Source organism: Pongo abelii, chromosome X, assembly GCF_028885655.2.
Source record: "Pongo abelii isolate AG06213 chromosome X, NHGRI_mPonAbe1-v2.0_pri, whole genome shotgun sequence".
NCBI lineage: Eukaryota > Metazoa > Chordata > Mammalia > Primates > Hominidae > Pongo > Pongo abelii.
In genome coordinates this window covers 37,335,405-37,407,493 of record NC_072008.2, presented here as the reverse complement: position 1 = coordinate 37,407,493, position 72,089 = coordinate 37,335,405, and the positions used below count along the sequence as shown (strand labels likewise).

At 39.1% G+C, this 72,089-nt stretch overlaps 1 protein-coding gene across 1 annotated transcript; it reads left to right on the top strand.

Moving 5' to 3' along the window:
• Positions 1–40,626: 40,626 nt before the first annotated feature.
• On the top strand, positions 40,627–42,916 carry LOC100457325 (transcription factor Dp-1). The gene has a single exon (XM_024240768.3). It carries the CDS (start codon positions 40,875–40,877, stop codon positions 42,099–42,101), a length of 1,227 nt encoding a protein of 408 aa, XP_024096536.1. The 5' UTR covers positions 40,627–40,874; the 3' UTR covers positions 42,102–42,916.
• Positions 42,917–72,089: the final 29,173 nt, after the last annotated feature.

Sequence of the window (72,089 nt, the reverse complement as noted above, 5' to 3'; positions counted from 1 at the left end):
TGGCCTGTTCAATCAACAAGCAACAACTGCCTTAGTATGAAGTGTTACTCCAGAAATGAATAATGTATCTTACAAGCAAAACCAACACCAACAAGCTAATAAATAAATGTTCAAGGAAGTCAAAATGCTCTGAGCAGAGCAGCATGTAATGAATAAGTATACAAGAAAATTAAAATAAACAATGAAAATCAATGTGATGAAGTGCATTGGTTTAATGGAGCCTAAGTAGTCCCAGTTCTGACATCTTTGTGTGCCTCTGACTCCTCTTAGTTACCTACAACCTTTACTGCAGACTTAACTCAGGACACCATTTTTATGCTCCAGCAGACTCACATTATCTGCAAACTTGCAGCCTCTTCCACCCACATGCAGCACCTACCAGCCTTTTTCAGATACCCAATCATTTGCATTCTGATCCAACCCACTTTGGAATTATTTTGCTTTTATTAGCTCTTGGTAAGTTTACTTTCTGTGATGGTTAATTTTCTGTGTGAACTTGGCTAGGCTATGGTGCCCAATTATTTGGTCAAATAGTCTAGATGTTGCTGTGGAGGTATTTTTAAGTTGTCATTTAACATTTTATATCAGTAGACTTTGAGTAAATCAGATTTACCCTCCATAGGATGGGTGAGCATCATCCAGTCAGTTGAAGGCCTTCAGGAAAAAGACAAAAGTTCCCCCAAGAAGACGGATCTGTTTGAGTTTCCAGACTTTAGAATCAAGACTGCAACATCAACTTTTGCCTGAATTTCTGACCTGCAACCAGGTCTGCAGATTTTGGATTTGCCAACCCCCACAGTTGCATAAACCAATTCCTTAAAATTTCTCTCTCTCTCTCTCTCCATATATGCCCATATATATATATATATATATATATATATACCTCCATAGCAACATCTAGACTGCTGATAATTTATCATGATGCAATATATAGTTTAAATTGGAAACCTTTTGTTTTTGAATAAGTTTTGATTTATTAACCAGTTGCAAAGACTGTACAGAGCATTTTCATATATATATACACACACACACATACACACACACACACACACACACACATATATATATATATATATCCTAATATTTTTCTTATCTTTCTGGAGAACCTCGATTAATACACTATTCATTTTGATCATTTTTCTACCCGTAACAATGTTCATATCTTGTTTTGTAATGATACTCCCTGCAGCAATTTTACCACTGCTACACCCACTGACACTTTTTCTCAGCAAAGTATAAAATATAGTTAAGGCATAAGAAATACTATAGACTTAAAGATTTCCATTTTGTTCATTGAATCAAAAAACATAGAAGAATTATTCCATACCTTGGTTGAATATCAGAATTATTTGTGGCCCATCTTAAGAGTATATATGCCAAGGTTCTACCCCGAGCCTGCAGAATCAAAATTCCTCCCATTGATAATGATTCACAGCCAAGGGCTGAAATCCCTGGATACATAATAGTTTGATCACAGTATTTCATACAGGATATAGTCCAGCACTACTGTTATTAATAAAGGACTTGAGGCAAAATAGAACAAATGAATTACACTAGTTCTCAAAAAGTAAGAATAAACAGTGTCAGGCTAGTATTTTTCATATTTCTAGAAGATTCATTCTACTTTCTGGTATAGATAAATTCCAGAAAAAATGACAATATTCTTGTCTCCTTGTATGCATATTTATCATCTGGTCCATTGTTTCAATTCACAAATATAAATAGATTGCAATATTCAGAAAATAATCGAGCAGAGGCAGCTCTATTTTATAAGGTGGTTCAGGTGGTTCAATGACGCTCTCTAGTATATAGTTAGAGGACTTCACAAATGGCTAAAATTTTGGCAATTTTGTGTGTTGTTAAAGTAATAAAACTTTGAGGACAGGTAAATGTTACTGTGTCATATTCTCTGATTTAATTAAAAAAGACTGTTCTTGCTTTCCTATTGATGGAATTTTGCAGATGCATTCAACAAGCTGTCATTAATCTTAGCTTATTTTCTAGTAGCTGGCAAAATAATTCCAGAATCACTTCATATCATGGATATGAATAATGTAGAATAATCAATAATCTCAGTTGTCCACTAGTGCTGATTTAATCTTATTCCTTGGCTTCTAATGCAAAATTTGCATCTTTTATAGAGTTACCAATTCGCAGAGTACTGTACACATACACACATAACCAGCTCAAAGCTATGTTCTCAGTAGTGTCCACCTTACCTGGCTAATGTCCAACATTGGAAGAGCAGGCAAAAATATGCAATATTAGTATATTTACAGACAGATTGTTACCATTTTACCTCAATTTTGAAATACAGGTTGTTAATTCTATGTTAAAATCACAATTCACTAAGGTCCAAAGTTTAGCTGGTTTTAACATTAGTGATCAAAGCCTAATATGTATACGCAAATGCATGCATTCAATACACGTGTGAACACACCACAGTTTTCTAAGACATTATTGAACCTTTTACAAAATGTTAATTTAGTTGTGATTTTATAGAAATAGTTCTAATATAATATTACTACCTGTGTGTTCATTTGATCTAACGGTACTCCTTTACAAAGAGTCTGAAGGATATTCTACATCATCCAGCTGTGAAACAGCTTTATGATGCCAAGTGTCCCATACAGAGGTTTACTCCAATGAACTGGTTTAATTTAGAATGTAATCTAACCAATTATATTTAATAACATGGCTAGGAAAATCAGCCATCAGAGTCTCTGGGAAAAAATAAAGTAGACTTCTGGTTTTGCATAGAATATAGTGGTTCCTATTTCCATTGCTCTTTTTACATTTATAACAAATGAATAAGCTGAATGTGATTTTTCATTTTGTAGCCACAATCTCTGTAGACAAACTGATCAACTGAAATACTTACATTGATTTGGTCAATATATTTATCAATTAATAATGATTTAGGAAGTTATTTTCACGAGTTGGACAATTGTGCACCTGGATTCATTTACAAATTATTGTCTTTTTCTAAATGTTAGAGATGTTTGATGTGAGGAAGAAAAACTTAAGGAGGGAGACCCACATAATGGAAATTGCATTTTTCTCTACAGCATAATTCAGGAATACATTAGATTAGAGGCCAAAGTGATGATTTGGAAGGAACTAAAAACACTGATATTTGATAGAGACCAGGTGAACCAGGGAAGCAATTCTAAATAGATTATTTTGGATGTGAAACAGATATTTCCAGTCATCATTGGAGTTTTTAGTCTTTGACAGTGATTTAAGGTCTTAGGAATGCTAAGCAATGTTATAATACCTGCACATACAACACAGTCATATGCTCTGCCACCAGTAGCTGCTCTCAGTGTTGCAGGACTTGTCCTTAGTTCAGCTAAAGACTAGCTCCTTGTCTGTCCCATGGCCACGAAAATTTAGGCTCCCAGATAGTTTGAACGGTGAGCAAAGCAGGGTTTTATTGAGTGAAAAGGGAAAAAAGGAGCATGGGGACTCTCCACAAGGCCAGAGTTCCTGCCCATGCACTTCCCACCTCATGCTGTTTGAATCCCAGTTTCCACACAGGAAGAGGTGGGGCCAGGCTCCTCACTGCTGCAAAGGGCGCAAATTCCTATGTCTCCACCCCAGTATGCAGGCTGGTTGGTGTTTTCCGGGGGGGCCCCTTCCCACCTGGCTGTCTCATTCACTCCTCTAAAGAAGTACATCTAACTCCTGTTAGAATAAGGAAAAGGATAAGGATGAAGACCGACCTTAACTGCTTCCTGCTGACCAGGGCGTTGTTTTGGAGAAAAGGCAGTCAGATCTCCCTCAGAGGCCTAAGGCTTCCCAGCAGAAGGGGCCATCATCAGAGGCTCTGTTTGCATGAACCTGTGGAGTTTGATGGACAAGGCAAGACAGACAAACTGGGTTATTAGAAAACATGTATCAAAACGAAACAAGGGGAAGGGTAAGGATAGCTCAAAAATTCTAAGGCCTTTTACCAGTTTGCATGGGGACAGGGAGGCCAAAAGCCCGGCTGGTAAAAAACTTTACCCTTTTCTGGCATGTTGGGCTTCTGGGCTCCCTTCCCCTGAGCCCAACCCCAAGCCAACCAGTTTAAAGTTTGGGAAATTAACTCTTTCCAGTTTGGAGGATGCATCTGAGGGAAGTGTTCCGTAGTATGGGGACACAATTACCTATCAGTGAAGAGAGGACAGAGGAGGAGAGAAGAAAAAAGAAGGCTTTTATTTTTCAAAGGAGTCCCAGGGGTTCAGGATGCATTCGAAAGGGGTACAGACTGAAGAATGGCTACCCATCTAGAAAGAGGAGAACAGGCATCCCTGGTTCCCTTCTCTGCCTAACAGATACCCAGGGTACGTTAGTGAGAGAGGGAAGAGAGTCCTCTTTCCCTCTTCTGTCCTTGCCTCCCCAAGTCCCATCAACCTTGGCAGGTGTGGCTATGAGTGTAAAAGTGGCTTGCACCCATGAAGTAGGGGGTCGAACGGGTGGGAATCATCCGTTGCTTCCCACGTATGCCCTATCTTCCCTGCTGTCAGTAGCCTTGAATTCCCTAGACTTCATTTATGCCATGGATACTAATGTGGCCTTTATCCATGAAACAGGAAGCTTGGGCTTGGCTTAATCGGCAGGAATCAGTCACACTCACCTGCACTGTGCCTTTTAACCTCTGTTGTCGTCTGCCTCTAGATCCCTTAGATCCAGTTTTCTTTCCTAGGGCTTTGACTCAAAGCTTGGAATTCGTTTGGGACAAAAATGTATCTCATGGGGGTGTTGCATGGACTCCTTATCATAAGCTGAATGCTAAGGTGAAACTGTGGAACTGAGTCCTCCTCCAACAAGGGAGAGAGAAAAGGATGTCCTGTGACACACCCAAACACCTGGTGGCTATAGTTACGCTTGCTAGGATTTGGGTGCATGGTGTTTGTCTTTGGTTAGCTGGCTTGTTCTTACTTTCCCAAAAGGAAACCTCCGAGTAATGAGCATCCTATTGATTCCAATCCCCTGGCAGGATTTGCAGGATAATTGCTCGGAATTAGAATATTGATCCAGATTTTTACATTACCCATCCCTCTTGTTCTTTCTGAGCTGCAGCCAGAGATTGCTGGTTGGTTCACAGGAACAAGCAGGGTTAGTCTAAAAGGTAAGTGAAAACTTAAAAACAACTAGTGAGTTTAGAATTTAATGACAAATGTATGATAAGTTTTAGAACATAATTTCTCTCTCTCCAGTCCTCATGTTTGTTAAAAAACAAATCATTGTAGGTCGAGTGGTTTGCAAAATAGACCTTAGTCTTATACTTGGCCTGATTATTTGCATAAAGTGCAGCAAGGATAATTCTTTCTACATAGGCCTTTTGGATTGGCTTTGATGGAGCTCTATTCCCCAAGGGATCTCAGATAAGACCTTTTAAAGCTGCGCCCAGCCATGGGTTTATCCTCAAATACCTGTGAGTTGGGTGATCCTCGTCTCTTAAGGTTCCAAGATAAACTTAGAGCTCCTGGATCTGGTATATAATTGTTCACAGTAGTCTCTTGTAATCCTTTTATTTCCACGGCATCAGTTGTAACACCATTGCATCGTTTTCTGATTTTACTTATTTGAATCTTATGTCTTTTATTTCTTACTTAGTCTAGTTTAAGGTTTGCCAATTTTTTTGATCTTTTAAAAACACCAAATCTGTTTTCCTTTAATTTTTCTATTGTTTTTATTCTCTATTTTATGTATTCCTCGTCTAATCTTTGTTCTTTCCTTCTTTCTGTTAACTTTGGGCTTAGTTTGTCTTTCTTTTTCTAATCCCTTTAGGTATAGACTGAGATTGTTTATTTGAGATATTTCTTCAGTTCTAATGCAGGCATTTATTGTTATCAACTTATCTCTGTTAACTCAAGTTTATCCTAAAGCTGCCTCCTTATATATTTTAAGTTCAGCCTAAAGGTTTCTCTGTATATCATAAAGTATAACCAAAATAGAGCTGTATACAGACCATAGCCTACTTTGGTGCCGATCACCAAGTTTTAGCCAATCAAATGTGGCCAACTGTTCAAATCATGTTCAAACAAGGCAAACTATGAGCTGTAACCAATCTGACTGTTTCTGTACCTCACTTTGGTTTTCTGTACGTCACTTTCCTTTCTGTGTCCATAAATCTTCTTCTTCTACCTGACTGTGCTAGAGTCTCTGAGCCTACTCTGGCTCAGGAGACTGCTCAATTCGTGAATCGTTCTTTGCTCTGTTAAGCTCTTTTGAATTTAATTCAGCTATATTTTTTTTCTTTTAGCATCTTTTAGTATTACTTTAGCTGTACCCCATAAGTTTTGGTATGTTGTGTTTTCTTTTTTATAATCATTTGTATGAAATATCTTTTCTCCATCCTTTCACATTCATCCTGTGTGTGTCTTTAAATATAAAGTAGATCTCTTGTAGAAAGCATATAACTGAATCTCGTTTTGTTTAAATATTTTAAATTTATTAACGTATTTTATAGTTGTAGTTATTTTTATACTTCTGTCTTCTAACTTCCATACAAAAATTAAAAGTAATTTGTGCACCAGCAATACAGTATTACAGTATTCTGTATTTATCTATAGTCACCTGTACCAGACAGCTTTATACTTTTATATGCTTTCAGTTTGCTGCTTGGCATTTTTCATTTCAACTTTAATGACTCCATTTAGCATTTCTTGTAAGGCAGGTGTGGTGGGGATGAACTCTCTCCGCTTTTGTTTATTTTGGAATGTCTTTAGCTCTCCTTCATTTTTAAAGAAATGTTTTGCTAAGTATAGTATTTTGGTTGGCAAGTTTGGGTTTTTTTTTTTTTTTCCCCCATTCAGCACTTTGTACATATATCATCCCACTCCTGGTCAGCAAGGTTTCTACTGAGAAATCCTCTGAGTCTTACTGAGGTTCTCTTGTGTGGCACAAATTGCTTTTCTCTTGCTTTCAAAATTCTCTGTCTTTGACTTTGACAATTTAATTATAATGTATCTTATATAGATTTCTTTGGATTCATCTTTTTTGGGATCCATTGGCTTCTAGAATCTGGATGTCTTTTTTCTTCCCCAGATTTGGGAAGTTTGGGGCTATTAATTTTTAAAGAAACTGTTTTTCCTTTTCTTTTTCTCTTTTCCCTCTGCAACTTCCATAATGCATACTGTGGTCTGTTTGATAGTGTCCCATAAGACCCTTAGATTTTGTTCATTCTTTTTCATTCATTTTTCTTTTTGTGCCTTATTGCATAATTTCAGATTACACATTTTTGAGTGCACTGATTCTTTTTTCTCCCTGATCAAGTCAGCTGTTGAGCCCTTCTAGTGATTTCTTTTATCACTGTAGTTATTGCATTCTTTAAGCTTCAAAATTTCTTTGTTCTTTTTTTAAAAAAATTTATCTCTATTTTGAAATTGTCATTCTGTCCATGCATCATCTTTCTACACTCATTAAAAATCTTCATGACAGGTATTTTTAATTCATTTTTAGGTAATCCATATCTCTTTGTTTCTTTAAGTTCAATTTTTGGAGTTTTATTTTATTTTTCCCACTGGGTCATTTTCCCCTGTGTCTTGTAATTTTTGTGATTTTGTGTTGGTATCTGGGTATTTGAAAAATCAGCCACCTCTCCCAGTCTCTAAGGATTAGCTTTATACATGGAAAGATCTTAACCTATAAGCCTGGCTAGAGATTCTGGGGGCCTCTCAAGTCTTTTCTGTGAATGTGTCTTCTCTAGACATGTGTGCAGATTCCTAATTAGAGGGATTTGCCAGTTTCTTGTTTTAAGGAGCTTGTAATCTCTTGTTCCTTCTGTGTCTTTTTGTTTCACCATGGGTCATCTGAAGCAGAAACATGACCATACGGTCTAGCCCTTTTTTACTTGCAGTGGAACCCCAGGTATCTAAAGTATGCTGGGTTCTGTCAGCTCCCCACATCAAGATAGACAGAAACCAGTACCTCAGGCAGCTCCATGAAAAGCCAGATGTTGAACACATGCTCTACTCTTCTATTTCTCTCTGAATAAGAAACTGCCAACCTCTATTGACCTCTGTCTGCTGTACCATGATTCCTGGGTAGCAGCAGCATGATGCACAGCTCTCTTTTGTTGTCAGGGTCCCCCAGGTATCTAGAATGTACTTGCCTCTGTTAGTGTTCCCAGACAGGTGGGCAAAAGCCAGTCCCTCATCCAGCCCCCTGGAAAGTAAAAACATTGGAAGTACAGTCCAGTCTTTTATTTCCTTCCCCAGGGAGAAGCCAGAAACTAGAAGCTGGGAGTTTTCTCCTAAGCATATGGCACTCTATTGGGGGAGAGATTATAGCATGAGTGCCATGAATTTTCATATAGGCCTGGAGTGCCTTTGCACTTCTCTGAAGTGTAGGAGCCCCTTAACTGGTTTCTGGATTTCTCACAGAGGGAGTTGGTCCATGTTTTATTGCCAAATCTGTCTTCATGGGAGGAAGGAGGATCTAATGGTTCCCATTTTGCCATTTTATGATGTCACTCTCTGTATCTTGGGCTTTTTTAATAGGAGAGAGAAATAAACTTTTACTGTGCTTAGAATTTTTTTCTATTTTTATTTTTGAACTAAATCTAATCCTAATGGATACAAAGAGATCCCTGGTTTGAGTGGTAGATAATATTAGATGATACTTTAAAGCTTTACAAATCTAGGAGTACATAAATCTAAGGTTCGGTGCATTTTTCTTCTCCCAAATAGTTTATGAAAAAGAGGAACTTTAAAATAATAATGAGAATATATACAAATATAATTCCCAGGAAAGAAAATCCTCCTCTTTATTTTTGGTTTTATGGACGGGAAAATAATGGGCCTCATGCTCTTTTGGTTAATTGAGAAAAACAGAGGAGATGTCTGGATAGTAACCTGTTAGCTAGCCTCACACTCCACATCTCTCTTTTTTGGGTTGTATACTTAGCCTGCATCAGAAACCAGAGTCAGCTTGTATTAAATAAATGGTCTCATTTTATTTATATTTAATCATTTGGGAAATGAAATAAAACCATTAGAGGAAATAATAGACCTCAGTTTTAAAAATAAATATTGGTACAAAATAAATCTCTTTATTTTCCCTGACATTTTTCTGGAAGCAGGAGCCTATTACACTGTTATGATGTTCTATTTCATTGACTTATCTCCAGGTTCCCTTTTTTAAAAGACTAGATCTTTTGAATGCCTTTACAATCACCATTTATATGTACTTACCTACTTACCACTTCTGCATCACTGGTACTCTATGTCTGAATTCAAATTTTGTATGTCTCATGCAAAATTCAAAATCCAACTGTGCAGTTTCTTGGCCAAAAAAGGAGGGGGGGAGTGTTGAAAGTCACTAACTAAATAAAAACCAATTTTACTGAGTAGTGGTGGCCTGGGGATTGAGTTATGTGGAGGTTTTAATTGTGAATTTCTTTCTTTTTTTTTTTTTTTGCTAATGGAATTGGTACTTTATTTCTAGAAAGCAATTGGGTAAGAAACTTCAAAGCTATTAAAATTATTGTAGATTTTGACCCAGTAAGTCTCCCAATAGTAATCTACCCACTGGAGAGAAGGCAAATTAAAACAAAGATTTTTATACCATAAAAGTTTATCACAGTTTGTCACAAAATATTTAAAGCACCAAAATGTTCACTTTTAAGGAGTTAAGTAAAATCTGGCATAAGACTATCTTATAGATATTTTATGGGATCTTTACGTTTTTACATGGAATGGAGGAAGTGCTACCTATCATGTCATATAAGTCAGAAAAGCAGAATATAAAATTCTGTGTATACAATGTGATCATAACATGTCTTTTTCCAGTATGTTTTGTGCATTTAATTGTGAATTTCAAGTAAATATGAGTAAGCCACCCATTTAGATGACACACAGAAATATACTATTAATAATTTTCTGGAACATCTTAATTGAAAGAGAAAATAAAATTAGAAGCTGAAGACACTCATTTTATTTCTAAACTAAGCTTGGTTTGTATACCTTCTAGTCAAAAATAAAGCAAATTTCTTGTTCAGTCTTTCCAGAAGCAGCTCTAATAACTAAATATCCAAGGACATCTTGCAGAGGTTTTCTTCCCCAAAGTTGTGAGAGCTTGGTAAAGATAAACTGTGGGAAACTTCTATGGAACTTAAAAGATTGAAAACAACTAAGAGTCCCCTCTCAGATGTTGTCTGCTTATCCTCCCTTTGCAGATCTGCTCACCCACATAGCTTTCTGTCACATGTTTTTACTTTCCTGTTTACTCTTTCTGCTGCAGAACCAGATAGCCTTGAAAAGATTAACTTTATTCTGTCTCATGCATCAGCAACACAATTTGTCAACTTGAATCTTTATTACCGGTGATCACATAAAAGCTGAAAAACACAAGATGATTTCTTTTTTCACCATAGAAGTTGAATTTGTCACCCTAAAAAAAATCGCTAGGCTTGTAAACGGAACACATTTTATTTAGGAATCATTGAGAAAGAATAAGCAAAACAAACAAACGAACCAAAAACCTATGACTCTTTTCTAAGGAGAACCAACTTAGAAAAAGAGGAAGATGCAAGAGGTTAGGCGGTAAGCAGGCAGTGATAATCCACTTCTCAAAGCAATTACATACAGAATAATAATGATTTTGGACAAATGCTAACATTTATTCAGAGCTAGACATCAAGTTAATCCCTTTATAGGCATTATCCTAACCAAGCTTCGAGAAAGATTCCATTGTCTTTACCAATTTACAGATGAGAGAACCAAGGCTTAGGAAGGTTAAATAACTTTCCCAAGGTCACACAGTGAGGCATGGTGGAGCAGGAATTTGACATCAAGTCTCATTTCAATACATCCACTCGTTCATTGCTCAAAGGCTCATATAATTCTCTGTTGTCAATAATCCTCTCAAATGTGACTTCAGTAAATATTTTTCTTGCTCCTGTCCATACCTACCTAGCTGCTCTAATCGAATCACAGCAAACTACTTCAAATGGCCAAAAAACGCTGAATTATTCCAGGTCTCCTTCTTTTGCAAGTGACAGACCCCCATTTAAGTAAAAGAAGGAATGTACTGGGTTCCATAATTGAATAGTCTTTCAGGGAAGGCCAGATGCAGGCATTTTAATAATGTCATTGGTTCACACTTTTTGTCATACTTTTTTCTTTTTTTATTATAATTTTTGTTTTATTGGTTTATTATTTTAGTTTTCTTTTTTATTCTAAGACATCTCGTTACAGCATGTCATACTTTTTTTATTACTCAGTTCTGCTTTCCTCTGTGTGGTTTAATCCTCAGCATGCTTTCTCCTTGCAGTCATAAGAGGGCCAGCAGTAGCTATAGGTATAATCCTTCTACATTAGCAATCTTAGCTTTCCTAATGGTTTTAGCCAAGAAAGCTCAGGATTGCTTCTCCTTGGGCAGACCTGGGATATATGCTCCCCCTTGGGAACATGGAAATGGTATAGTTTCTTTTAAATCACATGTTCCAGAAACAGGGAATGGTAGTTTCTCAAAATAAACTCAAGATGTTGCTGATAGTAGAAGGCAATGAAAGCGGGGTGGTCAAGCTTCCTCATTCTGAAGTTCAGCTACATGCCTTTCTCTGTACTATCCCTATATTAACCAATTTCCAAAGCTCACCTCTATTGACCCTCTTTAATCAGTTGTACTGAATTTTTAATCTTCAGGACATATTGTTAACATTTTATTGCCTTATTGTTTTTCTTTTTACATCATGAGACTGTAAAGCCACACTCAGGTTTTAAAACTGAATTAGCTATTTTCCTTCGTCTTTATGCCCCATATCTATTCCACTGCATGTATTCTTTGACATAGTGGATAGTACCTTTGTTGGCCCAATTGTCCAGAGCAGAAACCAGCCATAATCTTTGACTTTTATCCTCCTTTACTCCCACATCCATTTGTTCATAAAACCCTGTAAACCTGCTCGCTTCAGATCTCTTGACTTCTTCCAAGTCTCGCCACCCTTCCTGTTATTGCCCTATTACAGATTTCCTCATTTCTTGATTATTCTACTTACCGCTCTGACATATCGTCCTCCTTTCAAATATGTTCTCTAATTTTCAAGAAGACTCATCATTCTAAAGCACAGATATGATCCCATGACTCTCCTTTTCAGAACCTTTCAGCGATTCCCTGTTGTATGATTTCCATGGACCTTGGTTTCCTTATTGTTAAAGGAAAAGCATAAAGAGATGATCTCTTGAAGATGACTTCCAGCTCCATGGTTCTGTTAATCCTTGCCAGCCCAAAGTAGTTAGCTCTGTTTAATCATTTGGTAATTGGTTTGTCTACCTTTTGGATTATGGACTGAGACCCTGTGTTTTTCTGGTTATCGCCCCTTACTGTATCTCATGAGAATGCTGGGTCAAGTCCTGTTGAGCAGTCATCTCATATTGAGAACAGCTGGCTAAGTGCGACTGTGACCATTCCAGAGTCAAAATCAATATGAATTATTTGGAAGATATCTGCTCTTTTAACTACCACCTCTTGCATTCATGCAGATGTCTAAAAATTGTATATGAGAATTACTTCTACCTTATGTTTTTGACATTGGAACTTCTTAGGATAAGGAGAACTGTGGATGTACAAGTGAAAAATATTAGTGTACCATAAGACAAAAAGCAGATGTGTTAATGCATTATCAACACTAAGCTATTATTAGGTTATTTAATAGCCATTGAACTATACCACCATAGGAATTTATAATCACTCTTTTCCTCCTACCCTTCTGACTGTTGGCAAAAACCTTAGAAATGACCACATGTAGGAAGCTGTTAAACATTTCCAGTTAAATAATTTACTCTACCTAAAGGAACACCTACATCCCCACTTGCCAATTTAATGTACCTTACACAGATGCATTAGTTTACAAGGGAGGAATACTTGTTTTAGCAGTGTCCCATACAGCAATGTTTTATTATAGTTCATTCAAATCACTCATCCATACACACACATTGTAATACCAAAAGGTATAATTGACCTATACTTTCTTAACATCCAATAAGCTGGGGTGTGCACCATTGCTTGTTCTTGGCTAATGTGACCCAATCAAACTCGGCTGCCCCTCCTTCAGGTGGAGTGGCAAGTACCACTTTGCTTGCTCGTTTCAGGTGGCTTTTAATTCTGGGATTACATGTGTACTGGCAATCATGATTAGCCTATAATGGCTAACAAAGTACTATAAATTAATAAAACTGGAAGTAGAAGGAAAAAAGACAATAAAGAGAATAAAATCCTATGTTAGAATGCACATTTTTGTGGCTGCTTGTGGCAGAGGTGTATAATCAAGCAACTGGTCAGGAAAGCAGACAGCAAAACTCAGCCATGGATTGATAGAAAATTTTGACATTATGAAGAGCATCACAGACATCAATACATATCTACTGAGTACATATCATGTGTCAGGCATCGATCTAGATGCTGAGGATACAAGAGGAAACAACACAGACAAAATTTCCTGTTCTTATGGGGATTAAATTTTAGTGGAGAGAGATAGATGGGAAACAAAATAAATAAGTAAAATATACAGTTGTTAGATACTAATGGTTGGCGGAAGGGTAGTAACTTTAAAATAATAAGTTGGAGAAAACCTCATTGAGAGAGAGGTGAAGAGGCAAGCCATGAGGTAATTTTTTGAAGAGTATTCCAAGGAGAGAAAACTGCAAAGGAAAGAGCAGAATTAGGGAAAAGTTTCCAATTATGTTGTTAATCTAATAAAATAGGGATGAGTCTCCACAGAGGATATGCTATAAGGAATGAACAAAGCACTATTCAGTTATCTCAAGCATTTCTAGGATGCACCCTTTGAGCAAAACTTTGGAAAACCTTTTGAAAGCATTTCTAAGACGCATTATCCCATAAAATGTATTAAACCTTAATTGGTAAGGTTTGACAGTCATACAATTACTGATTTTTTTCATATTCACCCATAGAGAGCAATAATTTCCATAAGAGAAACCCTGATTTTAATACTCTCTTTTCTGGATAGTTTTGCATAATTTTTATGCGATTTCCTTGATGAACCCACTAATACTCTCTTCCATCCATAGTTTTGCATAATCTGCATAATAAGGACATACTGAAGAAGAACTGGGAAGTGAGCAATTCAGCAAGATCACAGAAACATGTGTTGGGAGCTGCCTGTCAGCAAATGCTGCTAGAAATTCTGTGACTATCAGGACAAATCTTGCAGATAATGGTAAAATAAATGGCCTTGGCAAGATTTTGTATAGACTGCATATTTCTTGTGGGGTCATCACTACTTTTAAAGAATCCAACTGGAATTGTTATTTCAGAACACAACATTTTGGGTGCCTGCATACTTCTCTGTCTTCCAGATTTCTCTAAAATATTTATCTTCCTAACTGCTCATTGCCCTGTTGAGTGTAGACTATTGATTAGAGGGGACTTCCAGAGCATTGGATTATGGGAAGCTAGCAGGACATTCCAGTTACCTTGCTGCATAACACATCATCCTAAAACTTCGAGGCTTATGACAACTATATTTTTGTTTGTAATTTTTTGGGTCAGGAATTCTGGAAGGGTTTGGGATGGTGGTAATCTGAAGGCTTGACTGGGGTGGATATTTCCAAAGTGGTTCACTCACATAGCTGTCAGTTGATGCTGTCCTCGGGCTGTCAATCCAAGCACTTCCAAGTGACCTCTTCATGTTGTCTGGGCTTCCTCCCGATAAGGCAGCTTCAGGGCAGTCAGATTCTTACAAGGCAGCCCAAGGCTCCAAATGTGAGTGCTGCAACATTTAAAATGGAAGCTGCATTACTTTTTGTAATTTAGCCTTGGATGCCGTACAGTGTTATTTCCATCACATTCTATTTGTTACAAATGAGGTATCAGCCCATCCAGAATTCAGAAGAGGTTACATGTACCTCCCTCCTGATGAGAGGAATGTCAAGGTCACATTGATTGTAGAGGAACATGTGGCATAGGAGATATTGTTGTGGCCATATTTGAAAAATATAAGCTGCCACACAGGGTTAGTTAGCAAAAGTAGAATGTGTGAAGGCCCTGAATTCAAGGTAAAGTATAGAGGTCACCATATCCCGCAGAGAAACAGACAAGAGCAAAACTGCAGAATGTTTACATTCTTGTGCTCACAAGAGGAAAAGGGTACAAGAATATAGGAGGAGTTTAGACATGTCAGGTTAAGGTTTGAAAAAAGGCCTCACTCTGTATTCTGCACTTTAGGGTACCTTAAGTCCCTCATGGCACTCTCATGGTAATTCATTCATTATTTCATAAGCTTTCAGTAAATATCTACTACAAGGAGTAATGATAGCAGTAGTAGTAGTAGCAGTAGTAGTGGTAGAATAGAGACTATTCTAGGATCTTGCATATCAGTAAATAAATGCAAGAAAAAGCCCTACCCTCATGGAGAGTATATTCTAGTGGAGTAGTGATATTAAAATAAATAACACTGCATGCAAATTAAGTATAAGACAATTAGGGGTGGAGTTTCAAAGAACCCTAACACTTCACCCTACCCTGTATCCATACCCTTTGTCATGCAACTTTGAAGTTCAACAAAAACACTTTATATTTCCTCATGTGATTTGCCAATAGACTAAGGCAGAAAAGAGTGTGTGGTCCTGAGACTAGACCCTCAGAAGTCTTGCATGTCTCTGCTTTTGCTTTAGCCCCTCTGCCATTGCCGTGCAAGCATGCTGGGGTTGGCCAGCTAAAAGACAAGAGACACATGGCCAGTCACCTCAGTCTCCCCAAGCAAGACCCAACCCACCTCCAAACACCTGAATGAGCCCAGCCAAGATCCCAGATGCATAAACATTAAATTTACTGCCATATGCTACAAGATTTTGTGATTGCTTTTTATACAGCATTTTGGGGCAATAGACAGATGACACAACTGGGAAAAAGTGGAAGAGCTTGTTTTCTTGGAGACGTGTTTACACACAGTTCTATTTTGAAGCCAGTTAACAGATCCCTGTTGTTGTTGCTGGCACTACCTCTAGGCTGGAGTGTTTGGAAGAATAATCAGAGTCAGAATTAATAGAGTTGCCTCTAGATTCATGACAAGGGTGAATGAGGTGTGGAGGAATGAAGTGGAATAAGGCTTCATTTTTGCTGGTAAAGGCTTTATTTTATGTTTCCTCGTCTGAGGGGACAAAAATCACCACTAATGTCTGTTATGGTTGAAGGATGAGGAAGGAAATCTCAAGGAGAAACTCAACATTCCTGTTGCTTCTTTGATGCCTTTCCTTCCTTTAACATATCAAGCTCCCTGCCTAAAAGTGGACATTTATTATTATTATTAAAAATAAAACTGTTTCAGCAGCATCAAAGGGGGACGATGGCCATACTGTCCTTGAACTATGTGGATGTGTCAGTCCTGGCAATCATGTTGGCAAACTAAGGTTCTTTCCTAGACTACATTAAGTAAGGGTGGAGGGGCAAGGTATTTAATTTCTGCTTCCCAATCATAGTGACATTTAACACTTCTGAGGAAAAAAAAATGCCTCCAAACTGGCCTTCAAGTAAGTGGAGTAGTTACTTTCCCCACAAAGTATCAGAAACTGTTCTATGAGCCACTTACTCCTTTATGTCTTGCACAGTCCCTATCAAAAGTCAAATACTCCTGGGAGACGTAACCTCTTTAGTCTTCACGAGTCAACACTTTGGGAAAGGCAGAATTATTTCAAACAGCTGAGCACAAGAAAGGCCACTAGCTTGTGTAATTGTTCATTTTCTGTTTTTCCCACTGAATTGTTAGTTGCAAGAGGTATAGGACCATGTCAAATTTTATTCATCCATCTATTTCCAGGTTTCAGGACACATAGGAAAACCTCCATAACGCCCTTGGGAAAAAAGCAGAAGAGGACAAACATGGGAAAGAAGGGAGGGAAGGGGGAGATAAAAAGCCTAATTAAATTCCCACAGAGCGTTTATCCTAATATTAACTAGTTAATGACCTCAAGATACGTATTGAGCTTTTACTATGCACGCATGGCAGGAGGGGAGTGCCCCTTCCTTGCCTTAACCTGGTGTGGTTCTTTGACTTTTTACTCCTGTATACTCGAAGAAAACAATACAAAAATCAAAGCTGGGAAAAAAAGTTCCTGGATGGGGTATTTCACCGTTTTAATGCATTAAACATGATGTGCTCAAATGCCCCAGCCTTTGGGATTGAAACATTCATAATGAGAACTCCGAAGGGACCAAGATGAAATACAAACTTCAAAGAAGGCGCCCAGTTTTGTCTTGCTACTCTAGCCTAGTTCAGTGGCTCCTCAAACTTTAATGTGCATGCGAATCACCTGGGAATCTTACTGAATATTCAGATTTGGATTCAATAGGTCTGGAGCGAAGCCTGAGATGCTGCGTTTTTAACACGCCCCCGGGTGATGCTGATGCTTCTAACTCAAGGACCACACTTTGAGTACACAAGGGACCGGAGACCATCACCTCTACCGCCAGGTGTGTGTATGCTGAGTCCCAGCGTCCCAGATCAGTGTCCCGCAGGTCCCCGGCCTTCCGTCAGGAGGGGAGGAGCCGGGGGCGGAGCGGGAGGCGTGACGCGGGCCCCCCGTGGGTCCTGCCAGAGATCACCTCGGCCCCTTGGAGAGGCAGCCAAGCTGCGGCGGCGCAGGACGGGGCGGGTTCGGCGAGGGCACGGCCTCAGAGGGGGGGGCGCACGACACGCATCCCCCGCGATCGCCCGGGCCACTCGGGAGCCTCGCAGCAACCCGGCGCCCCACTTGGCCATCCCCTCCTTACCCGCCTCCTCCTGTCACCTCCCGTCTCATCCTTCTCGCTCCTTCCCCGCCGCATACACCGCCATCCGAGTGCCTCAGAGAGCCGGAGGTGGTGTGCGGGGCTGCAGGGCACGACTTCAAGCGGTCCTCAGCTCCGCACTAGGGGTCACGGGCAACAGCATGGACACCAAGCGCTGCTTCGCCAATCGCTTCGATGACTACCAGGGCAGCGTGCTGGCGGGCCAGTGCGAGGAGGCGGTGGCGTCCTTGGTCACCGCCACCATCCAGCGCATCCTCCAGGAGCTTCCCCCATTCGGGGCGGCGCCGAGGCCTGAGGGGCGACGGCCGGGGCTAGCGGCTGCCAGTGGGGGTTTATGGCGGCATGGCCGGAGTGGCCTACATGCTCTACTACGTCTCGCAAAGCCCGCTTTTCGCCACGGCCCGGGAACGCTACCTGCGCTCAGCTATGCGCCTCATGGACGCGTGCGCCCGCGCTGAGGAGTGGGGCCAACCGGACGCCGACACCCGCGCTGCCTTCCTGCTCGGGGGCGCGGGCGTGTACGCCGTGGCCACGCTCGTATACCACGCCCTGGGCCGGTCCGACTACGTGCAGCCGCTGGGCAAGTTCCGGGCTCTGTGTGCCGTCTGCGCGCCGGTCTCCTTCCTGGAGTGCGGCTCCGACGAGCTGTCCGTGGGCCGCGCGGGCTACCTGTGTGCCGCGCTAGTGCTCAAGCAGAAACTCGCCCAGGAGGTAAGAGGTAGCCCCGGCCGCGGGAGGGCGCTCGCCGCCTGCCTGGCTTCCCTTCCGGACTCTGTGGCTCGGGCAGCACTGTCCCGGGTTGCTCTCCATGTCTTTGTTGCTCTTCGTGTGGTGCTAGCACTTCTTCAGTCTCTGGAGGTCTATCTCCTGCTTTCGTCCGTCTTCTTTCCTTTTTCAGTCTCTCCTTAGTTGAGATTCGGCGTCTCTGCGCTTCGTTCCTGTTTTTACTCTGAACGTGGCATCACCCCGGATGCCTGTTAGCTTTCTGGGGGATGACAGTGTGGCCCTTTCAAGTAAGATGAAAACCTCAGAAATGGAAGGGATTTCCTTTCCTTTGACTCTGTTGTCAAAAGCTGAGGCACCCTCGAATGTTAGAGTGCTAGAAAGTAATGGAACTTTTCGGGGCCGATGTGGAGGTAAGTTGCTTCTGGAGTCCTGGGTCTGTAACCAAGAATAACTGCTCAGCTGTGGGTCTGATGTGTTTACTGTCTTGCTTACTATTCAGTTCAACCCATGGCTCTTATTAAATGCATATCTTATAAGAGTGTCCCCTTTAAAAATACATAAATATAGACGGAAATGTACCCGGAAATGTACCCCATTGTGGTTGAATGTGCATTATTTCACTTAAAAATATTTGCTTAGGATGGGCAAGACCACAGCTTTCTTGACAGGGCAGCTTTTCTTGATGAATAACTTTACAGTGGCTCTTAAAAGTGAATTGGTTTTCACATACATATTTTTTCCTGGACTCACTTTGAAATCAGCATGTGGTTATTAGAAGAGAATATGCCAGTTCCTGTGGAGTAGGAAAAAGAACAAAACTCTGAAGGATCACAGTGACTAGAACTGAGAGAGAGGCACTTTCATTCATAATCCACTGGAGCCAAGTATTGTTCTAGGGAGGAAGTGACACATTTAACTTGGCTTTATTTAGGTGAGAAAGGCGTTTGAAGAAAAATTAAAGGTATGTAGAGTGTTTTAAAAGAATAATTAACTTAGATAACCTCTGCAGAGGCAAGTGACCAAGGACACCATTGCCTCCTCACACTGGCCCGCCAGCAGGCTGCCTTGGTAGTCATCGAAGCAATTGGCGAAGCAGCGCTTGGTGTCCATGCTGTTACCCGTGCCCCCTAGTGTGGAGCTGAGGACCGATTTTTTTTTTTTATTTTTTTTTTTTAATAGCAGGTGAGGTTGATTCAAGTGAGAAAAAAGATTACTAAAGAATGTGCACTGTGTTAGCTGGGCAGCAAAGGTCCATGTCACAAAGTTGTCTTGAAATAGTTTGCTCTGCTTCTGAGTCACTGTTACTGCCAGCAGTTTTTCAAATGCCCTTCCAGTTGTAGAAAACCTTTTAGAAGGCCACCGAGATATTTACATGTCATTTGCATTACATTTGCATCTGCTCCCCTCACCTTGTAGTCTGGCAGCAGGCGATTTTCAAAAATTTTTTTCCAATTGTTTTCCTTAATCTTGCCTCTTCCCTTTTCTATGCCTTGGGGCCTTTTCTCCAGAATGGAATGGGAAGAGTGTGTGACCACGAGGTCACATAGGTGGAAGCAGACCAGAAGGACTCTGCCCAAAAACTGGTGGTTCGGGCCAATCTGCAACATTGATCCACAAAAGACATCTATTAAGACCTCTCTTCTGCCCTCCTGCCAAACCAGATCTATATTTTTTGTACTAATCGAGTTGAGGTGTTTTGGCCCCTGCTCCCAGGAGATGGAACAAGCTTCAAGAATAACAACAACAACAACAAAAACAACAGCCATCTCTTAACCTGAGCAAACCAGTTAGTTCCAGTGCCAGCTGCAGCTGTGGGAATTCAAGACTTTCTGGCTTGAAAGGTGTAGGGCAGGGGCTAAGCACGCCAGGCTGGAAGCCCTTTGAGGGGAAAGTACAAGTTTTATACACCATCCCCACCCCGCAAATCCTAGCCAGCACATGGCTTTGCCCTCAGTAGGTGATCCATCAACCTTGATTAGATTGAATTGCGAATTTGTGTCATTTCTCTATAAATAATCTGTCAGTATGTCCTGGGTTTCTTTCCCTCCGATGTCATTTATATTCACATTCCTCTGGCAGTTCCCTCAGTTATCACTCTAATTTAGATCCTCCCCACATTACTGGGCACATCTTTGCCACCTGATAAATAGTTGAATGAATGAATCACCATATATTGGGATTGGTGCAATATACTTTGAGCTAGAATCTCCCACTCAAGCCGTTCCATCTACCTCTAAGAAACGAATATTTCAAAAGACACTTTTCATCATGTTATTTCCCTGCTCAACATACTGCAGTGGCTCCCTGTTACTTTTTCTCCAGTGGCTTGTCATCTCACAGTTAAAGTTATGATTCTTAAAAATAGCTGAGAAGGCCCCACATGATCTAGCCTCCTACACACCTACTCTACTCTTTGCTCATTCTTCTTCAACCACACTGGCCATCTTCCTGTTTTAGTTACTTTTCTGCCTCAGTGTGTTTGTTCTTATAGTTATTTCTACTTGGAACACTCCCCCTAGATATTTATAGCTAGATCTCTGACCTTGTATAGGTCTATATATATATATATATATATATATTTTTTTTTTTTTTTTTTTTTTTTTTTTTGAGACGGAGTTTCGCTCTTGTTGCCCAACCTGGAGTGCAATGGCGTGATCTTGGCTCACTGCAACCTCCGCCTCCCAGGTTTAAGCTATATTCTCCTGCCTCAGCCTCCCAAGTAGCTGGGATCACAGGCGTGTGCCACCACGCCCAGCTAATCTTTTTTATTTTCAGTAGAGATGGGGTTTCACCATGTTGGCCAGGCTGCTCACGAACTCCTGACCTCAGGTGATCCATCCGCCTCGGCCTCCCAAAGTGCTGGGATTACAGGCATGAGCCACTGCACCTGATCTATATATATATATTTTTTGAGACAGGGTCTCACTCTGTCACCCAGGCTGGAGTGCAGTGGTGCAACCATGGCTTACTGTAGCCTCGACCTCCTGGGCTCAGGTGATTCTCCTACCTCAGCCTCCCAAGTAGGAGACACCACAGGCATGTGCCACCACACCCGGCTAATTTTTTGTATTTTTTGTAGAGACAGAGTTTCACCATGTTGCCTAGGCTGTTCTGGAACTCCTGGGCTCAAGTGATCTGCCCACCTCAGTCTCCTAAAGTGCTGGGATGACAGTCATGAGCCACTGTGCCTGGCCTTGTATAGGTCTTTACTTCCTCAATGAGGCCTTTCCCGACTACCCTATTTAAAATTGCAACCCCACCCTCAACTTATCCCCCTTTCGTGATTTGTTTTACTTAAATTGTTTATTTATGTCTTCGCCGATTAGAATGTAAGCTCCATAAGGATAGACATTTTTGGTTTCATTGATGTTCATTGCCAAGAATGCCTGACACATTTTTAGATGCCCAGCTTTGTGTTTGCAAATATCACTTAATTTTAGTGGTGTCCCATTTATCAATATTTTCCTTTATGGTGGTAGTTTTGGTGTCACGTTTAAAGAAATCCTTTCCTACTGCCAAAGTTTCAGTAAATATTTGTTAAATGAATGAATGAATGAATTATAGTTTCTTCCAATTATTTTTCATGGCTTAAGCTCAACCAATAAAGCAGTGCTTCTTAAACTTTATTGTGCTTAGGAATCACCCGCAGATCTTGTAGAGCTGCAAGTTCCTGGGTGATACTGATGTTGCGGGTCCATAGAGCATGCTTTGAATAGCAAGGCAATACTGTGCTGCATAGGTTTTGGCATTATACCTGCCACCTCTATTAAGGCATACTATAAGACACCATTCTATGAAGCTTGATATGTTTATTTAAAAGGTCTGTAGTTTAGCATGCTGATTGCCATATCCTACGTTTCACTCTAAAGACTCACAAGAGGAATTGCTCTTAGATTGTAGAGACAGTAATAGTTGTATGACTCCTGGCAATTGAATTTTAAAAATCTTCAAAATATGTCATGTAACTGATTCTGTTTCTCACTTTGTGTTGGCTACTAGGGAGTGTATGGCTAGAATTGTGGTCCATATAAGCTAGCATACAGTACCTTAGCAGATCTATATTTATGTGTAGACGTTTCCCCTGGGTTTATCTAATTTGTTTCTTCCTTAGTTTACCCTTTTCTAGGTTCTTTTCTTTTTATTTGATTTTGTTGTGTGTATTCATGTTTATAAGGTTCAGATATAAGAAAAAGATGTATGTGTATGTGGCAAGAGACAGAGAATCCCTCTCTCCAGGCATGTATTTTCACTTAACTTGGCTTTCCTGGAGTAGCTCCAAGGATTTCTTAGGCAGATATCCTTGAGCAATGGGGCATTGAAGTCTCAAGAAATCATGCCATAAAAACTTATATTGGGCCCATTCGGCTTTCCACTGATTGGTGGAAATGTAGCGGACAATGGCAGAGGGATTCGGGGGAGACCTAGGATCTCAGTTAAAATAATAATTCTGCCACTGAGTGATCTTGGACAGAGTCTCGCTCTTTCACCCAGAATGGAGTGCGGTGCGGGCGATCTGGGCTCACTGCAAGCTCCGCCTCCCGGGTTCACGCCATTCTCCTGCCTCAGCCTCCCAAGTAGCTGGGACTACAGGCGCCCGCCACCGCGCCCGGCCAATTTTTTGTATTTTTAGTAGAGACGGGGTTTCACGGTGTTAGCCAGGATGGTCTCGATCTCCTGACCTCGTGATCCACCCGCTGTGGCCTCCCAAAGTCGGAAAAATATTTTAACATCGTTAAGCCTCAATTTCCTCACCTGTAAATTGATTAATAAGAGCTTCTTTGTTGACTTGTTCCGGTTTTCATTCATTCATTCATTCAGTAAATGTCAGGTTTCTACATGGTGTGAGGCAACTTACTAGATGCTTGGGTTCAGTAGTGAACAAAAAATATAACTCTGTTGGTGAAGAAAAAAAATAACATCAGTCGTTTTAGATAAGGGCTCTTAAGGATGTAATCAGGAACTAACTGAGGACAGGTGGGAAAGGGGAGGGCTGCTGTTGGTAGGAAAGCTCTGTGGAGGCAGCATCCTGGCTTATCTCTAGAGCATGGGAACCAAGTGGCTGCTCTAAGAACAGGCATTCCAGGCAGAGGGCAAGAGCCCCTAAGGTAGGAAATGACTTGGACATTTCAAAGAAATAGAAGGAGGCTAGCATGGCTGGAGCAGAGAGAGAGCAGGGGATAGAGGAGTTTGAAACCATGTAAGGAGACATGAGCAGGGTGAAATCAGATCCTGGAGGCCCAAGTTAGTCAAAGTTAGGGGTCTGCATTTGTTTTGTGTTTAAAGGAGGAAAAATCTTGATCTGACTTACCTTTTAGAAAGATCGCCCTGGTTTTCTGTATTAAGAGTGGATTGAAAATATTAAGAATGATAACAAGGGGGACTGGTTATGGGGGGTTTAAACCCCTTTTGCGCCAAGGCCTCTTCTTAGAATAATATTTTTAAATGCATAAAATAAAACACACAGAATTACAAAGGAAGTCAATTATATTGCAACCCCGTTACCAAAACATTTTTAAAATGTGTGAGCAGTAGCATATGTGCTCCTTTATTAACACATTAAATAAGATTTTACAGCAGGCTAAAGGATGATGATACTTTTGAAACAGTGATGAGTCAATGATATTTTGAGATACCCTCCACAGCTGCAGTGTGGTATGCATATATCTGTGATTTCTATAGCTGACAAAGTCACAAGTACAACTAGTGGTTTGTGGTTTACATTTGTAACGAAATGCTAAATTGTTTAATTAAGGCGGGAAACATGTAGATGTGATTTTATTTCCTCAGCCAAAGGAGACTGGTTTGGAAGTTGCTGTGATGACCAGTCCTAGATAAAGTACCTAGCACAGTGCTTAGCACATAGTAGCTGCTAAATTGAATCAATGGTAGCCTTTTTTGCTACTACTAACAGAAAACCTAAGGTAATTCTGAATATGAGATAGAAAATGATACTCAGTATGACGTATCTATCTTCCTGCTGTGATTTGAAAACAACAACAACAAAAAATTATTGCAAAGTTGTTAATTGGGTCTTTGGCTCATTTCTAAGGCAGGTGGTTGGCAGCTGTATAAGGGGCCATGCTTTTAGCTGTAAATAACAAAATGCCCAATAAAAAGTCATCTAAGTAATGAGAACATTTATTACCTCACTTAGCAAGGAGTGGAAAACTAGGCCACTCCAGGATTGTTTCAGCAACTCAGGAGAGTTATCCAAATCCAAGCTCTTTCCAGGCGTTTTCTCTGCTATTCTCAGTGTTTGAGCTGTTTCACCTTTCAATGTTGTAAGATGGCTGCTGTCATTCATTGTTCCCCTAACTGAAGTAGTTCCCCTAACTGAAGTACTAATCGTACACTAATCGTGTTCCCCTAACTGAAGTAGTGAGGGAAAGTCTAAGGCTTTTTTCCCCTGCATCTTTTTCTAATGTCATGTAGAACACTCTATCCTAGAAGAATTTCCCTGCTGACTCATTGCCCAGCACTTGGTCATTAGTCAGTTCTAGTTTCAGGGAGGCTGGGAAGGCTAGTGTTTTTATTTTTAACCTCTATCATTGGACACAGGTTCTGATATGAAAAAAGGAAGAAGGAAATGGCTATTGGGTTGTTACCAAAGCATCTGCCCTTTGGCATCCCTTGGCAAGGTCTGTCTTGTGACCTCCTTTATCCATTCGCTTTTCCTCCCTTTGGTGTTTCTCTTCCCTTTTCCAGGTCACCTCCATGCATCATGACACCTGTAAGGTATCTTGTTTTTGCTGTCAGCTAGCTGCCAATTAAATAAAAGCTAAGATATTAGCTATTAATTATGATTTAAACTAGTAAAGTTTGGGGGGTATATTTTATGGCAGCAACTGCATTTTTCCTAGTTTTTCTTAAAAATTATTTCTCTCATCAAAGATCTAAAACAAAATGAGTCTTTAAATTGTTTATTTAAAATTTATTTTAAAAGTTAACATTTTTTTCTTTTTTTAGAAGTCTATTCCATAAAATACCTATATTTTATCCACTTATACAAATTATCATATTATACATATATTATACAGCTTACTTTCTTGCTTAATGTACATTGGACATCTTTGCATATTGTATAGAGAGATGTAACATTCTTTATACTTGTTCCATTTAATGGTTATACTATAATTTAACCCTTATTGATGGACATTTAGGTTGACTCATTTCTTCTTTTTTGCTATCACAAATAAATAGTGCCATAAATAATATACATGCATATACATATACAGTAGTCTCCCTGTATCTGCCAGGGATATGTTCCAAGACCCCCTGTGGATACCTGAAACCGTGGATAGTAACAAACGCTATATATACTGCTTTTTCGATTTGATACCCAAGACGCCTAGAGACTCCTACTAAGTGACGAAGGGGCAGGTGGTTTACAGAGTGGATACGCTGGAAAAAGGGATGATTCACGTCCCAGGTGGGAAGGAGCAGGATGTCCAAAAATTTTATCTCACTACTCAGAATGGCATGAAATTTAAAACTCATGAATTGTTTATTTCTGGAATTTTCTGCATAGTACTTTTGGACCCTGGATGTCTGCTGGTAACTGAAACCACGGAAAGCAAAACCTTGGATAAAGGAGGACTGCTGTAAAAAAAAAAAAATATATATATATAAAATGCATACATGTAATATATATGTGTGTATACACACATATATATGTCTTTCTATATTTGTATTTTTGCCTGCTTTTGCAAGTATGTAGGATAAATTTTTAAAACACAATTGTTGGGTCAAAGTTTACATGTATTTTTTATTTGATAGAGGATTATCAAATCGCTCTTCAAAAATGTTCCATCAATTTCTATTCTCTCCACCAGCATTTGGGAGTGCCTGTGTTCTCACTGGGTTTCTTCAGAGTTTTTAATATATGCCAAACTGATGAGCAGAAAATTAGGATGGAGTTTTCCAGGGTAGAAACTGAGTCTCCTTATTATTCCTTTCAACTTTTACCAAACAAAATGCATGTGTAGGATTTCATTCAGTCTTTGGATTTGAGTGGTCCCCATTTTTCAGGCAGGTGTGTGTTGCGTACTGCCTAAGTAAACCCTGAAGTTTGGCTTGAAATGGCAGCAGGGTTGGGCAAGCTGGATTTTTGTAGGCTGGGTTCAATTCCTAATTGCCTGATTACAGATCTACCAGAAAGCAGGCACTTCTATGGGCTACAGCTTAGACCCTTTGTTATCCATGACCCAGAACCCAGTGAATGATAAAATGATGTAATACAAACTGACAATGATTGATCACTTATTTCCACACACTCTTGTAGGCATTTTTCATGTATTATGCCACTTCTCAAAATGTAGTTAAGTGTAATTTTGTTAAAATTTTATTATTTGTAATTGACAATAATTGTATATATTTATGGGATACAGTGTGATGTTTTGATACATGTGTACATTGTGGAATGAGCAAATCAGGCTAATTAATGTATCCATCATCTGGCATACTTATCATTTCTTTGTGGTGCGAACATTTAAAATCCACTTTTAGCAACTTTGAAGTATAGAATACATTATTATTAACTATAGTCACCTTGCTGTGCAGTACATCATCAGAACTTATTCCTCCTGTGTAACTGAAACTTTGTACCCTTTTACCAACTTCTCCCCTTTCCCTCCCCATTTCCCCCAACCACCTCCATCTTCTGGCAATTACCATTCTACTCTCACCTTCTATGAGTTAGACGTTTTTAGATTCTACATATATGTCACTTAATACTACCAATAACCTTATAACATAGGCACCATTATTATCGCCATCATATCCAGTAGGGAAACTGAGGCACGGAGAGGTTGAGAAACTTGTTCCAGATCACACAGCAAGTCAGTGGCAGAGATGGGGTTCCATCTTCCCCAGGCTGGTTGCCAAATCTGTGATTTCAATTGGTGGTCCTCATATTTTAATGTGCATACAAACCCCATGGATCTTGTTAAAAATCAGCTTTTAGCTCAGTGGGTTCGGAGTGTGCCCCAAGATTCTGCATCTCTACTGAGCTTCAGGTGATGCTGCTCTTGCTGGTTTATGGAGCAAACTTGAGCACAACACTCTGAATTACAATTTTTCCCCAATTTTGTGGGGTTGCCTGTCAACAAATGTAACCGAGTCCACAAACATCATAATTTTCATCATTTTTTCTTGTACTGAAGATGACTTCTTCCATAGGTGCAAGAATACCAGCTCTCTGGTTTGTAGGTTATACTGAAGGAAAGAGTCACTTCCTGGTCCATCTCCTTGCAGGTTTAAGGAATCTGCTGACATCTATTGAATGAATGAGCAAATGCATGGATTTCTTTTTCCTAATAGATGTAATTTTTCACTGTATACAGCAAGTTTTTAGAATTCCTTTAAAGGCCCAAACAAACCACATCCCAGCAGTTTTAAATTATTTCATCATAATTCAAGAGACATTTTATTACATCATTCCCAAACAGAAAACATGAGCCTGATAATCATGATACCACGCCTATTTTAGTCATTCAATTGATTTTTACCTGCATCACATAAAGCAGTTTCTCTTCCAATTCTAATTTAATTTAAATTAAAAATGATCATTTTCTTCTGATTTTCTAATCACAATGATTTAACAGACCTACTCAAAATAATCCAAAAAGCTTTAGATACATTTTATTTATATATTTTCATCTGTGAATGTACATTCCACTAAAACCCAAACTTATTTGTATTATATTTAAAGAGAACATAGTTCATAATTTTTTATTAGAGTAAATGGAAAAATAAACACAGTAAAAATTCTTTTAAATGAACTTAATTATTTATTTTGCCAATAGTTAAACTCCCAGTGCTCTATAAGGAGATTGTTTTAATGGAATTTTATTAAATGTATTGGCCTTTGAATGTGAAAATGACAGATTATATAAATTTCTTACTAACTTCTCTAATTACACTTTTGCTGGTTAATTTGGTAAATGATGTTTGTCATGTGATTGGCTGCAACACAATATACAATGGATTTCCTCCAAGTGACAGGGTGGTCCTGTAGTATCCCCACATGGTCATGGTCTCTAGGTAAACTGGTCCAACTGTTCATGATGTGTCCAAGTCTTTCTCTTCATGATTCAACTTTACAAGTTCATCTCTGACCACCAGTCAAGTACCATGTCTTGATTGTTTGGTTTGTCTCATAAAAAAAACAAGTTGTTCTCATTATACACATACACGCACACAGATATATGTATGCATGTGTATATAAGATACACACACATGCACACATCACTAAACTCTTCCTAATTATTTTCTTTATGGTTTTAGCTACTAGGGAAACCTACCAAGATAACAGGCCCATTATTCTTGGGGTGCTAGCCACTTGAACAAACTGAATTTTCAAGAAGTATTTGATCTTTCTTTTTGCAAGCTGAATAAAAGAGTGTTCTGTGTAAGATCAGATTTTCCTTTCTGAATAGCCTTAACCATTCACCAAACCAGAGAAATGAACGACTTCGGCCTGTTAATGTGTGAGTATGGCTATCTGGTTTATAAAGAAGCTGTTTTTCAGATGAGAGACAAAGTCTTACAGACTTCATTGGTGAGAACATCATCTAAATGAGAGGTGGCAAAACAAATATTGGTCATGGCATTATGTGCAGTTAGCTGTTACGGTGCCCATCTGCTGACTGCATTGCTTTGTGCGGAATGGATTCCCCATGCTCAGTGGTGTGTTGAAATCTGGTGTCTATGGCAACAAAAGCATCACCAATCTCAAAGCAAGCACTGTCGGGACCAGCTGAATCTCTGTTTACACAATGAGTTTAGGAAGAAGACACATTTCTAACAGACTTTACAGCTATCTGAGGCTAAAGAGATCCAGTGTCCAACCAGAAACAATATATTGTCCATATGCATATATCATTAACATAATCTTGCTTTTAAAATTTTTTTTTCTTGTGAAGCAAAGAGAATTGCACATTTATTACAAATTGCAATTGTTGAAATAGGCTGGACTCTCAATGAAGACATTAAAGCATGATGGTTAAGAACAGCCTTTTCAGATTCAGGTAGCCTTGGGATTGTTGGACTCCACTGCAATATCTGGTTGACTTTAAGCAAGTTACTTAGCATCCCTGAGGCTTAATTTCTTCACCAACAAAATGCAATTCAAGCAGCACCTACCTCATAGGTGTGCTATGAAGGGCCACTGAGAATGTGTGGTAACATGCTTGGCAGAGGATGCTCCCAGGCATAGACTACGAATTCCCTATGTCAGCCATGATTTTGAGTATTGGGCTTCAGCATAGGGTGATGAGACAGTGTAACTGCATTTACACTGAGATGGAGTACTCCACCAAATGTCAGTATCTGTGATTCTTTTTTCTTGAATCTGACAACTATAAACCCTCCTTCAACCTACTGCTTGGTGAAGACAGTGGCTGCCAGTGTTCTGGATATTAATTGTGAGTATTGGTGTGCTTTAGCATAGGGTGCTAAAGCACTCTACATTGACTAAATAGCGTATGTATTCTTTTGGATTTTCAGCCAATCTGTCTAATATTCCCTGTGGTGGCATTCAGAGCTGCTATGTCCTGGATGGCAACAGCAAAGCTTTGAGATTTTCACACAGAGGCCTTAAAGGGCTGGAGGGAAGCCCTCTGCTCTGCCATGCAGGAGATTAAGCTGAGCTGCTCAGGCAGATTAATCAAAGTAAATTGAGTGGGCATCACCCCTAAAACAAGAACTTGTGTGAATTACTCTGCACTTCCTCCAGGGAAAGGGCTCTTTTCTCTTTTAAAAACTGTAGGCTCTTTGCAGTGTTATAAGAATTGGCTTTCCTGTCTCTCTGATTTGTGCTCCTTGGAGTAACTCACCTGATTGGCTTGAAGATACTATAAATTGCCATACAGGTGATGTTGGAATATTTGCTTCTTGCTCTGTTCCCCACTCCAACCCCATTCTGAGTGGTGGATTCAATGAGCTATATTTTGCTCTTAGGTTCTCTTCTTTGTTTCTAGAGATAATTTGCTTACATAGCACTAATTCAGATTTTCAGAGGAATTTCAATAGTTGTGACACTGTCAATGTGACAACTTAAAATAAGTTTTCCTCAGCAAATGTTCCAGATCATGTACATATAGTGGCTTGTTTCAAAAAGGATTAATACAATTAAGGATTCTTTCAAGTGTTTCTTCAGCTTCTGGGCTCAGAAATTATTTTTTTCTTGCATTAATGCACTTCTTTATTACTATTTGAAAGCTACGTGGCATAGACTCACTGTCAGTTTTACAAACTTAAATCTGCACTTCACTCTTTCATTCCTAGCTCCTATTTATATTCATTTATCACATAATGCTCTTTATATTAACAACTATGTTACTTTAATAATAAAGCTATAATTATGACTTTCCCCTATCCCTAATCAGGGGTGGGGGTGTCATGTATATTGATTAGCTCTGCTTATGATCTTTGATACTACACCAACTGGGTTCTAAGTCTTGGCTTTATTCTCCGTGTGGGTCTGTTATTTATTTATTTATTTATTTATTTATTTATTTTTTTGATGCAAGTGTTTCTTACACCTGCTATGCATTAGAATCCCTTGAGGGCTTGTTAAAATACACATGGCTGGGCTCCACTCCCCAAGTTTCTGGAGATGGACCTGAGAATTTTCACTTTTAACAAGTTCCCAGTGATGCTGCAGCTGCTGCTGGTCTGGGGAATACATTTCGAGAATGAATTTCTTAGACTACACCCTTAACCTTGGCCAAACATCTCTGAAATGTGGAACTCGGTGAGGGTATATGGTGGCAGTACCATAAACTTATCACCACCAGAAAATAAATCAAAGAATAAGACTTACTATGTGACAGGCACTATGATAAGCATATTTTCTCCATTTTACAGGTGAGAAAATTGTGACTTAGAGAGGTTTAGTAACTTGCCTATCATCACACAGCTAGTAAAGTAGTAGAACACACGTTTGTCTGACTGTATAACTTCTTAATTTCTATAGATTTAAGTCAGGTAATCCGTCTGCATGTTTTTCTACTAAAGCACACACTTCCAAGAGGATCTTGGGCTTGCACCTCAAGATGCTTGGAAGAATAGCCTGAACTCAACTCTATCAAATGCAAAATGTTTCTAAAGTTTCTATTTAAAATGACAATACATGAAGGTGCTCTACATTTTCCACAAACTTCCAGAAGCCTGGAAGTCTCAGCCTCCTGAACAGTAGAAAGTTTCAGGAATTGGAGGTTCCAGGTGTCTCTGGTGTTAGTGGGGGTGTGGGTCATGTATGAAAACAGAATTAGTTGCAAGTTTGATAAACAGTGGTTAGATTCCCAGATACTTTCCCAAATCTGAGCAACCAGAGGATAGTCTTAGGCCAGATTTCCCAAAAGTTGAACCTGAGATGTGGATTCATATGGAATTGTTTATTAAGGAGGTGTTCCAAAGAGAAACCAGTATGAGAATGGGGAAACTAGGAAGCAGTGAATGGAAGGAAATGAAGCAAGAGTGTGATCTTAGGCTAAATTCCAGCCTCTGTCTCATCTTGTAGGGAAGCTCTGGAGTGTATATTACACTCTAGGCTAGAGGTACACTTTTGTACCAGTAATGAGCTCCAGCTGGTGGTGGGGGGTATGTAAATTTTCAGGTACTACAGACTCTCTTGGCATGCTGCTGAAGTTGTACTTGTAGCCCAAAAGTAGGGCTCTAAAGAAGCCTGCAAGTGAGAGTTGTTAGAAGCAAAGCATATGGACATAGGGGGATGGATTCAAAGAACTGATAAAGAAGCATCTGAGAAGGTTTGATAGGGAAACCTGCAGTTCCTCCACCTGGGCCCTCCACACCTTAGTAGAAGCCTTGAGATTCACTTTTTTGACAGATTGAATTAGAGAAACTCAGCTTTGAGGCCCAAGGTACAGTCAAGGGCAGAGATGTGGTACTTCACTGAAAGCAGAATGACATGAAAGTTTACATGCTGAATTGTGGGCGCGTCCCTCCTGCACACACATTTAGTTAACCTCTTCCTCAAATCCACATCCAGAACATTGGCAGCCACTGCCTCCAACAAGCAGTTGGTTGAAGGAGGATATATGGTTGTCAGACACATTCAGGAAAAAGAACGACAGATACTGACATTTGGAGGAGTACTCCATCCCAGTGTAAATGCAGGTACACTGTCTCATCGCCCTCTGCTGAAAGCCCATCAACTAGCTAGCCCTTTCCCATACCCAGAATTGCCAGTGAGCTTTTTAGGGTGAAACTGTTAAATAGGAACTGTCATTCAAAAGACATTTGAGGAACGTGTCTGATTTAAAAGGCAGTGATGGTAACAAAATATACAAATAGGAAAACAATCTTGGAGGAAAGAGATGATACTGCATAAGAAAATTTCCCAAATGCCCAAGTCTATAATTAATATTGTCAGAGAGGAAAGTAATCACATGTCTGAAATGAAAGCAGGATATTATTGAAAGGAATATTGAGAGAACAGAAAAGAACTCTTAGAAATTAAAAAATATGATAGCAGAAATTAAAATAACTAAATGCAAAAATTAGAATATTAAGTTGAATAAATGTCTCTGAAAGTTCAACCAAAAGACAATGAGATTGATAATAAGAGAAAAGATTAGAGAAGTCCAACCTCTGTCTAGTAGTCAGTCCCAATTAAAAGAGAACAAAGTGAAAGAGGAAAATTATGAAAAAAAGCAATAATATTTTTTATAAGTGAAATACATGAGTTGCCAGATTTAAGAGACCCACCAGCATATTCAATGGAAAAACAATAAAGAAGAGATCCTAAAAACTTCCAAAAAGAAAAAAAAAAGAGCAAAAACCTGGTTCCATACAAGGATTAGCATTGGACTTTTCATAGCAACTTAGAAATTTAAAAGATAATGAAGCAAGGTCTCCAAAATTCATAGAGAAAATTCTTAACTAGAATTCCGTAGCAGCCAAAGTTATCAATCAAGTGTGAAAGTAGAAAACATATCTTTAGATATGCAAGGTCTCCAAAAAGATACCCTTTTTGTAGTTTGTCAAAAAGAGGGAATGAACCAAAACATTGGAAAATATGGAATCACAAAACCTGAGGCCCCAATACCAGTGGGGCCACAGGGAACTTCCAGGGTGGTGGTAAAAGGACAGTCCAGGATCACAGCTGGGTATTAATACCAAGCGGAGAAAAAGGAGACAAAAGTAGGACTAATTGCACATGATATTGCTCAATGAATATTGATTTAGTCAAATAATGTGATACTATTATTTTGGGTAGGTAAGAAAGGAGAAGTATGTATGGAGAGATCATAAAAAAGCTAAAGTTTCATCTTCCATGTTAGTAGATTAACAGATAATGCCTAAATGAACAAATAAAGAAATAGTTGTATAAGGATGTCATTTTTTAAATATGGAGATAAGTTGCTAGAAAAATACACAGATAAAAGTGTTTTAATTTTTTGCCTCAAAGGAGTTGATATACGGGTGGGAACAGGTGGGGGTAGGAGCCTGCTATTATTTTGAAGAGCTCTTGACTTTTAAAACAATGCACATGTATTTCTTTGAGAAACATAAACATCAAGAAAATAAATGAGGACACCTTAACTGACTTTACCTGTGCTTTTTGGCTTTTATCCACACTCTGTTTTGTTCTTCACATTTACCCTCTTCCTGCTCAATGATTAAACAGCGTTCTTAGAGAACATTTATGGAATGCCATCTAATAACAGAAATGATGTGGTCATTTATAGATAAATTTTGTCAACAAACATTTCCTCATCAAAGATATAGCTTGATATATCCTTTATATCCTTATAAGCCATACTAAATTAAGATTTAATGATGATGTTTTATTAGTAGAAGAAAGAGTTGAATAGCTCTGTGTTGATTCAAATCTTCATATGGTTTAATTTACACAGTTGTGCCTTCCCTAGTAAAGTATTGAGTTAAAAATGAGGATTGGAACTACATTAAACTTCTACCTAGGAAAAAGGGGTATGGGGATAGGGCCCAGTTAAAATAATTAAAAGTGAAAAGATAGATGATTCGAATACAATAAAGACTGGTTGAACCATTTACCTAAAGCAGAGCAAGAATAACAGTTTTTCATGGCAGTGGCTCTAAGATGCTCCAAGATCCTAAAATGCTTCCAAGTCATTGCAACCAAGAGAAACTAATAATTATACAGACCATTAAGTTGCTAAGTGCATTTTACATAAGCTGTCCTATATAATTCTTGCAATATCTCTTCAAGTTGGATATTATTACCACATTCATTTTCAGAATAGAAAATAGAAAACACTGCAGAGAGGTTAAGTAGCTTTCCAAAGTTTATATGGTTAAGAAGTAGGATAATGATAACATTTGTTGCACAAGCAGGATACTTTTGACAGGCACCAACCAGTGGGGAATCTAACAACAGATACAACCGAAGATTTACCTGTGGGACTTATGGCCCCCAATTAATAAGACATTGAGCCTTGTCCAGAATTCAAGTTCTTTTCCAAAGTTGTGAACTTTCTGCTGTCTTGGGCTGGTGGTACTAATAGTGTTAAACAAAATTCCCCATTACCTAATTATACCTATAAATGTTGACTGAATGGCAATTGTTTTTGTTTGTTGAGGGAACTTTTCACGGGAGTGGGCAGAGCTTCTAAACCAGTCTTAGGGACTCAGGACTGAATTAGTTGCTACTCTCACCCTAGACTCACTAAAGTAGCTTGAAAACTTGTAGAGAGAAGGTGTCTGGGAGGCATTCAGGTACAGGTAAGAAGTCCTGAATAGAACATATTGAAAGGACTGGTAGTGCGATGCTGGAGACAAGCATGGATGGTTAAGTACGTGGAGCGAAATTAGATGGCAAGTTGTGAAATAAACCACAAAGCAAAAAGTTTCTAACAAATTTGTTCCCTGAGTTTCTTCTGCTATTTTTCTCACAAGCCGTTTTTATAATTTTCTTGTTTCCTTTCTCTGGCATCTCTGGCTGCCCTTTTGGGTGTAGTATTCACTGCACATACAGTATCACTTTTGTTTTCATCTTACATGTTTCCTAGGGAGCCTTTAAATGAGACAACTCCAAGCTCTTAATTGCCACTGCCTTTTTACTACTACAGAGCAGAATGATAGGCACCTTCCTGGCAAACAGAATATGCTCAATACATATTTGCAGAAGGAAGGAAGGAATACAGATGACATGTTTTTAATTTTATGAAACCAAATAACTCCCTTTGAGGCTCAAGTATAAAAATATCAAGAAAGGACAAACTATATTTTAAAACTAGCTCTTTACATGCTTCTGCTTAAATGTGTTTTCACTTTTATGGATCTGACAGCACAGCCACTTAGGATTAAGTATTTGATGGACAGGATACTTTGTTGGTCATTAATATTGTCCTATTTTCACTCACAATCTGCCTTTTGACAGCCAAAAGATGGTAAAATTCTACCACTTGTACATTATAAAATGGGAAGTATGCCTAACTTGTGACAGTTAAGAAAATTGAAAAAAATATTTATACAGCATTTTATATTTCCCTGTGGTCTTTAGCTCTTTGTGTATTCTAGTTACTGTGTGGTATTTTTTTCTTTCAGATAGAAGAACCCTTAGATTTTTTTACAAGGCAAGATTGTTGGCAATGATTTCTAACAGCCTTCATTTATTGGGGAATGTCATTATTTTGCCTTCACTTTTAAATGATTGTTTTGCTTATACAATATTCTTGGTTGATAAACTTTTCCCCCCTTTCAGCACTTCGAATATCCCAACTGCTTTCTGGCCTCCATTGTTTCAGATGAGAAGTTGGTTTATGTTCTTAATGTGGTTCCCTTCTGTGTTGAATCATTTCTGTCTTTTTCAAAAATTTAACTATGGCATGTCTAGGGATAGATCTGTGTGTATATGTGTGGTTTTTTTTGTTTTTTGTTTTTTTTTGACAGAGTCTTGCTCTGTCGCCTAGGCTGAAGTGCAGTGGCATGATCTCGGCTCACTGCAACCTCTGGCTCCCGGGTTTAAGCGATTCTCGTGCCTCAGGCTCCCGAATAGCTGGGATTATAGGTGCCCGCCACCACACCCGGCTAATTTTTGTATTTTTAGTAGAGACGGGGTTTCGCCATGTTGGCCAGGCTGGTTTCAAACTCCTGACCTCAGGTGATCTGCCTTCCTCGGCCTCCCAAAGTGCTGGCATTACAGGCATGAGCCACCATGCCCAGCCATATCTCTGTGTTTTTGAAAATGGAATTTGGTTGGTCAGGTTAGGTGAGACTGTTTTTCATTAAATTTGGGAGGTTTTCACACATTATTTCTTCAGAAACCTTTTCTTCCCTTCTTTCTCAGTCCTCTCATTCTAGAACTCCAATTATTCATATATTGGTTGGTGTGCTTGATATATTCCACTGGTCTGTGAATCTCCATTCAGTTTTCTCTAGAGATTTACCTTCAACTTCATGGATTCTTTCTTTGCTAGTTCAAATCTGCTTTTAAGGCTCTCTAGTGAAATTTTTCCATTTTAGTTATTGTACTTTTGTACTCCAGAATTTTTGCATTTTCTGTATCTTTATTCTCTATTTGACAACTCATTGTCTTAGTACTTTTCATTTAATCTTTAAATATGTTTCCTTAGTTTTGAATATATTTATAAAAGTTGGTTTGACATTTTTGTCTTCTAATATCTCAGCTCCTTCAGGGATAGTCTTCCTTTAATGCTTTATTTCCTGTGTACAAGTCAGTTTCTTGCTTTTTTGCATGTCTTATAATTGTTTTTTAGAAGTGGACATTTTTGGTACTGTATTATAGCAGCTACAGTTTCTGCCCAGATTCGTTCTGTAGGGTCTGTCTCTCTTGTACTGTGTAGCTACTAATGTTTCTACTCATTTTTTTTAAGTCTTATTTTTTTATTTTTAAACCTGGATACCTAGAGGTTTCCCTTCTGTTAGTACAGTATCCCACCCTTATGACTACATCTAACCTTAATTACCTCCATAAAGGCCCTGTCTCCAAATATAGTCACATTCAAAGTTCAGGAAGTTTACAAATCTGCCTTGGCTTTTACTTTCTGGATACGCAAGGCTTCACATGTAGCCAGGGACAAGTTGCTAGCTAGGGCAATCTCTGGACTTTCCTGAGTGAATATAGCCTTTCATAACAGTTGGGATATATGGGAGCTTCTTAAAGTTCACTATGGCTGTCTTATTGCTGGATCTCTCTGTTAAATTTACAGCTGACTTTCTTATCTGTAGCTCACCCCAACTCATATTGCAACCCCAATTTAGCTGTGATGTTGATCTTCCTCAATTGTTTGCCACTAAAACAGTTATTGTTTTCAACAACACTCCTCAGCATAGATTTTTCTGCACTTTAAAATCAGCCCTCTCCATCATCTAGTCTCATAGCCTGCTGCTATACCACAGTAGAAGTGCTACACCACAGAGCTAGGGGTAGGGAGACAGGATGGCAGGAGCTCAGGCTAATAATGCCACAAATTCACTGTATTTCTTGATTAAACACTTTCAATTTGTTGTATGCCTTTTGTCATTTTCCAGAGTACTGAATTTTTTTTTTTGACAATTTTATCCAGTTTATCATTGTTTTTTGCAAAGATAATTCACTGACCTCTTCACTCAGCCATGCTTGAAGTCTGTTTTTAGATGGCTATGCTTATGAAGTGTGGAAGGATGGAAACATTCACTGTGGGCCTACTATTGTTGTTATCGTGTGTCATCTAGCTGATTCCAATTTGGATACTTAAAAAAATACTAGGTTAAAAATCTGTTTTCTATTATATGAAATACACATAATTAAGTAAAGTTTAAAATCATTGATTAGACATTTATTCTTAAAAAAGCACTTCTATTTTTCATTTATTTCAAGATGTTCTCTGGAAAATGAATACTTTAAAAACTCCTTTGGAAAATACAAATTTAAAAAAATCTTGCACTAATGTGACTTTTCATATGTTAGAAATTTATAAGATTAAGAAATGTTGTAGGTATTTTATATTAACAGGGATTTAATTCCGGTGGCATTTTATTTATGTATACAAACAAAGAAGATTTCTTTTTAGATATATGTAATTGAAGTACATTTTATATTTACTTGTATCGAAAAGTAAAAATAATTCTCCATGAGCGCATATATAGCTATTGCCTTATTTACTGCACAGAGTATCATGGGTATAAATTTTGATTATCTATGTGGCAATATCTCCATACATCACAGAGAAGAATTTTCTTTTTCTGAGGGGCAGTGGAATAGGGTTGTATGTGTTAAAATGTCTAACTATATATAATTAAAGTTTATTTAAAACAAAATTATTATTTCTTTTTTGGAATGGGTTTGGCCAAATGTATCTTAACTCCTCAATGTTGTTTTGTCACCTATCTTTTCATACAAGTAATGGTTCTCTGGGTTTATATTATACAGTTCAATTGAAGTTTTATTTATTTTCAGGAAGCAGGACAAAGACATTGTCTAGAGGCTGGGTTTTGATTTGGTTGCTTCTGTTCAACAGCAGAATGCCTTGGGGTATCTACTTATACTAATGAGTATAAATAGTGCTATCATAAACACCCTTGGTTTGCAGGAATGTGCTAATGTCTGAATATAACACAGTTAATTATGTCACTGTCCCTGCCCAGGGGAACTGCTACTGAAAGGAGGTACTCACATGATGAGGAAGATAGCAGATGCAGTGGTTTGGAATTAAGTGTTACTCCATTGCTGACTCCAAGAAAGAGGTGTAGGATGCTGGCTTTTCTAGAGAGCACCTAGCAGTTTTCATCTGGTATATTAACTTACGATGTGGGTTTAAAAAAAAAAAAAAATTACTCTCGGCCGGGCGTGGTGGCTCACGCCTGTAATACCAGCACTTCGGGAGGCCAAGGCGGATGGATCACTTGAGGTCAGGAGTTTGAGACCAGCCTGGCCAACATGGTGAAACCCCCTCTCTACTAAAAATACAAAAAATTAGCTGGGCATGGTGGCACACACCTGTAATTCCAGCTGCTCAGGAGGCCGAGGCAGGAGAATCGTGTGAACCCAGGAAGCGGAGGTTGCAGTGAGCCGAGATCATGCCACTGCATTCCAACCTGGGTGACAGAGACTCTATCTCAAAAAAAAAAAAAAAAAAAAAAAAAAAAAAAAATTACTCTGTTGGCCAGGTGCAGTAGCTCACACCTATTATAATCTCAGCACTTTGGGAGGCTGAGGTGGGCAGATCGCTTGAGCCCAGGAGTTCAAAACCATCCTGAGCAACATGGCAAAACCCAGTCTCTACAAAAAATATAAAAATTAGTCAGGTGTGGTGGTGGTGCACAACTGTGGTCCCAGCTACTCGGGAGGCTGAGATGGGAGGCTTACCTGAACCCGGGAGGTCAAGGTTGCAGTGAGACATAATCACCACTGCACTCGAGCCTGAGTGACTAAGTGAGATACTGTCTCAATAAAAAAATTATTTTTTTGCTTATAATTATATATCTTTTTAGTTTTCTTCACAGGAAAAAAGCCAATTCAGTATTAAAATGCTAGCCAAGATTGAGGGCGAGTACACAGAAGTCGTCTGCACATTCAAAGAAGCAAGACAAGCTTTTGAAAATAACAATAAAAAAGTAAGTATATTGGGAATTAAAAGAAAAATTCACACAGATTTGCCTACCTTTTTGGCGTATATTTGAAATCTGCATCCCTGAATTACGTACACTGCTAGCAATTAAAAATTACCCTGTGGTCCCCGGCTCTGCTCGGCCCAGGGCAGGGACCCCGCCACGGCCAGGACCGCCCGGCCGGGCCCCCGCCCGCGCCTCCCGGCGCCCCGCACCGCGCCCTCTCCGCGCCCCCACCCACGCGGCCGGATCGGGTAGCCAGGTGCGGGCGGGCAGGGGATGCCGCGGGAGCCGCGGGCGGGGGCCGGGGGCGCGGGCGGGACCCCTGGCCACCCTATCCCGTGCCCCGGCCGCTTGTAGGCGCCGCGCGGCCCCGACCCGCGCTTTCCCGCGCCCAGCGCGCCCCTGTGCCTCGGGGACCCCGCGCGCTCAGCGCTGGTGGGGGCTCCCCAGGTAATCGTGGGGCGGGGGTCCCGGGCCCGGCCCTCCCGGCCGACAGCAGCGCCCGCGCCCTGCGGCGGAGGTGGGGCCGGGGCCGGGGTCGGCCGGAGCGCGCAGGGCGGGGGGAGGGGAGGCCGCCCCACGGCGGCCCGCGGGGACCCGGTTCCGGCGCGCGCGGGAGGCGCCTAGTGCGGAGGCGGCCCGAGGCCTAGTGACAGGCGCGCGGCGAGGACCCCGGAAGCCCACCTGTCAGAGTTACCGGTCTGCCGGGCGGGCGCCGCCAGTGTCCGGGGTGGACGCCGCGAGCCTGCACGTTGCGCCGGGACCCCAGGGCTGCGCCCAGAAAAATCATTTTTCTTCTCTGGGAAGGTGAACATTTGTAGCATTGATTTCCCGGATCTGGTAACATGGCAAAAGATGCCGGTCTAATTGAAGCCAACGGAGAACTCAAGGTCTTCATAGACCAGAACCTTAGTTCCGGAAAAGGCGTGGTGTCCCTCGTGGCCGTTCACCCCTCCACCGTCAATCCGCTCGGGAAACAGCTCTTGCCAAAAACCTTTGGACAGTCCAATGTCAGCATTGCCCAGCAAGTGGTGATTGGTATGCCTCAGAGACCTGCAGCGTCAAACACCCTGGTGGTAGGAAGCTCACACACCCCCAGCACTCACTTTGCCTCTCAGAACCAGCCTTCTGATTCCTCACCTCGGTCTGCAGGGAAGCGCAACAGGAAAGGAGAGAATTGCAAGGGCCTGCGGCATTTCTCCATGAAGGTCTGCGAGAAGGTGCAGAGGAAAGGGACCACTTCCTACAACGAAGTGGCAGACGAGCTGGTCGCGGAGTTCAGTGCTGCCGACAACCACATCTTACCAAACGAGTCAGCTTATGACCAGAAGAACATAAGACGGCGCGTCTATGATGCCTTAAACGTGCTGATGGCCATGAACATCATCTCCAAGGAGAAGAAGGAGATTAAGTGGATTGGTCTGCCCACCAGCTCGGCTCAGGAATGTCAGAACTTAGAGGTGGAAAGACAGAGGAGACTTGAAAGAATAAAACAGAAACAGTCTCAACTTCAAGAACTTATTCTACAGCAAATTGCCTTCAAGAACCTGGTGCAGAGAAACCGGCACGCAGAGCAGCAGGCCAGCCGGCCGCCACCACCCAACTCGGTCATCCACCTGCCCTTCATCGTCGTCAACACCAGCAAGAAGACCGTCATCAACTGCAGCATCTCCAACGACAAACTGGAGTATCTGTTTAATTTTGACAACACATTTGAAATCCAAGGTGACATAGAAGTGCTGAAGCGGATGGGCATGGCTTGCTGGCTGGAGTCCGGGAGCTGCTCTGCTGAAGACCTTAAAATGGCCAGAAGTCTAGTCCCAAAGGCGCTGGAGCCGTATGTGACAGAAATGGCTCAGGGAACTGTTGGAGGCAAGTTCATCACGGCGGCAGGTTCCACGTCTAAAGGCACGAGGTTCTCTGCCAGTGACCTGACCAACGGTGCAGATGGGATGCTGGCCACAAGCTCCAAGAGGTCTCAGTACAGCGGCTCCAGGGTGGAGACCCCGGTGTCCTACGTCGGGGAGGACGAGGAGGATGATGACTTCAACGAGAATGACAAGGACGACTGACATCCTCCCCACTTCAAATTCAGCTTCAGGAAAACATTTAGGGAAAAGAAACTTTTTTTTTTTTTTTAATGTGGGTTTTCTGTTTCCTTTTGTCCTGCTCCCAAGAAGATATTGGTAAGCTATTTAATTTAGATATGCACCTCTGATAAGCAAGGATTGTTTCCTGTAGGATTAGGACGTGCTGTGGATGTGTGTTTTCATACCAGTGTGCTGATGCAGAGCGTTTATTTACTTTTTAGTATTTTGTGCTTTCATTTTATATTTTTCTTTAAGTGCAGAGTTCATTTTTGCCCCTGAACAGTTTTTGCTGTTTGCTGAAGAAATTGTATTTCATCCACATGCATGAAAATAAAACGCCCTCCTGTTGTGGATGGTGAGCACCTGATTTGCCGTTTATTTGCCGTGAGTTTGGATGGCGTCCCCACTGGCAGATAGCGAGACTCTGTGGAGTTTTCCATTTGTTCAGTGGTACGGTGTCCAGAGCCCCAAGCAAACAGCAGAATTCGACATTTTAAACAATAAACACCATCAACCTTATTAACTTTATTTTCCCTTAAATTATATTGACTGTCGTGATTCCATCAAGTTTATACACTGTTTTCTCTCCCTATTTTGCAGCAACAAATTGCAAAGTGCTTTTGTTTGTTTGTTTTTGTTTGGTTAAAGCTTACTGCCACGCTGGTGCGGCTATGGAGACTGTTTGGAAGGCTTGGAATGGTTTGTTGCTTATGGTAAAATTTGCCTGATTTCTTACAGGCAGCGTTTGGAAACCTTTTATTATATAGTTGTTTACATACTTATCAGTCTATCATTTAAAGACATGTACTGAAACAAATGTATTTGTTTCATAAGCATCTCCTGTAATCTATTATAAAATTGAAATTAAATATAAAGAATGTTTTAACAATTTTTTAACTCAAAATTTGTTAATCATTTTTAATAGTTCTTTTTTTTTTTTTAATAAAAAGAACAAGGAATTTAAGGACAGGCAGTAGTCTCTTTTAAAATTTATTCACAAAACCCATTAACTGCACAGCTGCTATTAGCTGCCTGTTCTAAAGCGAAAGTCTTTTTATTGAAACACAAATTTTTCTGTAATATTTTATGGAATATAAAGAGACTTTAATTGTTTGACTTGTTTAACTTGGCACTGTTAGTTTTTATTAATAAAATACGCATGGGCATTTCAAACAAAAACAAACAAACAAAAATTACCCTGTTAGGAACTCTGAAATATGCTTTTAACTAATAATACTTTGTTGGTTGGAGAGCTAGGTTCACTTTCCTGTGTGCCGGACAGTCTTTGAGAGCCCCATTTCCATAGGACTCTGCTGAGCTAGGCCAGGGGGAAGGATTTGATTCACACAGAGTTTTGTTCTAGAAGGTTATAGATAACATCATTGCTTTGCCTAATGAGAGACAAAGTATGGAGGAAGTTAATAGATGCTGATAGTATTTTAAAAGGTTTTACTTCTCATACAAAAGAAAATACATATCCGGACTTCCCTTCCCACTCTGAGAGAATACTCTTCTTCACCATTTTTTTTTTTTTTTTTTTTGAGACAAAGTCTCGCTCTTGTCCTGCAGGCTGGAGTGCGATGGCATGATCTTGGCTCACTGCAACCTCCGCCTCCTGGGTTCAAGTGATTCTCCTGCCTCAGCCTCCCGAGTAGCTGGGATTACAGGCACCTGCTACCACGCCCGGCTAATTTTTGTATTTTTAGTAGAGAGAGGGTTTTACCATGTTGGCCAGGCTGGTCCTGAACTCCTGTCCTCAGGTGATCCACCTGCCTTGGCCTCCCAAAGTGTTGGGATTACAGGCATGAGCCACTGCACCCGGCTCACCATTTCTTTACTCTAGACTACATGCTATTCAAAGAGAGCATGTATAGGAAAGCACAAGGTGGGGGTGAAAATTCCATAGAACTGCTCCACAGCTGGAAATTGCATTACCAGAGGTAGCCATTGTATAAAGATCCAGTCCTGGGCAGCACAAAAATAACACTAGATGCTACACAAGTGATGTCACATATGCTAGAAGACAAATACATCTTGTGTCTCACTCTAATAGGGAAGGCTTCACACAATTTTCTGTGAGTGTGTGGTTGAACATGCATATATGTGTGTGTTTTAACATAACTGGCTTTGTCTTAAAGTATTCATCTTCCTAGACCAATCATGAGCTATTATATACTCTAAATAGAATAAAGTATTATTTGCAGATGTCATCTAAATGTTATTGAAAGCGTTCACTATGTATATCAAATATCATGGAATGTTTAGAGTTCAATATGGCTCATATGTTTAAAACATAAAATCTGTTTTTTCACAGTTTTCAAAAAATATAAATTTTAGATAATCTAACAGTTTTCACACACTTAATAACTTTTCATCCTACTTTATCATTCTCCTTTACAGAAAAGGCAAGCACTTGTTTGAATTCATTGTGCTAAAAGTACTTTATACCAGGGAAAAATATTTTTAATTAAAAATTTAAATGCTTTAAAACTTACAGAAAATTTGCAAGAATAGTACAAAAATAGTACAAGAAAAGTCCTTTACCCATATTCATCAATTTGTAACATTGTCTCATTTATTTTTTCTCTCTACCATATATACATATTTTCTACCGTTTGAGAGTAAGCTGCATATGTTGTGACCCTGTACCCCTAAATATATTTCAGTGTGTATTGACTAAAAAAAGAATATATATATATGTGTGTGTGTATATATATATATATATATATTTTTTTTTTTTTTTTGAGACAGAGTCCAGCTCTGTTGCCCAGGCTGGAGTGCAATGGTGATCTCAGCTCACTGCAAACTCCGCCTACCGGGTTCAAGGGATTCTCCCAGCCTCAGCCTCCTGAGTAGCTGGGATTACAGGCGCCCAACACCACACCCGGCTATTTTTTGTATTTTTAGTAGAGACAGGGTTTCGCCATGTTGGCCAGGCTGGCCTCGAACTCCTGACCTCAGGTGATCTGCCTGCCTCGGCCTCCCAAAGTGCTGGGATTACAGGCGTGAGCCACCGCGCCTGGCCAGAAAACACATTATTTTATTTAACCACTGTCAATGAGCAAATCAGGAAATTTAACATTAATACAATATTATCTAATTATACAATAACTATCCCTATTTAAACTGAACAATCATTCCAATAATGTCTTTATACCATTTTGTTTCCACTCCAAACTCCAATGTCAGACAACTCTGTCCTGGGATCTCCCACAGTGGGGATCCATTGGCAGCTTTTAGTACTGGCCGAATAAGCTATAAAGTCCCAGGCCATCTGTGAGCAGCTCTTGCAAAGGAGAAATAAAGGTCTGGCTGGAGAGGAGAGGTACTTTGGACTGGGGAGATGGGAGGGCAACTCACAACCAAAGACCACAAAGGAAAGTAAGCCCCTCCCTCTCCCAACTCTTCGTATCTCCCAAAAGTTTAAGGAAATAAAATCCCAATCTGAGTTAATTGGTGAAAATCCAGATAAGATGGAGTGGAACAGGCAGAAATGTGAACACTCAGAGGTAAACCTAGGCAAATTCGTCCTCGAGAGAGGAGGGAAAAAAGAGTGGGGAAGACCAACAGAGAACCCCCGCAGCATCTCGGTGGAGTTGGGGCGTTTTTGCCTGCTTCTTTTTTAACTGGGGTGTGGAAGGCGTCGCATTTTTTACACAGCCACATGGCTCTTGCCTCAAATGATAACAAATACCCAAAATAGCGTTACGTGTTACTGCAGAATAGGAGGAATGGCCACGGGGGAGGGAGAGGGCGTGGGCTGTCGCTTTAGGTTTGGCGGCCAGGGATGGGGAGGGAAGAGGGGTGGACGCCAGGGAGGTGGTTGTAGCCTCAGGATCCGAGAAGGGCCTGGACGCGGTGGGACGGGCCAGGGCAGGGGACGCGGAGAGGTGGGGACAGGTGGTGACTGTCCTGGCAGTGGGGCGCGAGGCAGTCCGGGGCGGGAGGCAGGGGTCGCGGTGCGCCGGGCCCTCACCGCTGCTGAGCGTGGACTCGCAGTGCCAGATGTCCAAGCTGGCGGGTTTCCGGCAGGACTCCCACAACGACAGGTAGTACTGGTGGTCAGCTGTGACCTAGGCCGGGCTCAGCACCGCCCCCAGATCCAGATACAGCGTCAGGAAGATGCACACCAGCCCGACCAGCTTCAAGGGGGGTCAACACCGACACGCGCACCTCCTCCATGCCGCTGCCCGCCGAAGCCATTCCTGGGCGCCGCTGCCGCCCGAGGACGCCAGGCGGGTCCGGGGAGCCAGGAGCCCCACCTCCCGAGGGGAGAAACCACCAAGCCCCCACGCGCTGGGACTCGCTCCCTCCGGGCTCTGCGCGCCCCCTGCCGCGCGGCCAAGGTGGGTCTGCGGAGGCGGCCGGCCGGGTGGGGGTCGTCGGCAGCCGCAGCGACGTCGATTCCACCCCTGACCTTCGCCGCCGGCCCCGCGCCCGCTCCGCCCCGCTCGACCGGGCTCGCTCCGTCCCGGCCCCTCCCCAGGCTGCGGGAGGTGGTGCCGAACAGGGAGGGGCGGAGGGCCAGCACCCGGTGACTTCGGCTCCTGCTCCCAGGGCCCGAGGCTCGCGCGGATCCCGCCCCTACCGCGCCCCTGACCCGCGGAGGGAGCCCGGTGCCAGCCCGCGCCCCCGACTGGCGGCGCGCGGCAGTTCCTTGAAGACGCTAGGTACCCAGTCGCGCTGGCTCCGAGTCACCTAGCTTTCTCCTCCTTGCCCCGTCAGGAGCATTTCCCTTTTCATTGTATTAATTTTAGGTGAGCAGCAAGATGTTTTGATGTACATATCCATAGTGAAATAATTACCACAGGTAAGCAATTTTACGTATCCATCACCATCCATCCATATTTACCTTTGTGATAAGAGCATCTAAAATAAACTCTTAGTAAAATTTCAGTATACAATATTGTTAACTATAGTCCTGCTGTGCATTAGATCTCAGACTTATTTATTTAACCTAAGTAACTGTAAGTTGTACCTTTGACCTACACATCCCCATTTCCTCCTTGCGCTAAGTATTTGACTCTTTTTTTTTTTTTTAACAAAAAAGATTCCACATACAAGATCATGCAGTATTTTTCTTCTTGTGTCTGTCTTATTTCACTTGGCAAAATGTCTTCCATCTTTATCCATGTTGTTACAAATGGCAGTATCTTTTATTTTAAGGTTAATATTCCATTATATATCTACCACAATTTATCCATTCAACTGCCCACTCACACTACACTCAGGTTGTTCCCATATCTTGGCTACTGTGAATAATGCTCATCATGGGAGCACAGATACCTTTTGAGTATACACACAGAAGAGGGATTTCTGGATCTTAAGGTAGTTATATTTTTAAGTTTTTGAGGAACCTCCATACTGTTTTCCATAATAGCGATACCAATTTAGATTCCCATCAAGAGTGTACAACAGTTCCCTCTTCTCCACACCCTTGAAAACCCTTGTTATCTCTTGACTTTTTGATAATATCCATCCTAACAGGTATGAGATGATATTTAATTGTGCTTTTGATTCACATTTATCTGATGATTAATAAAGTTAAGCATCTTTTCATATAGTTATTGGCCATTTTTATGCCTTCTTTGGAAAAAGTCTATTCAGGTCATTTGCCCATTCTTTAATTATATTATGATTTTGCTGTATAATTTTGTGAGTTCTGAAGGGGCTAAAAGGAACAATGTCTCCTTTGACCTCTGAAGGTTCACTGAAAATTAACTGACAAAAAGCAGATTAATAGGAGAAAAGACATAGAAAATTTATTAATATGCACATGTGTGCATGGGACTCATACAAAATATGAAAATCTCAAAGACAGGTCCAGATAGTTGACATTTTTATACCATCTTGAGGTAACAGAAGAATAGGGGCTTAAAGCATGGCAAGACCATGCTTCAAGATTATGGGAGGGAGAGAGAAATAAAGGCAAGGAGTAAAGGCAGTCTTGTCATGTAGATGAAACCTCAAAGGCAACAGCTCTCAGAAAGAATAGGTAGCAGCTTGTGGTTGAGTTAATTATTTCCAGATCTGGATAAGGGGTAGGGCCTCAAATAAAGCCTGGCTATTTATTTTGCTAATGTAGCAATGCATATATACTCCACAAATGACAGCTTTTTGGAGCTATTCCTGTCTGCATGTCCTCTGAATAGCCATTTCAAAATATGCCAAAAAAGTATATTTTGAGGAAAATGGTTTTAGTTTCCTTTAATTCCTTATATATTTTTGATATTAACCCCTTACTCGATATATGGTTCACAAATAATTTCTCTCAATCTATTAGCTGCCTTTTCAATTTGTTAATGGTTTTATTTGCTGTGGAGAAGCTTTTTAGTTTGATAGAGTCCTAGTTATTTATTTTTGCCTTTGCCTGTGCTTTTGGTGTGATTTCCAAAAAGTCACTGCCAAGGCCAATATCAAGTAGCTTCCCCATCCCCTTTGTTTTAAAGAGTTTTACATTTCAGGTCTTATATTTAGGTATTTAATCCATTTTGAGTTGATTTTTGTGTATGGTGTAGGATAAGAGACCAGTTTCATTGTTCTTTGTGTGGATATCCAGTTTTCCCAGCACCATTTATTGGAGAGACTACTCTTTCCACCTTGTGTCTTCTTAGTGGCCTTGTAGAAAATTACTTGACCATATGTACTGTTAAAAGAAAAACTGTAGCTGAATTAAATTTAAGAGTTTAATTGAGCAAAGAACGATTTACATACAAATCAGGCAGCCTCCTGAGCCAGAAAAGACTCAGAGACTCCAGTGCAGCCACATGGTAGAAGAAGATTTATGGACAGAAAAAGGAAAAGACATACAGAAAATGGAAGTGAGGTACAGAAACAGTGGGGTTGGTTACAGTTTGGCATTTGCCTTATTTGAACATGGTTTGAACAGTTGGCCGTCGTTCATTGGCCGAAACTCAGTGATTGGCACAAGAGTAGGCTACAGTCTATATATAACTCCATTTAGGTTATAGTTCATGATGTATAAAGAAACCTTTAGGCTGAACTTAGAATATATAAGGAGGTAGCTTTAGGCTAAACTTGATTTAACAATTCCCCCCATTTTGTCATCCTCTCAATTGTGAGAGATTTACCAAAACTTTAGTCATTGATGTCACTATCACCATTGTATATGTACTTACCTGGTTTTGAAACCCACTTGGAAATAGCAGAACTGCGGGTTTTGTAAGGTGGAAACAAGGTCTTAAGGTTATTACTATTATTATTTTTGTAAGGTTTAGAATAGAGAATACCTTCTTATGCTGCAGGAGAGAAACAAAACATGGTCTGTTCTAAAATCTTGTGTGTTTCCTTAAAGTCTTAGTTTGATTGTGTCACATTTAGCATAAATGACTCCATTTTGGTTTGGTCTGGTCTGTTAGGGCAAACAATGGGCTCCCATAATTTGTTTTAAAATTCCCCCCTTTTGGTCAGATTCTCATGGTGAGAGTGTGACCAAAACTTAGGACCTTAGTGCCACTCTCAGTTACCATCATTTTGGATTTCTGGTCTCAGCATGTCATTCGTGGGTTACAGTGCCTTTTTGGTCACATATTTCATTCAGCTCTTGTCGCTCCAGTTAAAGAGAGACCATTTGACATTTTAGAGACGGCTGCATGGAAGTATTTAAAACTTTTGAGAGAATACAGTGTACCAGGGAGACTACTATTAAGACTATCAGGAGGATAACACCAAGAGTTTGGAGTCTGCTCCTTAGCCAGGTTCCCCATAAACCAAACCAACTAAAATCAAATAGACCAAAGAATGAGCTAGATGAAGAGTCTACCCTCTACCCACTTTAAGCAGTCTCTTCATTAATACCGTATAACTGAATCTCTGTAATACTGGATGTGATATATTTCTTCATGGGCAACAAGAATTGCCAGCATTGCATAGATACATCTGTTTAGCCAGTTAGTAATCCAGAGCAATTCTATTATTCAGCATAACTTTCACAAGAGACTTTACAGTCTGTTATGTAACCATAGCCTCTACAGTAGCATCTGCTATAAAGCATATCGTGAGGGATAAATTTTTAATCATTACCTCATTTACTCTAAACCATGGGAAAAAGGACTTAACAAACAATGCCCTTCAGAAGAGTGAAGACCTCCTGGCAGTGTTCTTTTTAGCCTATGATATAGGTTAAGAGGAGTGGACCAGTTTTCTGTTTCTTACTGACTGTGAGTCAAGGTATGTACCATTAAAATTTCTCAAGTACCTTAGGCCTTCATCTTCCATCTGTCAAGGCATAAGGTTATCCATGTATAAGGCTGGCTGCAAAATTTTTCACAAATAAAACTATACCCCATGACTGCACACAATAGACCCCCCCTTTCACTTCTATCATTCATAGAGGCATAAGCAAGGGAAAAATATTCAAAGATAAGGGTCTTATGATAGTAGAGAAGTCCTTATCTGTGATGTTGGGATAAAGCTGTCTACATCAAGGATGCCACCTTCTTCTGAGGAGAGGCTTCCTTGGTTAGCTTTACCTTAAGGTTTCCAATGTATTTATAGTTCCAAGAGTAAGGAGGGAGCCCTCTAAGTCGTGAGATTATGAACCCAAGGTTCAAGGTCCAGAAGTTTTGCTGCAGTGTGGATGGCAAGGGTAGCCTTTCAATGATATTCTTAGAAGGTCTAATCTTCATGTTCTATATTGTGAAGAGGTTAATTGCTCTCAGTCAGTGAACCATTAAAATCTTTCTTTACCTGGTGAAGAGACGCTTTGGTATAATAAGCTACTGTTATAACATTAGCCTTCTTGCATGGGAACGTTTTGTACAACCAGAAAACATGCATTGAAAATGACAATCGAATGAAATCCCTTTAGAAGTGTTTAAATAGCCCATCAGATAGTAGAATGTACCTGAAATTTTTATTTGTCTTCTCAAGAATATGGGTTTGACAAACCAAACATTGGTCATAAACTATTTTAGCAACTTAGAAGTCACCATACCAATATATATATTTAATTTGGATTTAGAACTTTTAATAACCATAGCTTTAAGGACTTAAGAAGGACAAGATAGCCATCCTGGTTTTCCATGAGTCTATGCTTAACAATAGACTTATGTCTTCTTGAATACCAGTTCTTTCTCCAATTTAGGTGCATAGCACTGATAAATGATGGGTTATCATAGGTAATTTTTCTTAGACCATGGAGTTCATTCAAATTGTATATCTAAACATTTTCAATACTGGCTGATTTAGCATGAAAACCTACAAAATATTTTCTTGATATTAATTTTTGTTCTTCTTGGGTGAGCAGTTTTATATACTAGTCAGTCTCTTCATTAAAGTTCTGGGAATTCTTACCTAGTCCAAATGATATGATTCTAAAGTGATTAGAAACCTGTACTGAGGAGTGCTTCTCAGGGTCCTTTCCATCCTTTCCTGAACCTCCTTAAAGACATTGTATTCTTGGATGTTGCATGCTTGTGAAGTTTTCAGAAACTGCATCAGAATCAAGCAGTTAACTATGGAAATGGCTTTAAATAGTCACAGTTAAAGACACAATTGACAAGGAAATGTGGTTATTTCTGTGGTCTACAGTAACTTACCCATAATTATGATTGATAGCATATACTCAGACGTATTAGAATTTTAGGAATTCCATACAATTTTGGAACATATATTAATAACATTCATTAAAATATAGGCTGAAGAAAGTTAAACATTATTTCTTATTTGGCAATGCTTTGCATGTAACTTAACATGTCAAATAATCCTGTTTACCTCTCTTTTGGATGCTTCAGGGGCCCTCTGTAGCATCCCAAAGTTAGAGGTCAAAAAAGATTGATTTTTGAAGTTGAAATTTGATTTTGGTATTGGTTACAGCTCAGGGTTTGCCTTATTTGAATATGATTTGAACAGTTGGCCATGGTTGATGGGCCAAAACTCAGTGATTGGCACAAGGGTAGGCTACAGTCTATATACAACTCCATTTAAGTTAGTCTTCATGATGTACAGAGAAACTTTTAGGCTGACCTTAAAATATGTAAGGAGGCTGCTTTAGGCTAAACTTGATTTAATAATACTTTGGTTTTATAGAAAGAAACTTCTAAAATTTGTACATGTAAAAGAAAATAAAATTTCAGGACTCCCTAAGTTAATTATGCCAAGAGGGAATGCTTTTCATTCACCGACCTTGTTGCAGCTGATGGGGGTCTCTGTTAAAGCTCCTCTCAGGTTTTCAGTTGCCCTGATTTCAGTTTGAGATTGAACCTTTATTCAAGCAACCCAATTCCATGCTCAATGGAGCTGGAATTGATGCTCTGATTTTAAGGTAGGAGTTTCCTCAAGAGGAGTCTTTTGAGAAAACACCCACTTTAAAGCAGAGCTTTAATTCTAGGGATTCTGTGGACTGCATATTTGCCGTTTTCATTTTTCTCTGCATTAAAGGTTTTGTTTGTCTTATTTCTTAGGGTTTGAAACCTTTTCACTCACTTGAAATTTGGTCAAGGAGAAAACAGGTTTTCTTTGAAGAGAGAAAATGAAATTTTTGTGGCTTAAATGAAAAATTTGTAGTCTTTAAAACTGGCCAGATTCTGAAGCTTGGCTCAATGGTCAAATCTGCACTTTCATCTGGAGTAACCAAAATTCCTCCCACTAGATCTTTTTGGTCATTCAAAGGGAAAATCTAATTTGCATTTATACTTCTAAAGGAGACATCCAACTTTAGAAACTTCAGGTGAATTCATGTACAATACTTATGGTGCCACCTCCTGTCAATATCTAGAAAAATGGTTTTAAAGCACAAAGACCCCTAACTACAATAGCCTAAATAGGATATCTTTGAAACATTTAAAATAGTTTATCTGCATGCTCTCATAATAAAAACAAAGCTGGCTTTAAAATAAAACCAAAATAAGTGGGAGAGCAATTTTTCAATGTTACTTAGAAGCTTCTAAAAGAGTTTTTGATAAAGAAATTTCTTTGCAAGAGGAAATCAAGATTGTCTAAAGTTATTTCAAATGAAAAAAGACTTCAGAGACTTTCTCCATTTTGCCTCCAACTGCTCCTCCTCCTTGTACCCCTGTCATTTGAATTCATCCCTTTCTGCTTGTTCCCTCAGCTCTCATAAGCTCTTCAGCAGAGATTTTTGAAATTCCACAATGCAAACTTTTTTTTTCTCTCAAAAGAGGGTAAACGTCTTTAAATTTGGAGGAGAGAAAACAAATGAAACAACTACAGAATGAGAAGAAAACTACTGAGATTATAAAATACAGATCCAACAAAGTTTTTCTTCTAAACCGTAACTAATAAATGACATGGATGATTGATTGACCCAATATCAGAGAATACTCTTTAAATATCCTGCTGGACTTCACAGTCCTTTGGAGATGTAAATCTGATCCTGTCTTTGAAATGGTAACATCTAGGTAATTAGCTAAACAACCTTCCAATTGAGCTCACGTCTGAAACAAGTTAAAATCCTTTAAAATGCTTAAACTGCCTGCTTCTATTCCCTGCAGCATTGACAAAAGAGCACCTCACCCTGTGGCCTAGTGGCTAAGATTCTGTGCTTTCTGGACTGGGGCCCAGGTTCCATTCTCTTTCAGATTAAACCAAACCCAGAACAATGACAACAAATACTGGCAAGGATGTGCAGCAACAAGAGCTCTTGTTTTTTTGCTGATGGTAATGCAAAGTAGTACATCCAATTTTGAAGACACTCTGGCAGTTCCTTACAAAACTAAACATACTCCTACCATATGATCCAGCAATGACTCTCCTTGGTGTTTACACAAATAAGTTGAAAACTTATGTCCACACAAAAACTGGCAGTTGAATGTTTATAGAAGCTTTATTCATAACTGGCAAAACTTGGAAGCAACCAAGATATCCTTCAGAAGGTGGACGGTTAAACGAATTGGTACATCCAGACAATGAACTATTTATTATCCAGTGTTATCAAAAAATGAGCTATCAAGCCATGAAAATACACAGAGGAAACTTAAATGCATATTACTAAGTGAAAGCCAATTCTGAGAAGCTACATACTGAATGATTCCAAATTTATGACATTCTGGAAAAGGCAAAACTATGGAGATTGTAAAAGTTTCATTGGCTGCCAGGGGTTGGGATTGGGGAGGGATGAATAGGTGGAACACAGAGGAGTTTTTTTTAGGGCAGTGAAACTACTTTGTATGATACTGTAATGATGGATACATGTCATTCATTAAGCATTTTCCCAAACCCATAAAATGTACAACACTGTATTAGTCTGTTTTTGTTGCTATAATGGATACCTGAGACTGAGTAATTTATAAAGAAAAGAGGTTTATTTGGCCTATGGTTTTTATGCTCTACCCAAAACATAGTGTGGGCATCTGCTTCTGGTGAGGGATTCAGAAAGCTTACAGTCATGGTGGAAGGTGAAAGGGAGCCAGCACGTCATATAGTGAGATAGGGAGTGAGAGAAGTGCAGAGGTGCTAAAGCTGTTTTAAACAACCAGATCTCATGCGAATTCATTACTGCGGGGGAGGGGAGATACCAAGCCATTCATGAGAGACCCGCTGTCATGACTCAAACACCTCCCACCAGACCCCACCTACAGCTTTGGAGATTACATTTCAATATGAGATTTGGAGGGAACAAACATCCAAAGTATATCAAACACCAAGAGTGAACTCTCATGTAAACTATGGACTTCAGGTGATAATAATTTGTCAATGTAGGTTTATCAATTATAGTAAATGTACCTCTCTGGTGGGGGATGTTGAAAATGGAGTGGGCTATGCAAGTGTAGGGGCAGGGAGTATATGGAACTCTATTTTTTTCTGCTCAATTTTGCTGAAACCTAAAGCTGTTCTAAAATTTTAAAAAGTGGATTGTCATTTATTCATGAAAGCTATTATGGCACTTTCATCAGTGGACCCTTGTTCAAAGGAAATATCATTGGCATATGTCACAAAGTTTTTGAAAATGCGCCCGTACTCCCAGGAGGTCTCATTTCACTTGGAAGAACAAGGGCTGATAGTTTGAGTGGGAAGTTAAACACACAGACACATAAATACACAATGGTAAAGTTGAAGCCCTAGACCAGGGTATCCTTGTGTCTCATAAAGTATCCAAACCACCAAAGAACTCATCTCAGTTTGGAACAAGTAACATTAGATCTCACAGAACCAGAGAGTTCAACTATGACTCCATGTGGCAACAACACAATGGTGTTAGAACTGGACTTTCTAGCTGTTTGTGTGGCTAGGTTTTGGGGGAAGAATTGATTTTTTTGTGTCAAGTAAACTCTCCTTTTCTTGGTTAATGAAAGCTAAAAGGCCTTAAAAAGGAGAAAGTGGACATACTGCTAATCAGGATGCATGAAGTTCTAAGCAATCAAATTTGAAGAGATGAAAAAGAAGTGACCTCGTTTACATACCAAGCTATTGAAAAAGATTACAGACATTAAACTAGATTTTATAAAATATTGTTAGATGGGATATAAAGTGACCTAGTTATCTTTCCAAGAAAAGAAATAAATGCAGTTAGTATTGCTTTGTTATATACTAAGGAGTGAAGTTGTGAGTCATAAAGTATGATCTTATTTACTTTTATTGGACAATACTAACTTAGTTTGGGCCACTCTATCAAAAATACCATAAATTGCATAGCTTAAATGACAGAAATTTATTTTTCACAGTTCTGGAGGCTGGAAGTCTGAGATCAGGTTGTCGGCATGGTTGGGTTCTGGTGAGGGCCCTCTTCCTGGTTTACAGACAGAAACAGTAGCTTCTATACATCTTTACATTGTATCTTCTTATGTCCTTACATGGCAGAGAACAGAGAGAGAGAGGAAGCAGGTTAACACATGTTTTAAAAATAAATATGCTAATCTCTAGCTAGGACTTCCACTACTATGTTGAATAACAGTGATGACATGGACATCCTTGCAGTGTTCCAGATCTTATAGGAAAGGCTGTTTTTTTCACATTTGTGTTCAGGCATAAAAAAATGAGATCCAGTCGTTTGCAACAACATGAATGGAACTGGAGATCACTATGTTAAGTGAAAAAAGCCAGGCACAGAAAGACAAATATTACATGTCCTCTTATTTGTGGGATCTAAAAATCAAAACAGTTGATCTCATGGACATAGAGAGTAGAAGGTTGGTTACCAGAGGCTGGGAAGGGTGGTGGGGAACTGGGTGGGGAGGTGGGGATGGTTAATGGGTACAAAAAAAAAATAGAAAGAATGGATAAGATCTACTATTTGATAGCACAATTGGGTGACTATAGTCAATAATAACTTAATTGTACTTTTAAAAATAACTAACAGAGTGTAATTGGATTGTTTGTAACTCAAAGGATAAATGCATAAGGGGATGGATAACCATTCTCAATGGTGTGATTATCATGCCTTGCATACCTGCATCAAAATACCCCATGTACTCCATAAATGTATACATTTATTATGTACCCACAAAAATTAGAAAGAAAAAAAGGAAAAAAAAATACTTATTACCACCCAAAGGAACCATCTCTAAATGCCATAATATTGGGGATTAGGGTTTCAACATATGAATTTTTGGAGAGGCACATTCAGTTTTCCAAGTTATATTTCTATCAGCACTGTGTGAAATAGAGCTGTCATTGCTCCATCTCTTCATGAACACTTGGTGTTTTCCAAATGTTTAACTTTTACAGGTTTTGTGAATGTTTAGCATCTGTTCTGATATATTGGGACTAGCCAACTAACATAACAGTGATTTTGTAATATCACCTTTTCTCCATTTACTAAAGATAGCCACTATTGTGGCCTTGTTCCAATTTTACAGGACTTCATACTATTTAAGGAATGTCAGCTAGTGACTCTGTAAGGAAATATTAAATTATTTTGATGCGTGTTAATTTGAATATTCCCAGCTTGAGGAACCATTGCCAGAAGATGGCATAAATGTGCTACATTGGAAAGTGAATAAATATTTAGATGCTTTCCTGGTTAAGTAGTACAGAGAGTGCTTTATAATTTACAATCTAGTTTTAATTTTTCTACCCTACTTACATTCTCAAAAGCTTTTGCACTCTAGAAGCTAAATTTTTGTAAAACTCGAATATGTTATTTTCATCTACATTAAAGCCAATAAATACAATAATTTTTAAGAGTTAAAGATTTAACTATTTAAGTCTAGAGTTGAGAATCTGGAATCTGGAAATAATAAAAGCCTTATTTCAGTTGATAATTTTTCAAAATGAAATACCTATTTTTAAATTTCCATTTGTTGTAAATTTATACTTGTAAACAATATTGAATAACATGCTAAACATGAAAAAATACCTATAGGAACTTTCTTTTTTTTTTTTTAATGTGATTATTACTTTACTTGGCAGCAAACAATGTTTAAAAGTACAATTAAACAATAAATATCAATATAAACAAAAGTTGTTATTAAATTATATTGAAAATACAAAAAGATAAATGCTCATGGTTTTATTAAAAATGTAAAAGGGAGTAACATCCAAATTGACTATTGAAGAGATTCAGTAGACAATGTCTAAAATAGAAGTAAAACTAAGAAGCAATTTTTTTTTTTGGAACACAGATTTTTAATTTTTTATTATTATTATACTTTGTTTTATAGTCAAATGTTAGTTGTCATAGCATTGATTTCCCACTGCTTTGTTATCTCAAATGAAAAACTCCAAATTTAGTATATGAAACGACTCATTCAGGGTTTCAAATGCTTTATTCAGTCTCAATAAAAATTATATTACAAAAAAAAAGAAATACCTATTTTTTCTTGCTGCTTTAAAAGAAATAAATGTTGGTAAATGTTATTAACATTTAACAAGTGATTAATAGCCCTGCCTTTTCCATAATAATTTATTATGATAAGTACTTTATCATGTTCAAGAGACATGTAAATAATTCTATGCAATGCCATTTATAAATGTCTTATAACAGGTTGACAGAATTATTTAGTGCCTGCTTGAAACATGAAAAAGGTAAAAACAAGCCTCCTAATAATTGAATCTAATAAATCTGTGTTGTCATTAATCACGTTTCTTAAATCATTTCTAAATGTTACCTCAAATTAAAATGCAACTGCTATGTCTTATTCAGTTTTGCACTCAAATAGGAATAGAACAAATCTGTAGCACTCAATCTGGAGTAAGCATCATGACATCGAATTGTTAGGTGCTGTGGTGGCAGTTTCCTGAGAATAACCTGTCATTAAAGCCTAGAAAATTCTGTTATTAATTTAGGCAGATTCTGAGTAAGGGATGTAAAGAAGAAGTTTATGACATATGTTTTTATATAACCTTTCAAACTGATTTACTGATACTAAAACTGACTTAAAAATGGGTGTCATCATTGGAAAACTAGAAATTTCTATCCATATGTGGCATTTTTGTCACATCTGAACTTTTGATAAAAATTTGATCTAAATTCTGCCATTACAGATCCATGGAATATAATAACCACTTCTAGAAACTGAGATGAGGAGAAATTTTTTACTGATCTCTCCTGAGGTAAAGTCTCAAGTGACTTATAACTATAATAATCTCAGTGAGGTCTAATAGTGTTGTCTGAATCCTGACTACACCATTATATATGTATTATCATTTGTTTATCACCATAGATTCTGTCTCCCAGACTGGACCATGAACTCCTTACAGTATTACAGTAATATGTCTTCGATTTCATTTTAGCAGTAATACATATTACTGCCTATTTGTGTAAACCCCTATGTAAATGTTGTAGAGATACTAATCACACAATGACTCAGTGTATTCCCTTCCTGAAAATCATCATTTTCAGATTAATTTATTATTATTATATTAATGTATATTATATATTATATTGAAAGATATTTTAAAGATCCTTTATATAAATTAATAAAATACTACTGTGCAGTAACTGACATTAGTAGTTAGTAGTAACTAACATCAGTAAATTATTTATCTCTGCCTTTTTAAAAACTTTGTTAGAAATGGATTGACTCTAATTGAATAGTTGACACCAGCACAAGTGGATCTTTCTGTTTCAGAATTTAAAATATCAACAGTTACTTTCTAGAGTGAGGTATAACCTAATGCATAAACACCAACTATCAATCAATGACTTTACACTTCACTAATCCCACATGATGTGGTAAAAATGATGAACAGGGCCATACTTGGAGGAGGGGTAAGGTAAAGGAAATGGCCCAAAGATGAGGTTGGCAGGTGCCAAAGCATTCTAACCCACCAAATTACCATGACTTTCTTGAGTGTCTGCAATGTAAAGTACATCATGGTAGGTGCTAGATAAAAATAAATATAAGATGTGTTGTTGCCTGCCCTCAAGAGCTTATCATTCAAATGGAAGTAAAACTCTCCTCTATAAGTACACAACCAACCAGTCTCACACAGAGACAAAAAGGGACCTCTCTTACAATAATTTTAAATAAGTACTATGAAGAAAAATGCAAAGTCCTTAAATTGGAATTTCCTGAAAGAAGAAATGAAAATAATTATACTTTATTTATATTTATTAAATAATGTATTAAAGGTTAAGAATTAAATTGGAATATTGCCACATTGCAATAGAGATTTTTGGATCTTTGTAATAAATATGAATGGCTGCTGATAGCAGTAAGTGAAAACCACATGGGAAACTTTTTAATGAATGGGTGAAGGTGGCAACACCTAAACCTATTGATTAATCACAAAAAGAAAAGCAACCCCTTTTTACATGCCTTCAGATATGGTGCAAGAAAGAAAATAAAACTCAACTATGTGCATTTTTGCCAAAAATAATACAAAACCTAATCTCTTAGTCTATTATTTTATGGTAAGCACAGGAGACAAAGAAACATAGGAATGCAATCAACAAAATCTAATGTATAGAAAATGTTCCAGGAAAAATGGTCCAGGTTCTTCAATAAATAAATTGAACAATGAAAGTGAGAGAGGAAACCTACAGAAAAGATTGTAGAGATATTAAATAAAAGTAATCCAACCAAACTGGAAATTTGATTAGTGGCTAAATATTTGATGGTATACAGTGATTATTGTTATTTGAGATTATAATGATATTGTGGTTATGTTTTTAAAAATAGTAATCTCTTAAAGATACACTGTAAAGTATTCACAGAAGTTTTAAGATGTCTGGGGTCTGTTTCAAAATAATTACATAGTTGGAGAAATAGATAAAGCGATATTGGCCATTTGTTGAAGCTATTTGATGGAAATACGAATGTTCATTACGTTATTATATCTACTTTGGCATATGTTTAAAATGTTTGTAATAAAAGAGGTTAAAAATAAAAAGTTACGCTATTAATATTCATTTAAAATGCAATTGTATTAGGAGGAAAACCCTCTGGCTATATTTCTAATTTCAAGGATATCTGCATATATAGCCACAAACAGAATACAAAGATAAGAAAAGTAAAATAGGAAAAGGATGTGATCCTCATTTCATCTGAGTATTTCATTGGAGAGAGTTATTTTATGTTTTTAACTTTGGAAATAACGTATAGTGAAAAAATTGCGAAGTACCTTGTAAAATATTAATCTGAACTTTAGTAATATGCAACTTATTTTTGTCAAAAAGAAAACATTGTCATCATCAAACACTTTTAAGTTCCAGTCAATTGATGGGATGGCCTACTAAAATATTTGCCTTTGAGGGACACATGCACTAAAAATTTTTGATGCGTAAGCAAGTACATATACATCTGTATAAATTATTGTGGCTTTGCCACATTCAGTAGTCTTTTTCCATGTTCAATTTATAAAAAGATTTTTAGTTTTTTTGAATACTATATAGCAACAACTCTATGATAGAAATAATAGTAGGTCAATAGTTGGAGATATTAAGTGTATGTTGAATGAAGAAAATTATTTAAATAAATAAATGATTGTACATTTATAGATTCTTACGATATTTCAAAAACCTGACAATCTTAAAGATCATTTTATTAATTGTAACTTGGTGAAGGTTTAAATGGTGCATATTATATCTATTGGCACATCTCAAATGTATGTACAATAATTTAATAAAAACAAAAAATTTCAAAAGTAAAATAAAGGCTAAAGACTTGCAAGATCTAAGGCCGTGTAAGAACATAGTGAAAAGATGGCAGTTTACAAGCCAGGAGGAAAGGCCTCACCAGACACAAAACCTGCTGACACATTGACCTTGGACTTCTAGTCCCAGAATTGTGAGAAAATATATTTCTGTTGTTTAAATCTCCCAGTCTATGACATTTTTGTTTTGGCAGCCCTACCAGACTAATATAGTCCCTGTAAAGGAATAAACATGAATCTTACCTTGCACCAACAATGGAGCAACACAATGTTTTTTCATTGTTTAGAACACTTTGCCTTATCTTATTCACAAGTTCTCCATCTGCACACACACGTACACATCTTTCTTCAATAGTAATGTTTAATTAATTATGCACATGCTTTCCAATGGCTAATTGCAGATTAGTTCACCAAGCTCAGAGGGGAGGGGCTTCATACTTGCATAGTACTGGTCTGTTTCTTCTAAGAAGAAAAGGGAAGGACAAGAAGAGTCTAGGCTTCACTACAGCATTCCCACATGCCATTTAAAAATACTTAACTTGTGTTCACCTTCAAATCTCTCATTATAAATCACATACGCATGCAATTTGTCAGTTAATTGTCAGTGGTAAATGTTAATGTTCTAATAAACTAGATATTAGCTGATGTAGTGAGTGGTATCATGTAGGTTTTCACCATTATAAGGCATACTTAACAGTTTAGAAAATCAACGACATATTAAACAAAGGTTAGTGCTCCTGGAAGAATTCCTTGATAAACAGTTGTTTTCTGACAGATTATAACTAATTTTTCTGCTTCCAGGAAGATGGAACATGTTCTCCTGCCTTAGTAACTATTGTGAGTTTGTGCATAGGGGAAAAAAATCACACACAAATATGCAGAAACACAACTTTCATCAATGAAACTGCACATTTATAGATGGGAAGGCAAGAAGATGTGGGGCAGGGGACTAAAGTCCAGGCCTGATGCTTGTTTCCCTTTGTGTTCTCCAAAGACAAGATATTGTTTTGACTTAGAATAAATATATGAAAGGCAAGGAGCAGTGTGACATATTTGGGAGTTTTATTTAAATGTGAGTTTGCCGTCCGCAGCAGTCAGGAATGGTACTAATCTGGTGGAAGGACTCTTCATGCTGTGGCTATTTACTTAACATTGCTATTTACAAATGTCTTCTTGGAGCTGCCAGATAGAGGAATGCAGATTCACAGAAGACTTAGTGGCAGCAGTTCCCAGGGAGGATCATCTGTGTTCTGTCAAAATATATTCCCTTACCTGAGCTTTTGGACACTCAAGCTCATCAAAAAATAATTAGGAAATATTTAGTAGGAAAAGAAATAGAAAATAACACCATTCTGACTGAACATTCTTGAAAGAATGGGTTATAGCCTGTATTTAAGAGCGTGCTATTTTAATTGGAATTTCCTATCTCACACCCCAAGTCCTTTCATTAAGCACATCCCCATAGGTCTTATCCTTTATGCATAAACTTCATTTTGTTTACTTTTCCCTATTCACTACTATGTGTTCTACAGCAAAAAGTTATTAACGTGAGTGCATAACTTGTTAATGTACCACAGGGACAAAGTTATGGTAAATTCTTTGTAAAAGGATAAAAGCGATATAGTATAATGTAGGGTTAAGGATGTTCCACTGAGAGACGGGAAACCTGCTTTCTTCTTTTGAATTTGTGATTAATCTATTGGGCAACCACTGGAAATTATAAACATCCCTGCACCCAGAGGTTCTTATTTGTAGAATGAGGAAATTGGATGAGATCTTGCTTAGTGTACCATTATATTCTCTAGTGTATCATTATATTCCAGCAATTACGGCACAACTTCTACATTGTAACCACAATGCTGAGCATTATTCTGTTTCATCCAATTAAACAGCATTGTCCTGTTTGATTCTCATCACACCCTTGCAAGGTAGGTATCTTCATCCCTATGTCACTAAAGAGCAAAGGCTTTGAGAAAATAAGGAGAGTGCTAAACACAGCCTGCAAGTTGCCGGGCTGATCCTCTGTATTCTAATGAGTGTATGTGCTCTTCACCTGGACCAAAACTTTATTAATGGGCACAGCTACTTTTTGTTATTAAAGTTGTCCCTCCAGAATACTGGATTTTAAGTACCTAAGAGATGGGCAAACTATGTGATTATATCTAGGTGTTGGAGTACAAGTTGATTAACAGCCACTTCCCTGAGTTCCCAGACCTTATTAGTGGTTGCCCTATACACACTCCCTCACCAACAAATGATCCAGCAACTAAGGGGGAATGCCTAACACAATCTTCTAGGACTTTATCCAGTTTTGGGACCAGTCTTCATAAGCAGAGTCATGGTGCCACTTTCCAAGTACAATAACAGACGTATGTACAGGGAAACTCACCCACAAGGCAGGCTGAGAAAAGATGCAGCCAGGGTCCACATAGCCCTTTCACAGTTTCATTGTCAATAAAAAAAGTAAATGTGGCATAGAAGGGCTATAACAACAGCAGTTTCTGACTTGAAAGTCTGCCGAGTAAGCTCTTTATGAATCGCTTCTTGAGATTTGGTGATTTCTACTTGGGTTTCTGAGATCAGAGACGTTATGATGGTGTCAAGCTCCTGGGAAGAAGAATTAGAGTGGTGGGTTGTTGAAGTTCCTGACCTATTCTTTCTAAAAATGACAAAAGATTACCATATACGGTCAATGGCCAAATGGCCAAATGGTCTCTGATAGCCTTTTTTAATGGCCTGTACAACTCACTTGATGTTTGTTGCTCCAAAGGCAAATATTTTCTTAACTTGTAACTAAGGCCTGTATTCCAATGACTGGTGCCTACTGCCCAACATCAGGGAGCTCTAATGCAGCATTTGAATGTAACAGCACCACAGGTTAAATGAAAACTTATTTCTCTACAAGACCATCTTGAAATAAACTGTTCCCCTTCCTTATTCGAGTTAGAATCAGGTGGTCTTATAAATAAAAGTAAATTGTGCTTTATTTTTTGTCTGTGCTAAGTGAGAAGTACCTTGACACGTCTATCAGCTTTCAAACACGATGACATTGCTTCAGATTTTCTATATGTACAAACAGGTTTGCCCACATGAGTCTTAGTGAGTGTGTTTGTTTTTCAGTTGCTTGTAGTAGCTGAGCATAAGTGGATATACTGTATTTTCTCTGTAAACGATGTAAGGGAGATCGCTCTGAAGACTGGCACTGGGGTGTTACTGTGGGTAGTGGCAGATACATCAAAGAAAGGACTTTGATTTCATGTAAGAAATCTGTTCCCTGAGAACAACTTGCAGATGATTCTTCATCCACTCACTGCTCAATGAATATAAACTGGCCAAATTTCCTCAGGGACAGGTGGGCATAATAATTTGGCTGCTTCTAAAGCCCATATTTCTTTGCGAGACTCTAAAGGAGAAATTGAACTTCAGTGAACCAGGGGCTTCATTCTTCACTGTTCAGGCTGTTTCTCTAAGTTGTTTCGGTACTGTTGGTTGAGATGGAAAGGTGCATGCCTGGCTGCTGGTGAGTTTTATTGAACCGAGTGATCCTGGCATTTGTATTAGGATTTGGAAGTTACCTGCTCCTTGTGAAGATGAGTTTCAAAGTGCTTCTGTGCTACTTTCACAGTATAGATCAGGGAAAGATCTGTTTTCATTCTCTCTTAGTGCTGACTACCATTTCTGAGTCAAGCGATTCCTCCGAAAAAATATGATTCAGTAAGTCTTCATTTTTTTAAGAGCTTTTTCATTGGACAGTTGTCAAAAATCTACTGGCGAATGATGAAATCGACCCAATATTTGACAGCTCAGAGGTTCTAGTTATGTTCTGGGAATTCAACAACCCGAGAGACTATATCACTTTTTGCTAGATAGAACCTTTCAGAATCGGTTGAGACCACCTTATCCTTAGTTTGTTATATAAGGGAAAATTAACTACTATAGACTATGAGCATGATGTATAAACCAAGATGAAAATAGACAATGAAGCCAAAATTCTGATGCCAGTTTAAGTTGATTTACTCTTTCTTCATAGAGCCCCTTCAATTTTAATCCCATAAAGAAAGTTCAGAAATATTAACCACAGGTTAAGATGGTAGCATCTTTTTCATGTTTCCTTTCATGTCAAAACAGACACCACGTCTAGGAGGCAAGAATTCTCGTATTTAACTGAGGATTCTCATTAATAATACTATAATACGTCACCCTCTACAAAGCATTCCAATATGCATTATCTCCGTTGATCTTTACAACAATGTTTCAAGCAATAAATTCTACGGGAGTTTAATTTTGTTTGGTAGATTCGATCCAGGAAGGCTTCCAAAAAAAGGTAGAATTTGAGTTTACTCTAGTGAGAGGAAGCATAACCTCTGCATATGTGTTTCTCTGCGGGAAGATAGCATCTCTCTACATCCCACGGGTGTAGCCCCAGATACTGCTATCAATACCAATGCAGGTGCTCAGACTGTGCCTTGTCATGCCCTTTTACCCTTTCTCCTTATGGACATGCCATGACCTTATCTTTTACTACCATGACCACTACTCCGAGGGCCTCTTCCCAAATGGCTCAACAAGAAGGCAGAGGGGTAGGATGGGGCACTGTCTAAACTGGGAGTCTAGAGACTTAAATTCTAACCCTAATTTTCAGATACTTTGATGTTTGACTAATATCATCTGTTAAATGACAAGGTAGGTGGATGACAAGAAGATCCTTTGAGTTTGGATTGTAATCCCAAAAAACACAATCCCAGATGCCATAATCCAGAATGTTAAAATCCTGAAAGATCAGTGTTCTTAAAGTCTAAATTCCTAAAGTCTACAATCCCTAACATCTAAAATCCTGAAAAATCACAATCACAAATTGATTGCATAATGTCAGGTGAAACTATTATTTTGTTATTGTCTTTTTTTTTTTTTTTTTTGAGATGGAATTTCACTCTGCCGCCCTGGTTGGAGTGCAGTGGCACGATCTTGGATCACTTGCAACCTCTGTCTCCTAGATTCAAGTGGTCCTCCCACCTCAGTCTCCCTACTACCTGGGACTACAGGTGCAGTGCCCCCATGCCCAGCTAATTTTTGTGTGTTTAGTAGAGATGGAGTTCCACCATGTTGGCCAGGCTGGTCTTGCACTCCTGACCTCAAGTGATCTGCACACCTTGGCACCTTGGCACCCTCTTACTGTCTTTATGCAGAATAAAATGAATTTCAATTGAATCCCCAAACCATAATGACAGATTTGGAATTAGGTGCAATTAAGGTTTCTAAAAATGAATTTCAAGATGTTTCCAATAAAGTTTGTTTTTTTTTCCATTCACCCCAGTGTATTTGACAGAAAATTAAGAAGAATCAATTGGCCATGAGGTACGGCAATGAGGAAAACTTTAGTTTGAAAATGTGTCATTTACCTGCATTGGCATTCTTTCCAGTTGATGGCATTCCAGGAGCTTTTAATGAATTAAAGCTCCATGCAGTTGCCTGAAGAAGTCAGCAAAGTTACTGACTGGTTCAGAAACAAATATGTGCATGGTAAGATAAGAAGATACTTACACAACAATGTCCCATTCAGTTACCAGCATTGTTTCTATCAAATTTGTAGTCTGCATATGAGTGCCCATGGAATGGGTTCCTTTCCTTTCCTTTCCTTTCCTCTCCTCTCCTCACCTCTGCTCTCCTCTCCTTTCCTTTCTCTCTCTTTTCTTTCTTTCTTTCTTTCTTTCTTCTTCCATCTTTTCCTTTCCTTCCTTCCCTTTCCCCTTCCTCTTTTCTTTTCTCTTTCTTTCTTTCCTCTCTCTTTCTTTCTTTCTTTTCTTTCTTTCTCCTTCCCTTCCCTTCCTTTCTCCTTCCTTCCTTCTTCCCTCCCCTCCTTCCTTCCTCCCTTCCTTCCTTCCTTCCTTCCCTTCCTTCCCTTCTTTCTGTTTTTGAGACAGTCTTACTCTGTAACCCAACCTGGAGTACAGTGGCACGATCTAGGCTCAGCGCAATCTCAGCTCACTGCAACCTCTGCCTCCCCAGGTCAAGTGATTCTAGTGCCTCAGCATCCCGAGTAGCTGGGATTACAGGAGTGTGCCACCACGCCTGGCTAATTTTTGTATTTTTAGTAGAAACAAGTTTTGCCATGTTGGCCAGGCTGTTCTCAAACTGCTGACCTCAACTGACATGATGCAATACCTTAAAATATAGTTAATGATTATAAAAATTGGCCAGAACCTCTGGACTATCTTTGAATAATTGTCTATAATCTATGCCTGTAGTACACTTTTTCATATCTTTTTTTTTTTTTTTTTTTACTTTTTTGGTTGTCATTTGTTTTTTAGGTTTTTTCACTATTTTAAATTGTCAGCATTTTTTTTTTTACGATTCTTTATGCTATGTATTTTTATCTTTGCATCATTTTAAACACTGCAGGTATACATTGTGTAAAGACTTTTAGAGAGTTCTAATTTGCTTTATGCATTTTTTGAAATGTGACTCCATGAAAGTGTATTATCACAACATTGACTTTGTATGTAAGCATTGTGCATGTACATAAAAACTTCTAGCCAGGTGCGGTGGCTCACGCCTGTAATCCCAACACTTTGGGAGGCCGAGGCGGGCGGATCACATGACGTCAGGAGTTCAAGACCAGCCTGGCCAACATGGTGAAACCCCGTCTCTACTAAAAATACAAAAAATTAGTGGCGGTGGTGGCACGTGCCTGTAATTCCAGCTACTCCGGGGGCTGAGGCAGAAGAATCACTTGAACCCGGGAGGTGGAGGTTGCAGTGAGCCGAGATTGCACCATTGCACTCCAGCCCAGGCAACAAGGGTGAAATTCCATCAGAAAACACACACACACACACACACACACACACACACACACACACCCACCCCAAACAAATAAAATCTTCCTCAATAAGTGAGGAGATATTTTTTATACATCTGCATTTGTGAAAGATAAATTTCTCCAGTTCTTGGTTCTTTGGGTGATTAACTCAGGGTTGATGCAGTGGTGACTCATTGCAGTTTTTTTAAAATCAATCTTGTCAAAAGACAGGTTGTCTGTTGTAGTTCAGGTGATTGCAGTTATACAGCTGGGTACACACAATTACAAACCACAGTGATATGTGCTAATAAGTTTCCCTTTTTGACATATTACTTTATGAATATGGTTCATTTGCTCACAGCTGGTATACCTGTGTGTTAATATACCTGAGTGTTTAGGCTTGCAAAAATATATATGTTATTATTGTCTCTTTTATTATGTAAACTGTCCTATGACATGTTCTGTCCTGTGTTATAAATTTCTTAATAAATCCCCCTTAAAATGTAAATAAATATATTTTAAAGAGTTTTTAAAAATTATTTCTTTCATAATTACATTTTCAAGATTTTGATCTTTTGGGATTTAAATATTTGGGATTATGGCACTCAAGATTGTGCCTTTTTGGATTATAATTGGCTCTTCAGGGACTTGCAACAACAGAAAACCTTACCACACCTGAAGGGGAGAGGCATTTTGGCAGCCAGTTGAGAGGGGGAGCCTTGTCAGAGAAGTCACTGGTAAGAGCTATAGTTGTGGAGGGGCACAGTGACTGCCACAACTGCCCAAGTCTGAAAGAGGTTTGAGGAATAAATTCCGCAGCCTCACTTTCTTCCTGCCCTCCATGCTCTTGCTGGTGCCTCCCATCAGCCAAACCCAACAGGAGCCAGAGAGCAGAGGAGCCCCTGATGAACACTGCAAGATGCAGCCTTCTGGGGTACAGAGAAGAGCAGAGAAAAGCTGTTGGTAGAACTGGAGAAGATGGAACATAACCCTCACAGGCCCGAAGTCATGATTTGGTTGTTCTTTTTGCAAGTGACAGGCTCTATCTTCTGTTTGTTTGTTTATTTATTTAAACAGCCTATATTCCCACCTCTATTTGGAAATGGTCCCTGGCAATCTGCTGATGGAGCAGCCCATTTCACATAACAGCCAGTTTCTCTACAATAGCTGACAAACATTGCGCTTTATTTGGTGACTAGTTGAACTTTATAAACTCAGGTTTAGAAACTAGTGCCATATTTTTTTGGAGAGAATAAAGTTATATCAGTAATGTAGCATTGGTAGTTCTTTAAAAATAGGTGATATTAGCAAAATTATAACTTGAATAACACGTGTTAAGGGTTGATGAACTTATAATTGGAAACATTTAAGTGGTTGGGAGTTTACAACAAGTATTGCAAATGAAAGCATGAGCAATAAATATTCCTGATTTTGATCTTTATAAGAATCAATATATTTGTATTTATTGGGGAATTTGTGTGTATGTATGTGTGTGTGTGCATGTGTCCTGACTAATGAGTCCTATCTTATTCCAAATAATAGACAAAATGTAATCAAATGCTTATGAAGCAAAATACCATGTTATACAATCTCATAAGTTTTGTTTGCTTATATTAGACCTAATGGAGCTGCTTCAGCAGGGCGATGGATGATTTTCTGTACCTAACTCGTGGGACCACTTGCTCTGATTTTTCATTTTGTTACTATCCCAATAAGCTGTTGACATACCCAGGTCTCTAAAGTTCTAAGAAGAATGCAGAAGGGTAAAATGAGTCTGCAATGCCACATCAGATGTATCTTTAGGTCTGATATTAAATACACTTGAGAGTAAATTTCAAGTGAAGAAATAATATTATCTACAAATTCTATGTTTTAGGATCTGTGCTCTTTTATTTCATTTAATTAATTTCTGATATGAATTTGCTTTATAACCCTATAACTCAGTACATTTCCTCAAGCTTTGAAATGCACTGTCTTTAAGCCTGTATTTTTAGAATTTAACAAATCATATTAGGTGGCTCCTATGTACAAGCCCTCCCAAGGGACCTGCATGGCATGCTTGAAAGTGGTTCCATCTGTGGTCGGAGATGAGGACGCAGTTGACATTTGGATTCTTATGTGGGTTCCCTGGGAGTGTCATGCAGGGAGGAGCTGCACAGCTTCCAAACCGAAAGGCAGAGAATGAATATAGATGTGCAGTCTATGAACCTACATTTGAGGAAGCCGCACAACGAGTTCACTGTGAAAGGACAGAAAACAAAGGGCATGTCATGAGGTCGTCATGGTGGAGAAGGGGTTCAAAGGATAAGCCTCGGGTCTCCTATTCCTCACTCCTCACCGGAAATTGTATCAACCTCAAGATACTGTGGTTTTAGACCTTATACAAGCGGCATACAGGAGAGTCCAGGGTGGCTGCATTCGTGAATAACTAGTGAGTGAAAACAGAGGAGGAAAAAGGCAGGTACCTTCTACATAGGTCCTTAACAATTATGATCCAGTAGGCTGCTGAGATGTTATTTAATCCCACTCTACTCAATGCAGTAAGCACTGGTGATTCCAGGGCAGATGTCCCTATTCCCAAATACCTTTCACGTAAAATATCTCCAGCCTTCCCTTACAGCTTCTTACCCCACATTTTGCTGCCTATATAAAGTCCTGCACTATTATCTCCAGTAAAGAAGAGTACTTGAAGGTTCCTACTAACATGTAAAGATGTCAACCTACATGGAGTCACAGATTAGCTTCCGTTCAGATCTGGTACATAGGTGGTTTATTGATTAGTGAGGCACTCATACCATCTAGAGAGAAGAGGACACAAGGCAGGGTCGCTTCCTTTGGAATGGGAAGCAGGATATTTCACTCAGGTTCAGAGTAGCCAGGAGAATAAAGGACCTGACCCTCAAGGGTTGGGTGAGATGTTAGGAGAAGAGACAGAAGGGATCCTTGATGGAATGAGACTCCCCAGAACCTCACTTGGGCCCGGCTCTTCCACAGTGATGTAGCTCACAGGGAGGCAGTCTAGCAGGGGTGTCCTTCTGAAGCAGAGGCGGTAAAAGGCAAACAAGTTGTATTTAACCTTGTTTCTGAGCCAGTAGGGATTTCTTACTTCTTTCCTTTTTTATTTCGTTTGATTCCGTTTCTCTTGTGTTCTTTTGTGATGAGAGTCTCCTCTCTCCACTCAGGAGGGATTTGAAAATTCACAAAAAGGAGGTCATGTGAGGGTCTCAAGCTCACCTCCTTCAGAGTCACAGCCTGTGGCTTGTGTGAAATGGCCACATGGGACCTGAGTAACCTGGCCCTGAAATGGCACCTGCTCATCTTGGATTCCACTGTGAGGAGAAGTTATGAGGCAAAGCAAAACGTGAGAGAATTGTCCTTACATTGGGTCTTCTTAAGAAATATATTTAGTGTATCTTAAGAGAAAAGGAAGACATTTGAACTTCATGTCTATAACTAGATGCAGTCTTTTCAAGTTATAACTTGCCATATAACCATTATTTGGTCCTTTTATGGTGAAATAAAAAATTTTAATGCAGATGCTATATTTTTTAAAAGTTCCCTATTAAAGTTAATAGAATAACATTGAGTTAATTCCTGCACTGAAGTTGCCAAGTGTTGACATTCTGCTTGGCACATCCCTGCTATGATCTTATGAAATGCATAGTTTTGGAATTGGTTGAGATGGTATTGGTTGGTGATACAAACATATAGACATTTTATTTATAATTGTGATTTATAAATACTAACCTTCACTTAATTTTAAATGCAATTCATTTTTCTATTTGTTGTATATAATTCTTAAAGCTACCTATTTATAAATAAAACCCTACAAATTTATAATATAGTATCTGGATTTACAGACCCCTGACTCTTTGTTAACTTTTTGATTTGTAAACAAGGGACCAGAAGTCTCAGTTGACAGATAAAAACTCTTCTGCTGGATTTATGCACTCTAACCAAGAGCCCTGGTGTAAGTCATTGCCGAGTTTACAAATCTGTCCATTAGTTAGTGATTTGGCTGTGTGATCTGAAAACACCTTCTCTCTTTATTTTTTATTTTTTTTATTTTTATTATTATTTATTATTATTATTATTATTGTACTTTAGGTTTTATGGTACATGTGCGCAATGTGCAGGTAAGTTACATGTGTATACAT

Bases quoted from the DNA above. Each gene is read 5' to 3' on its own strand.
- LOC100457325 (XM_024240768.3), top strand. From the start codon at position 40,875: ATGGCAAAAGATGCCGGTCTAATTGAAGCCAACGGAGAACTCAAGGTC.